This window comes from Molothrus aeneus, chromosome 17, assembly GCF_037042795.1.
Source record: "Molothrus aeneus isolate 106 chromosome 17, BPBGC_Maene_1.0, whole genome shotgun sequence".
NCBI lineage: Eukaryota > Metazoa > Chordata > Aves > Passeriformes > Icteridae > Molothrus > Molothrus aeneus.
The window spans coordinates 7,704,387-7,773,533 of NC_089662.1; the positions used below are offsets into that span (position 1 = coordinate 7,704,387).

At 53.4% G+C, this 69,147-nt stretch overlaps 3 protein-coding genes and 1 long non-coding RNA gene across 5 annotated transcripts; 1 reads left to right on the forward strand and 3 right to left on the reverse strand.

Annotated features, from left to right (window-relative positions):
- Positions 1-12,678: 12,678 nt before the first annotated feature.
- Positions 12,679-22,646, reverse strand: MAPRE1 (microtubule associated protein RP/EB family member 1). Of its 2 annotated transcripts, none has more exons than XM_066561280.1 (7): positions 22,547-22,646; positions 21,799-21,922; positions 19,056-19,201; positions 17,601-17,790; positions 17,113-17,222; positions 16,275-16,427; positions 12,679-15,900 (listed from the first exon to the last, which is right to left on the reverse strand). In XM_066561280.1, exons 2-7 carry the CDS (start codon positions 21,917-21,919, stop codon positions 15,844-15,846), a joined length of 777 nt encoding a protein of 258 aa, XP_066417377.1. In that variant the 5' UTR covers positions 21,920-21,922; positions 22,547-22,646; the 3' UTR covers positions 12,679-15,843. The 2 variants fall into 2 exon arrangements, with proteins under 2 accessions (XP_066417377.1, XP_066417376.1); XM_066561279.1 differs by having other exon boundaries at positions 17,586-17,790.
- Positions 22,647-23,240: 594 nt separating this feature from the next.
- On the reverse strand, positions 23,241-41,603 carry DNMT3B (DNA methyltransferase 3 beta). The gene is made up of 19 exons (XM_066561278.1): positions 41,499-41,603; positions 37,830-37,956; positions 37,071-37,174; positions 35,902-35,985; positions 35,248-35,436; positions 33,985-34,143; positions 33,093-33,200; positions 32,300-32,441; positions 31,825-31,953; positions 31,375-31,419; positions 30,944-31,023; positions 30,596-30,708; positions 30,033-30,216; positions 29,707-29,791; positions 29,020-29,165; positions 28,783-28,873; positions 28,045-28,193; positions 27,327-27,412; positions 23,241-26,206 (listed from the first exon to the last, which is right to left on the reverse strand). The coding sequence occupies exons 1-19, from the start codon at positions 41,601-41,603 to the stop codon at positions 26,065-26,067; spliced, it is 2,268 nt and encodes a 755-aa protein (XP_066417375.1). The 3' UTR covers positions 23,241-26,064.
- An 8,159-nt stretch (positions 41,604-49,762) lies between these two features.
- COMMD7 (COMM domain containing 7) lies at positions 49,763-55,396 on the forward strand. The gene is made up of 9 exons (XM_066561355.1): positions 49,763-49,891; positions 51,126-51,179; positions 51,265-51,367; positions 52,907-52,963; positions 53,044-53,081; positions 53,643-53,733; positions 53,857-53,906; positions 54,393-54,441; positions 54,991-55,396. The coding sequence occupies exons 1-9, from the start codon at positions 49,808-49,810 to the stop codon at positions 55,065-55,067; spliced, it is 603 nt and encodes a 200-aa protein (XP_066417452.1). The 5' UTR covers positions 49,763-49,807; the 3' UTR covers positions 55,068-55,396.
- LOC136563764 (uncharacterized) lies at positions 50,806-60,466 on the reverse strand. Its single transcript, XR_010784651.1, has 2 exons — positions 51,618-60,466; positions 50,806-51,214 (listed from the first exon to the last, which is right to left on the reverse strand). It is a non-coding gene; the product is annotated as an uncharacterized lncRNA (long non-coding RNA).
- Positions 60,467-69,147: the final 8,681 nt, after the last annotated feature.

Below are 69,147 nucleotides of genomic sequence, written 5' to 3' on the forward strand. Positions count from 1 at the left end.
GCTGCTGCTAAAGTAGTGATAAGCCTGAGACTTTTTATAGACAAAATGTGTGATAAGTTCTTCACGTGACCCTCCAGGATCTCAGGAGCTCTGAAGGGACGAAATCCAACCCCTGGCAATCTGCTGAACAGATAAAATAAAATTAATTCATTCAGATTTTCTCTAAGGACAAGCTCAATGATTTATGGGGGTTCTTGACACTTTCCCTTTGCAACTTTAAGAAATAGCAAGAAAGTGATCTGCAGGGAGAAAAAAAAATTAAAAATAAAAATGAGGACTTTGATCACTTCAGTAGTGGACAGCAATATCAAATGATTGTAGTTCACAGCAAATATTAGACCAAAAATATTAAATCTCCTCCTGATGGAGCAGGACCACAGCCTTCCTCAGTGCTGACGATGAGGATGGTCATGCCAGGATTTTGCTCACATGTCTTCTGTAAAATCAGCTGGAAGGGAGGACACAGTGACTGGTACTGTCTGCTCTCCTTCCTCTGTGCCCAGCGGGTGGGCTGAAGCACAGGACCAGCACTTCCCACCTTCTGTACAGCTGCTACTTCACTCCTCAGACTTTTCTGCCAGTTCTGCTCATTTTGGTTTTGTTTCAACTTAAAATTTTAGCAGCAGCTCTCTGGGTCTTGAGAGAATCAGCTCTTACCTTGACTTTTTCACCTTCTGCTGGTGGGGTTGTCTGCAAATGTCAGAAGCATCATCACATTCCTAAAGCTCCTACACTTCAAATCACACCCCATGGACCATCACAGTCCTGCTTTTATCTGAAGTACATTCAGCATGTTTGAAGTCTGACAGCACTTCTTGAGGGGCATTACTTCTTTTCAAGATTAAGCACAAGAGAATGTCATGCAAAGACAGATTCTGCAGCAACTTTACTGGGATATAAAATAACCAGAATTAGAAAGTTATACTGCTGACCAAGACAAGGCAGAGAGAGAAGCAAGGACACCAGGAGGTGATGCTTCCTCACTTCTGGAAGGGTTTGTTGCCTTGGAGCAGCATTCATGGAGAAGCAGTAATAGCGCTGGGACAGTGAGCCAGGTTTGGATTGAGCCTGTCCTGGCTCCAGCTCTTCCCAAAGCCCAGAACCACACTGGGCAATTCCTTCTGGCCTGGGCAGTGCCCTCCTTTGGGCTTTTCATGGCAGGGGAAGCCAAGTCTGCAGCAGGAAAACAGGAAATGGGAGTCTGGCTGGGAGAGCCCACCCAGCGCATGTTCATCCCAGAGCACTCGCAGCTCACACAAAAACTTTCTGTTTCTTTTGAATGCTTCTCATGAATTCCTCTGGATTCTCTGTAACTGTCTGAGGACTGGAAAAAAAGTTGTGTTTCATCATGAAAACCTCTATTGTTTTTTTCTACTGTTTTTCAGCAGGCTGCATTTAATACCACCCATTGGCTCCAAGAGCACTGAGAGAAACAGAATCCACTACTAAAAGCACTCAGAAAAGTCAAATCCCTTGTTTAGGGGCATGTGTGGCAGGATGGCTGCAGCATTTCCATTGGAGTCAGCTTCTGATGGCTTCACAGGGAACAGAGCAGAGCCATCAGCTCAGCACAGGCTCCACATCCAAGCAAAATTCAGCAAAATACCAAAACCACAAACTCCCCCCCTACTTCCTCAAAATCAACCATTTGGGGAAATGCATGGCAAGCAGCATGATGCATTTGCAAACAACAGCCCCATTCAGGTGCTGGCAATGCCTCTGGAAGCTGGAAGAGATTCTGAACATGTACATCAGAGCATTGAGTCATGATCAGAGCTTTAATCTAAATTTGTTCCATTGATGTGGCAGGAGATTTGTTCCACACCAGGTTGTTTTTGTTTCAATGTGCAAGTGAGTAGATTTAGTTCATGTTTCAGTCTTCTAGAAGTCTAAATATTTCTTGGAAACATGGCCCATTTAATTCTGCTTGTTCTTTGCTGCTGGAACACTATTAACATGCATGCTGCTTCTATTTGGATGCCTTCCTATCACTCTTCAACTCATTTTTAGTGGGCACTTCTCCAAAATCATAATCCCCCATATGGGCAATTCACTTAAGAGCTGGGCTCCATGATCCTTGTGGGTCCAAATATTCTGTGATTCTGCAATACCTCTAACAAATATTCTCTGTAGTCCCAGCCCAGTGAAGGCCAGAGACGGCCTGGACTGCAAAGCAGTGATAAAGCATAATGCAGCAAAGTTCATCTCCATGAGTTAATCAGCATGATGAAAAACAAATTTAACATCTTTCAAATCCCTTCAGTGTAGGTGTAATTTGGTGAGCTGGACAATGTGTAACTGGGGTGTCTGAACCAAGCAATGCTTCCAGCAGAGCTGGTGGTGTCCCAGCCCGGGGAGGAGGGGAGCAGCTACCTGTGCTGTCCCCAGACCTGATCCCACCAGGAGATCAGCTCAGGCCTCCAGAGCTGGGAAACCTGCACCTTGCACAGCTCATCCAGGGTTAACAAAGGAGGCCTTGGCATCCTTTGGCATGGCTGGGGCTCAGGAGAGCCATCCCCAGGAGGAGGGAGTGTCACAGACATATTTTATGAAAAATCTTTTTGTTAGGATTTTTTTTTCATGAGAAGCTGGGAAGCTTCATCTTCTCCATGTTTTGCTGCTTTGGAATTGTTTACCCAGCATGTAAAATTGTTTTTATTGATGACCAATGACAGCCACCTGTGTTGGGGCTGTGAGCAGTCACAAGATTTTATTATCATTCCTTTCCTTAGCTAGCCTTCTGATGAAATCCTTTCTTCTATCCTTTTAGTATAGTTTTAATATATCATTTTCTTTTAATATAATATCTGTCATAAAATAATAAATCAGCCTTCTGAAACATGGAGTCAAGATTCTCATCTCTTCCCTCGTCCTGAGACCCCTGCATTTAGTGACCCTGAGTGAAGAACATTGCCACAGGGGAGCACATTCAGATCCCATCAGCTGCACCAACTCTTTATAAGGTACAGCTTCAGAACTATTCACTAAACAAATGTGCAAAAAGAGCAAACCCATTAGTGGCTCTTGCTGGAGACAGGCTGTGGTAGCCATCAGACAGGTGCAGGGCACAGTAACTGGATTAGGAGAGCCCTAAATGAGGCTGGTTGGGACTGGGAGCTCTGTAACAATTTTAAAGGAGAAAGGAAACAATGCCCCAAGGCCATCTGCGGTGCCTGTGAGGAGGAAAAGGCCCTCAAAGCCCAGCACATGCTGAAATCCTGGTCATGCAGAGCCTAAATCATCTCCTTGCAGGCACACTGAAAAGGATTTCTCCTCTCTCCCACCAGGAAGGTGTGGCACATGAAGTTGCTCACTGTACTGGAACCTGCATCAACAACAGGACAGTGATCCAACATATTCCTGCCAGGAATTATTTGCAGACAAATGTGATCCATCAAGTACAGCCCAGGAAAAACCCCATTAACATGCAACAAACATCGTGAGGCCAAAAAGACAAGGAATCAGGAGGCAGAAAAACTAATTGTCTGAAGGCTGCTTAATTATTTTTAAGGTTACAAGAGAAGCCTGACAGAACATGGGCTCAATATAGCAGGCATTGCAGAAATTTCTATCAATCTTATCACAATTCTGCCCTCCTACTAGAGCAGCACAGCCATGAATGCTGACCAGCATCAACTGACTGATTAAGACACAAATCTCAATATTACTAATAAAACAGCAAGCGCCAGAAATAATAGGCACTGTGAGCATGTTCATTTTCAGCTGCAGAATGGAGAATAAAGAACTTTTATGGTGTCTGGCCAATAAATTCATCTCTGGGGAGCCATCAAAACAGAGGACGCCTTTCTGTGAAGCAATCACTGATGGCCTATGAGCAGAGAAAATCTCCAGCTGTGCATGACAATGACAGCAGGGCATGAGCCATGGAGCAGATCCTCAGCCAAGCCTGAGTGGGACAGGCCCCTGTGCCTGCCAGGCTGCATGGAGGAGAGGAATTCCAGGGCAGATAAAGAGGGCACAATAAGGAAAGTTATAGAAAATCAGAGAATATTAAAGAGGAGAGGTTAGATGTAAAGAAAGGCAAGGCAAGGAAAGGATCAGAGGAGAGGAATTGATAAAAATATCCAAACTTTGAACCTCTGCAGTGGTCACAGACAAATTCCTGACCTAAACAGATTTAGATGGTGAAGCTCAGCCAATCAGATCCACATGCAGGTTAAATAAGATTTCAGAAGAGCAAGGGCCATTCCTGGCCTCCTTTCCATGCCAAGCCAGTGCTACACAAAAGTGCTGTGCAAATCCTCCACTCTGCTTCCACAAGGAAAACCAGAGGAACCTGGCACAGAGCTGGCACTCTTTTCTAAGGAATATGGGAGGGAGAGGAAATTTCCTTTTGCAGGAGGAAGCAGTAGAATTTTGGGAGCTGTTAAAAACTGCAAGGAGAAGGAAAGAGAAGAATGCATGATCCCATAATCTACATAGAAAAGGCAGCAGAGAAACAAGATTTGGGAAGGGTTGCTCAGGGGAAGGATGTGCTCTTCCTGCAAGCAGGAAAATCTGGGAAGCAGAAGTCAAATGCAGCTGCTCTTCCTACAATCCCTTGGACAGGAGAGCAGCCAGGCCTGGGCTCTGGCAAGTCAGTGATTTACAGCCTAAAATCAGAGAGTCCTAATAGAAAAATAACAGGCTGTCAGTGTAAGTGATGGTGCTTGCAGGGGCCTGCCAGCCTCCTGGAGCAGCTGCTCACCAGGACCTGCCAAGCAATGGGAATGACCAGGAGAAAACAGGCTGTTCTGCCAGGAGGGATGGGGATTTCTCTGCTTTAGAGGGCCTGGACAAGCCCCTGAGCAGGATGCTCAGACACCCAGCAGTGCTCTGGAGATCAGCACCTGGTGCTCTAATGGATGAAACACTGTTCCTGCTAAAAACAAGAATATCAGTGAAAAATGAGGTGAGTGCTGTAAGCACAGGTGGAGAAGGAAGCACGGGGACAACTGATTAAAAACCAAGATCAAATTTTGGCTTTGAAAAGGGGCTCAGGCAAGAAGCTCACACCTTAGCCATGTGCCAAAATACCTGGAAATTGGTGCCTCCCTGTACTAGAGAAAACTGCTTTGCAAACAGGAAAGGCATTTCTAAAAGGAACCCCTTTTGACATTTCCTCCATTCCCTTGCCACGGAGCACAAAGAAGCAGCTCTGGCCCTGCAGGCCGCTCCCAGGTTTGCTGAGTTCCAAAAAACCCCAAAAAGACCTGTGGTTTGAAAGGATCCAGGAGTAAACATTAACAGCAGCAAAGGGGCCCAAAGAAACAACTTAAACAGCTAAATTCAAATATTTGTGAGCAGTCAAGAATCTACAAGCCACTCATGGGCTGCAATTCCCCCATATGCAAAGCTTATGTGCAAATAACAAAACAAACCCAAAAAATTCCGCAGAGATGCCCCAGGTTAATCCCACCATATAATCCCATTTCCCAGCTCCTTCCCTGAAAGCCTTGCACAAACTCCAGGCTGGTCAGAGCACAAAGCAAAGCCCAACATTACCACCTGGTGGAAATCCTCTTCTGCTACAGCCACGAGCAGAAATAACATTAAATTCATTTAGCAGAGTAAAAGAAGCTGGGTTTAGACAGTGGCAGTGTCACACCAATGTGGAGCTCAGTCCCACCAGGGAATGTGGGTTTAAAAAACACAAGTTTGGCAGCACAGAAAAATTACTTTTTCAGAGAGAAAGGCAACAAGCTCACATGCAAAGCAGCCTCCATGCGCCCATTTCCCTTGAGTTCACCTATACAGATGCCAGAGAAGATGCACAAGGATTTTTTTAGTAAGATAACACAAATGGTACAAGAATATTGGACGAGGAAGGAGGATAATGTTAAATTCCCAGCAGCATGGCCTGATCCCATTGTGCGATGGGGAAATCCCAGATCTGAGGCACAGACCTGTCCTGCAGGAGCCTCCTGTGAGATTTTAATGGGAGCAAAGGAAACACCGTGGATCTTATCAGTGGCTGAGCAGGAGACAAGGCAGAGCTGAGGAATGGACTTTATGTGGTGGTGCCAGTCCCAAGGAAGGCTGCAAAAGAGGAAGGATCCCACAGAGGGATGTTGTGGTTGGAGCCTCAGCGCCTGGGAATGCCTGGTTTTCAGGGAGGATGTGGTGGGGAGGCCATTTGGTTTAGTCCACTGCTGCTGCTTCCTCAGGAGAGTCCAGTGGGACATGAACAGCACAGGGGGAGTCTGATGGAAAGGAAAAAACAGGAGAGAGTGGAGGGGACTGACCACTGAAGGTGGAGAAAGGGAAAGCAGAACGAAAAGCCAAAGGGGAATAGAGGAGCTGCAGTATTTCTGCGCATACAGAGGTTTGGGACTGACAGAAGCTGCAGGTGCATCCCTGGCACTGAAGAAAGGCCACGAGAGCAGCAACATTCCCCCAGGATTCCCCTCTGGAGCCCAGAGGGCAAAGGCTGTGTGAGGACCCACGGGGCTCCAGGGGCAGCGCCAAGTCGGGGTAGAGAAGGATCGTGAGCAAGGCCCTGCTGTCCCGGGGTGCAGCCACCACCTTCCAGGGACACAGAAGGTGCAGGAGCAGCAGCACAAAGTACAATTCCCATTTTGATATGGGAAGGTACAGGGAGATCCTGCTGATCCACTGCTATCCATATTTATAATATGCCAGTGCCTTATGAGCAATACAAATATCCAAGGACAATTTTATAGACCAGATTCACAGCCCATTTGAGACACAGCCACAATAACAGTTTGCTACATTGTCTTACATGAGGCATTCAAAGTCCAGGGCTCTTGGAGAGAATCTGTGAAAGAATGTCTCATGGCCAGAGATAAATGCATAGCTGTAAGCCTGGAAGAAAGCTACAAAAAGGTGATAAACATAATTTCTGCATATATATATATATTAGATATAATAAATTGTTTCCACATATAACTTCACAGAAAATAGTTAAAAATTAACTAAACTCATAACCTGCAAAGCACAGAGGAGAAATGAGTGGTGACCTGAAACACTCCATGAGTAAGAAATTTGCAGAGTTCCCAGGAGCTGCCAGAGTTGCTTTCCACCAAGGAATGCCCAGGGCACTCCCAGGGACCCTTCCCCAGAAGAGAGGAACAGACTCCCAAATCCTGGAGTAAAGGAGGCATTTACCCCTGTGGAGCAGCATCCCATCCATAATCCAAGGCCATGGCACAGCTGTCCCACAGTGAGGGAGGAGATTCTGACACATTTGTTGTCACAGATACCAAAGAATTTGGTGCCAGGTCTGCAGAGGGAGATCCCATGACACAGGAGTAACACCATGGTGGCTTCACACACGTTTAACCCCAGGCACCCACAGCCATTTCCAGAGCATGCAGGGTACTGGATGTGCTGGAAACATCCCTAAATCACAAACCAGCTGACAAAGGCAACATTCCTTTGACTTAGGAAAAGGACACTGCATGGCCCCAGAACAGGCAGAAATTTTTGTAAGTATCACAGAATCACTGTCTGGTTTGGGTTGGAAGGAACCTTAAACCTCAGCTGGTTTCACCCCCCTGCCATGGGCAGGGACACCTTCCACTATCCCAGGTTCCTCCAAACCCCATCCAACCTGGCCTTGTGCATTCCAGGAATGGGGCAGCCACAGCTTCTCTGGGCAATAGTTCCACCCAGCAAACTGACATTGCTCAGACCCACATTTTCTGATGTAGCCCTTGATTAATGTCCCCAGGCTGCAGAGAAGCAATAGGTTGTTTTCAGAATTCAGGCAAAGGCCGCCACCATCTGCCTCTCTAGACTTCACTGTCACCTGAAGTGACAAACAGGTTTCCTCGTGCCTCTGCTCCTGGATGAGCTCTGTCCCAAAAGAGCTGTAAGTCAAATGTTTTTCAGCCACAATAACCTTTAGAGACAAACCAAAAGTTCAAGAAAAACTCCATGAACAATGTGAGCTTGAAGCTCACTGATGCCAAAAAGGAGAGAAACGGGAAGCAGGGTCCAACTACACCTCTCCAAAATCCAGCCTTGTGACTTTGTGCTCAGCCTAGAACACTTCAGTCAGCCAGCAGGAGCCTGAATGAGGATGAGATGATCCTGTTTAAACAGACCCTCCTAGGAAATTATTGAAAAATTGTTTGCTCTCCATCTCAGTTCCTAAAAGGCAGCAATACAAACAGAAAGCATTTCTCTCAGACATGTTCAACCATCAATCCATGCACACTCCCAGCCTGTTACACTGCACTATTCCTGCTATCTCAGCACCCAGGTGTGCAAACCCTGAAATCTCCTCAAAGGGTTCCACTCTGGATGAAGAAAAGAGAGGTACAAGGCCAAGGAAAAAGCTGCGGGTGGGATGAAGTAGGAGAGGAGATATATGATCATATTTCACCTCACTGGAAACCTTTATAATCCTTAAAGAATCAGAAATGTTTGGGTCTTGAAGCACAGAATAAAGAATGGAAATGGAGGGGCCTCGCAGCAGAGTGGGGGACACAATCCAGCACCTACTGAATCTTTATTCTTCTGCTGAATGTCTATCAAACTTTTCCACTTTCCTTAGGAATTCATGCTCTAGTCCTGCCCTGCCTTTAGTATTAGAAGGGGAAATAAGTGTTCAATGTGGAATTAAATTCCATGAGTTCATTTCACCATGGACATAGACTGTTTTTGCAAGAGGCTCTTACACCTTTAGTCTCCTCCTCCAGCCCCAATGCAGTCTCTCTCCAGGCTGGATTAACCTCAGTTCTTTCAATCTTCCTGAATAGACCATTTTACCTCTAAATCCAGACCCCATGAAGGAGAATAGCTGTCATAACTTATATCCTGATTTGCCTTTGTAACAGGCACAATCTTCTACATTCATGGTCTCGTGTACAATAGCCTAACCAGACTGGTTAAACCCAAAAGAGAGCCCATTTGAAGGAGTCATTTATTACCAAATCCATTATTTTACAAGAGACATTCTTAAACGAGGAACTGGTTTATTAAGCCAATTCCATCAGGGAGGATGCTCATGTTTTCTATTTGATGGAGAAATGAATGCTTAAGGAGCAGACACGTTTCCTGGCAGCACAAGAAAATCAGTTCAAGTGGAAGACAAATCCCAGCAGCTCTGGATGTGGGGTTGGGTCTCAGAAATGCCCTAGAGTCAGAATGGGATCCCTGCTTCTGAATTTAGGTAATCCAGACCCTCCCTGCAGGACAGACAGTGACATCATGTGCACAGCACCAAAGGGAGCAGAATTAATTACTGAGGTTCTGTTTTGCTGACAGGAGGAACTACAGAAGATGGCCATGAAAATAAACACTGCCTACCACTGGTAACAAATGGTGCTCCTTTTCTCACTTTTTTCTTTTTCTTCCTTTTTTTTCCCCTTTTTAATACATCAGGAAATTACTTTTGCAACTGGTACTCCTTCAGCTTCATCTTTCATTCCAGAGGACAGTGTCATTAGCCAGGCTGTGAAGCATCACAGTCAATGTCAGCCTTCAGAAAGGGTCATCGATGTCTCTATTGTTAATATTGTCTATAATTTCTTTCATTGCCTGCAGAACCCATTGAAACCTGTGCAAACAAACATTGTAAATTCACACCTAGACTTAACCAGGTAATTCATAACTGAGAAAAAAAGATCACAGACATGGCTGGATGTAACAGATGAATCAAAAGTGAACCCCAAAAGAGCCCTGTGGCACACTCCCAGAGTTTCCAAACCATTTATTAGAAGCCTGAATGGTGCAGTTCATGGCCATTACACACCTAGACAGGTATGACAAAGAGTTATTTTTAAATTGGCTATTTGGACATGCTGCTTTCCAGTTTGCACACACATCTGCAGTGATTTTCCACATAGAACAAACCACTATGTAACTCTGAAGTATTAAACTTGCATTGTGATTACTGCTCACTAATAAAAACTTTCCTAAATTGGTCAAAAGGGAGTCACAGGTTGCAGCTGTTACCTTGCCTTACCACTGGAAGCCTCAAGCCTTAATGCTATTGCCTTTAAATATTGAATGTTTGAAGGAGGAAGCAAAGGAACATTTTTCATAAGAAGCATAAATTACATCATAAATTAGGAAGAGAGGAAATTCATTTCCTCAAGTATTTCCAGAGGTGTTTCCCAGCCAGTTTGTTGTTTACTCTAAGTGATGAGAAACAGTATTTTCCTCTTGTTGAGCATGAGAGGTATCTGTGAAAGGCAGTCATTGACCCCTGTCTGGGAGTTTCCTTGACTAAAAACCAGCCTGATTCCTGAATGGATTACGTGGAGTTTGACAGCACAGGGAATCTCATCACTATATCCTGCAGAAAGGGAGGAACGGGGGCAGTACAGTAAATGTGCTGAAAATGGCTTCTAATTGTGCCAGGGGAGGTTTAGGTTGGATATCAGGGGAAATTTCTTCCCTGGCAGGGTGGCCAGGCGCTGACACAGGTGTCCCAGGGCAGTGGTGGAGTCCCCATCCTTGGAGGAATTTAAAAGCTGTGTGGATGTAGCACTTGGGGACATGGTGGCCTTGGCTGTGCCGGGGGGACAATGGGACTCAGTAATCCTGGAGGGCTTTTTCAACCCAAACAATTCAGTGATTTTTCCAAAGTCACTCTTTCTGACCCTCTCTCTGAGGAAAGGCCTCTGCTTGCAAAGCTTTACCACCCCAGGTAACCCTGCACAGCTCCTGCCAGCCTGAGGATGCTTTACACACATCAGCCTTACCTGAAACAGAGGGAAACCAGTTCCCACCAGCTCTTTGTGTCCCACGGTGCAGCAGTGTCAGAGGGAGATGGTTTCACTTGCTGTGGTGCCACTCTCCCTGGCAGCAGCACATTCCATCTGCTCCCAGCTCCCTGTGCATCCACAGCTCACAGGGGGAGGCTCCAGGGTGGCTGCCCCACCTCTGCTGAGGGGCTTCCCCCCTCCTGACAGCCACTGCCACAAACCTCTCCTGCCATTTCCTCCCCACTCTCCCAGAACCCCTGCCTTGAGAGAAAAGCCAAGATCAAACACAGGTTTATATTCAGGTCTTGGAAACGGACCCACCTCCACCATCCCTCATTTTAATCTCATCTGCTCATCACTCCATAAATATCAACCTGCAGAGCCTTGGACATGTTAAGATTTATATCCATGCTGTCCCCTGAGATTTAATGCCTCCTGAATGTCCATTCATCCTTATGCATACCCTGGGGACAAAATCAGAGTCAGAGAAGATTGACAGGCAACCATTTTATGAAATATTTTCAAGAGGAAAATGTCTGCAAAACATCTGTTGGACTTGAAAACAAAAATTGCACCAGTTCCCGTGTCCTACAGCTCTGACAGTTCAGACAAAATAATTTTTTATCTGTAAATACATATACATTTATATATAAATAATAGAAATGTATATAACATAGCTATATATAATATTTAATATTATTGTATGTTGTCATACTGTTTCAATATTTATATATTGTTTAAATAAATACTTATACCTATAATAATATATATCAAAGTTAAAGACATATTATTTAAAGGCCACAGTTCACAAAGCCACCCAGCGGTGTTGAAAAAGAGAAGAATCATTTTTACAGAGAGTGGCCTTTGCCTCCTCAAAGCTGGGGCTGCCTTCTGAAAACTTCCTTTTTGGCCTTAGAAGTTTTGGTTTTGTTTAACTTTGTTCCTTCTCTGTTAAAAGGAAAAGATTAAATGGAAGATAAAGATTGTCTTATTGACAGTTTACATCTGCACAGCCTCAAAAAGACCATTTTCTTCCAGAGAGCCTGATTCATCAGCTTAACAGGTGTTACTCCAAAGAGAAACCCCATTTGTTTTGCCTTTCTCTGGCTGGGCTTTGCCTGGGTCAAACCCAGCTCCCCTCCTGCAGCACAGCAGGACCACTCTGTCCTGCCCAGGGCTCGTGCACCCACCCCTCCTCTCCAGCCACACAACAGTGCACTGTTCCCTCCTTTCCCTAGGGCTGTTTTCCCACACCAGACACCTTTGCAGCTGTCCCTGTACCACTCCATTGCACCATTTTGCTCTCATGCATTTATCCTCTTCTGCAACCTTCTCAAATTTCTCCTCCCATACACACCCGCCACGTTCTCTGGTCACACATTTAACACTCCTCCTTCCACTCACTGTAGGCCCATGAACTCTCCAAATGGAATTTCCGTGAGGAACCAAGAGACGCAGACACCTCTGACCCCAAGAGATCTCGCTCACGAGGCTGCAGATGATAGGTCTCACCCTGCAGATGATGCTTTGGGTTTGCTGCCTGCATTCAGAGCATCACCAGAGCAGAGCTGCCCTCCCTCCACACCCCCTGCCATTCCAGAAGTGCTTATTTTGAATTGCCAATGGCTCCATCTCACCTCACTTTCTCCACATTTGAAGATAAGTAATTCCTCAGCTGTCCTGACACAAATTCTCTCCCCTCTGCCAGTAACCTGCAGTTATTAACCTGCCCACATTATTATCTCCTTTTCCTTGTACTAGTACAGGATTAGAGGCACAGGGTGTGCACCATCAGACTGGCCTGAAATCTATGGTACAGCCCTTTTGAGTTTGCATTCCATCTTGCAAAAAATACTTTTCCCTTGTGAGCAGCAGATTCCAGCCTTATCCTTGACAAGATGCCCTCAACTCCCACCCCTGAGCCTGCTCCTGTGAAAGGACATTCCACCAGACAGCCTACAAGATGACTGAGTGCTCAAGCAGCCACATTAAACTGTGATATGATATGACAACAAGAAAGTTTCTGGCCTTTATTTGAAGGCTTTTTACCAGTTACAGTAAGAATTGTCATTGCAAACCAGGAATTTTTTAAAAAATGAATAATAAAAGTTAAAAAAAACATCCACGAGTCCACCTGCAAGTAAGACATGTTGGTACAGAAAGGAGACATGAGCTTTTGCTTCTTCCATTCTGTTTTGTTTTTCAAAGAACTGATAGAACTAAGATACTAGGAAAGGTTGGATGCTATCAGAATCATTCCAGCAGGTGAGCATTTAACAGCATATACTGTACCAGGGTAACAGAGTAGCTATGTTAAGTCTATGGGTTTGAGTTGAGCCTATTGTAATTTGCTTCCCAAAAAGGACATTAAAAACCAGATTATGCCAAGAGGTTACAATGGAGCCATAAATTGGCTACATGAGTTTGTCCCCATTCTATTTACGACTCATCTTGGTAGCAAAGGAGTGATGTAAGCACCTGGAAATCTGAGCAGTGGGTGGCTGACCAGACTGCCACTGCAATTCAGCTTTACAATGCACATCCATGGGCCTCCCAAGGCACACCAGCAGCAATCCTGACTCAGCCTTCTCTTAGCAGGAAAGGCCATTTACCTGCTTTGACCAAAATCAACCCATCTCATGACCTGTTGCTTCCCAGTTCCACACACGCAATCCTCTTGGAAAGAGATTTGAAGCAACCAGGTTCCAGTCCACAACTTCTGACCTCCCAAAATTCATCTTCACCTTCAGCCACATCCTGCTGCCACCTTTTGCTTTGAGTTGCTGGAATAATGGAATATTTAGAGTCGAAAAAAAATATGCTTCCGACTTCAAAGCAAGGAAGTAATGGGAAAGAAGATTTTATGTGCATCAAACCCTGGGTCTATGTCCAGCCCCAGCTGTGCCACAGCAGCAGGCAGTGCCAGCAGTGCCTGTTCTCCTCAGTAAGGCACCCACAGAGCCCTCAGGGGCAGGGAAGGTGCTCCCCAGCACAGGAGCAGCCCAGCAGGGATCACTTCCCATCCCATGAGCACTTCTCTGCAGATGCTGGTCTGCGCACACAGCTGTGACAGGAACATTTAAGCTCATCTAAGAAACACAATTCAAGTCAAACAAATCAACTCAGTTTACAGTCAGTCTGCTCACAGAGCCTGGTGACAGAAACAATTAACATCTTGTTTGTCTGTAACTCATAACCAATGTTTTAGCAGTTTCAAAACACATTAAACACACAAAAAGTCACGTGACAGCATTCCTGTAACACATCCCTATTCCCACACCAAGAGGAGGAGGAGGAGGAAGTCAACACCACACTCACATCCCACTGACTTGTGGGAGGGAAAACACAGAAAGAAAAAAAACCCAAAAACTGAAACAACCATTTGTGCCAGCACACTCCAAACAAAGTTCCAATACTGCTGCTACTGTGGTTAGCAATGCCTGGAGCTGGGGAATGGAAGCTGAAATTCCAGGTCCTGCAAGCTTCACCATTAAACTATCACGGGCTTCAGCTCTGCCTAATCGTATCTGAAAGCATGAGAGACTTCAGCAGACATGACACTCTTGAAATACAGAACTTTATTTAGAAACTGCTTAAAATAGAAAAACCCTGTCAAGAAAAATCCAAGTCAAATATGGTTTCTCAGTAAAATGGAGTTTTAGGGCAACAGAAGTCTAAAAGGCCACAAGAGAAATAGCACCACTGCAATTTTAAACAATGGCTAGATACTTGCATTTTTGGCATTCACTGAATTTGGGTTTTTCTCTGAACTTCACAAAGATTCATGCACTACACAATTACCATAAAATGCTCTCCTACACACATTTTAGGACAAGCTACCACCAGAAACAAATGAATACAAGCACAACAGGACTGATCAATCTCAGTAGTGAAAGGGGGTCAGAAGTCTTGCAGGATCTTGCCAAACACAACAGTAATGAGGGGCATGATAGAAAAAAAGGACAGTTAAGGAAAGTATTTTAAATATTAATATTTAAGTTAGTCTCAGTACTGTATTTTCTGCAATAACATTAGCTCTGTTAGCCAGCATCTTTTAGTTTTTACCCCAGAAGACTACTGAACTGGCAAGTGTTATTACTAATATGCCCTGGTTCAAAGGGGAAAAAAAAAAAGAAAGCAGACAGAAAAATATCATCCTCATGTGCTCAATTCACTTTCATTCAAAGCCAGCTGCACAGTGCAAGTCCTGTTACAACTACTGGGCATGTTCAGCATTCCTTGGGATGGGAAAGGGAAAAGTGAGAGAACAGAAGGGATTCCAACAGAAATGAAAATAAACAGAACAAATAAAAACAAGAGCCAGGAAGAAAAATCACTTCTGAAGGACATTTTAGGCAGTAAGACTGTGTGCCCTTTGCTTTGTTTTGCTTTTCTTACAGAAAACACAGTACGTTTTGGCAAAGCCACAATGCCACAGAAAAAGGCTTCAGCACTCTTCAAGGTAATTTATGTGTCTCAGCTGTTCATACTCCCTCTAATCTTGTGACAGGCAACGTTAAGGCCCATTTCATCGAGAACTAATCACTTAGTAAGCAGCTTTACATAGGAATGGAGTTTTGTTTTAATAGCCCCTTTTGAGCACTTGCTGACACAGTGAGACTGCCAGGCAAGGCCTCTCGGACAGCAGTGAATGGAGTTAAACAAACGTCTACCCCAATATGAAGCACATAAAATCTCCCATCACATTACTTCAATTTGGCATATGGAAGCATATTTTAAATACTCTTAAGGCATTTATTATAATTTCTGTTCTGCAATTTCACATTAACTCAATCTTTCTGTGAGTCAGTCTTTAATTTCTCTACTGCACACCGCCTTAGATACAAAAAGAGTCTTCCCACAAACCAGTGTTTTACCAGCAAACCATTCTGCAACAAGTTCCAAATATTCAGCCTCTTGCTCCCTAAATATACCACCTTGATGTGAATACTGCTCTGCTACAGCGTGAGAAAGAGCTCCTAACTCAAACCCACTGTAAAAGTGAAACTTCTGCAAAGTGCACTTTAAGAAGAGGTACTTTTTTTGCTTATGAAAAGAAACCAGTGAGTCCTCTAAGAATAAAGTGGAGTATTTTACAGTTAAGCACATGATCTGGGGCAAAGAATTCTGATGTTGCTGCTCTGCTGGTACAGTATGTGGTCTGTTAATACTCTTCTTGTTCCTCCTGCGGTGCTCCTTCGTCAGGTATCACAAAGCCTTCCTGAAGGGGAAGAAAACAAGTGCTTTAATGAAAATCTGATGTCAAACCAGTTCCTGGCTACTCTCTAGTTACTTTTTTTCCCCTCTTACTTCAGGTAAGACACCCTTAAGTCATTGTTTACAGTGTCAAGATGTATTACCAGAAGTATTTTCCTCATCTTTGATCTATCTGTTACATACTACTCATGAAAGGTCTACCTTGTTTGCTGTCTGACTATAATTAAATTACCTGATGCTTTATTACAGGAAAAAGCTAGGCCATAAACCTCATAGGGAAAAAAAAGGCAGAACTGGAGGGAGGCAGGGAAAGCAAACCAGCTTCCAATTACAAGGGCAGGAGGAACTGTGCAACCCAGTCTATAAGAGATTACTTACATCTGTGGCATAAAGAATTTCCACAATCCTCTGCAACACTGGATCATTCTCCCCTTCATTCTCCTGGCAGATCAATTCAATGTTCCTCAATTTGCCAAAGTAGAAGTCTCTCTCCTTCTCCAGATCTTCAACAGTAAGTTTCAAAGCGTTGATCTGCCAAAGGGCATCAATAATAATTATATCCACCAGGGACAGAATTCAGCAGGATCTATGCAAAAGGGGTGTCCCAAAAGTTCTCAGAAGGGTGTTGACATGCAAAGCACTTCAGCAGTAACCAAGATATGGGGGAGGGGGAACTGTGAGAGGAGGAAAAGGGCCATTTCTCAAATTTTAGTATCACTGCCACAACAAACATCCAGTCCAACACACACAAACCCACTTGGAAAGACTAAAGGCTGATTCCCTGAAATAGGTAAAGCACTGACTGCCTGCAGTTCTCTCTGCTAACACATTCTTTCACGACAGCTCTCCTGCTGACAGCAGGTTCAGTTGTGTAGCACTCAGTCCGGATTTCAGTGAAGGAGCAGCTGCTCATAGCTCCGTTGGAATGCTGGGAGAGCTGCAACACAGCTGTGGGAATACTTACAGACCCTGCTATGTGTGACACAGCCCACACTGGGGTGAAATGTCTGGCCACTCGTGTGCCACAGGAGGGGTTTTGCTTCCATCAGGAGAGCAAGACCACTGTAACGAAGGGCTCCAAATAAGTGATTTTAAATGAGCTGATTCAGATCATTTTCTTCCATCTGCCTGACCCAGACATTCCATGGTATTGGAAAAACAAACCTGCACATAACTCTATCAAGCAGAGGTCAGTCACAGGGCTGCCCTTACACACCTGCTCGATCAATCCTGCTGATTCTTCATCTCCTCCACCCTTTTTGCCCATCCCAGGCCCAGCTCTGGGACCTGCTGGGGTCCTCTGTGCAACAATGGGCCTCTGCGGGGCTGCAAGATCAATTCACCAATTAATTCCAATTCTCCCTCCCATAAAGGTACTATCCCCCCTCCAAGCATGCTTAGGCATGAAAGAGATTGAAGAGATATTCCTTCCTTAACTCCATGCAACACGTCCTTTCTTTTTGGCACACTTGGCACCAATCCTTGCCATTCTCTCTTTTATAGAAGACTGTTCTTTCTGTAGCCTCCAGACACCTGGGTACTACAGCAGCCTCAGTCTTTGAGCCTGGCATCTCTGAAACAAGCTGCAAAACACTAGAATCCCATACACTTATTTTAAATCACAACCCAGTCTTCATTTCCCCAGAGTTTTTCATGATCTAGATCACATTTTTCACTATTTTTCTCTACCTGCACTGCCAGTACCGAGAGATTTCCTGGTTTTGTTCACAACTGGAGTAACAAGGTTTGGTGCTATTGTGTCTTGGCCTTGTCGAGCAGCAACAGGATCATACTCCTTCCCGTCATAGTTTGCATCAAAAAATTTTTTGAACCACTGAACAAATTCAAAGTTGTCCTGAAATTTTCCTTTCACTAGTTTGTCCACAGGAATTATCTGAAGAGGAGAAAAAAGAAAAAAAAAATAGACTCATAAAGGGTAAAGAATCTCTCTCTTGTGTTTTTATATAAAGTTTTAAAGTTAATGCACTCAAAAGATATGCAAATTTAATTCTTGTCCAGTCTAGGGAAAAATCCCCTTGACCACAACTATATCAAATAATGGGATTTTTGTAATTATTGGAATGAAAAACCAATCATGCTTTGCCTTTGAGGGTCCAAATAATTTTAAATTATTCTGCTGCAAAGTTTCTGCTAGACCAAGTTTACAGACAAAACTTCTTCCTGTCCACATGAAGCTGGCTCTGATGGATCTGAACTGACCCACTCCAGAACTGCTACAAGAGCTAAACATCACTGTCACAGCAGACTCCAGCTCCTCTGGGATGAGGTGTATAACTAAAGACTATTAAAAAATGTAGAAAACAGTAAAGTTTTGTTCGTAGAGATTTTTTCTTTTTTTCATAAGGCATTTGGAAGCCAGGCTGGTTGTCCAGATGGATTGTGTGGACAGACTGCACAAGCCACTGTCCCCAAGCACAGACTGACTCTGTGTTGGAGCCGCCAGCTATGGAATGAGACATCATCTTAAAGAAGGAAAAAGCTTCAACCCTGGATGTTCTGCATCCTACCAAATACTGTCTGTAAATATTACCTGAATAAATCCCCCCTCCATCAGAACTGTCATTCCATCCAAACAAGCTTTTCCACAATTTCATTTTCACTACGAAAAGTCACAGATTTTAGTATCTGGAGGCATTTAAAAGCCATTTAGATGTGGCATTTGGGGACATGGTTTAGTGGTGGCCTTGGCAATGCTGAGGGAACAGTTGGATTTGATGGTCTCAGACAGATTTTCCAACCTTAAAAATTACGTAACTCTATACACTTGTAAAGAGAAATTTGGAATCCTTAGGACTACCACAGCAGTAGGTAATGGGAGCATACCTCCTACAAAGATGGTCCTAAGAGGAAGCTCAGGCAAACCTTATCTCATAGAAATTCCAGTATTATTTTGTGCCACAGAAGTTTCCCAGAATTAAAAGGGTAACATTAATCTCATCATTAAGAACTGGAAGTCTGACCTTGACTGGAGCAAAGCAAAATGTGTCCTACCTGATGTGAGGCAGGCCAAAACAAAAGGTTTTGAGATTTATAAACCAAAATCAAATTCTGTTCCCAGATTTATTCAGTTTTAAATCTGAAAGTTCATTCCATCTACATTAACACTGAAAGCAGAGGGTCAGTTATAGCCCAGCTTACTTTGTCAACACCCATTCGTTTAAAACCTGCTTGTAGAACCTTGAAGTTTTGAATGTACTCATGTTCCAATTTTGCTTGAAACTTCACTTTCTTGAGTGCTACAGAACCTGGGAAGAGCATGTCCATGAACTGACAGTATGCAGCACCTGCCAAAAGGAAAAGAACACAAATCCTGGGATGAATTAAGTCAGCTCAGCTCACTAACCTTTGTAAGTTTCTTTCCAGTCAGGTCAGCAAACTGACCTGACTCACTCCTCAGTCACACAAGCCCTTTAAAGGCAACAAAGGCAAGAAAACAGGAACCTTCAGTCTCCTTTTTGGTGCAACATGGCCATAAATAAGCTTAAAGGAGCCGGAGAATCAAACTTTTGGGCTCATGACTTGAACTCTTATGAATAAGAACAAACGTGCCTCCAGAATTCCAAGGGGAAAAAAATATCTAATGAATAACTTGACTTGCCTTTCTTCATGGATATCAGTATAGCAGAGATCTGAGATGTTACATGTGTCTAACAAGCATGTAATCTTCTCTTAACAACACTAACAGAACTAAATCAGAAAAAGCATTATTCTAAAAATGGTACTTAACCATTATTGAAATTGTAATACATTTACCTCCTACAAACAGAACTTATACACAATTAAAGGTGCTCTCCAAGATAAGAGGCTAATGAAGCTGAATTATATTTAAAGCAGGCCTTAATTAAAGAACCAAAATAAGATAAGTGTTTCTTCCTGTTAATTTAAATCCTTCATGTCCTCCAATTCAGCACTAGCTGAAGTAAGAGGAAAAGAGAGATTCAGTCCAGCCACAAAGAGTGGACAACCACCTCCATATTTGTAGAATATACACAATAAAAAAAAAAAGTGGCTTTAAAGTGGATCCTCACTCTGCAGTGATGATGCACAACCATTAAAAGCACAAGCACAACATTCAGAGCATTATTCCCACACCAAGAATCAAGGAGTAAAGGAAACCCTAACCTAAACCATCCAACAGCTACACAACAAGCTGTTGGGAGCTATCTGAAGGCCAAAAAGGAATATAGAAGAGCACTGACCTCAACTACTCTGTTCATCTCAACCACATCCTACAACTGTTCGCTCGCTTATCAAGATACTTTACAGGCGCTCCCACTTTCACCTGCTCCCAGGAGACTGATGTCATTCACTGGTGCAAATTAAAATAAAAACAACAAACCAGCTCTTGCTGTTTGCTCTCCATTGTGTCTCAGCTCACTTGCTGCAGAGCTCCAATCCCAACTCAAACACAGAGGACTTGCCAGAAACCAGGGGTTTGCTCACTATTGGCAGTCGGAGCGATAAGCGTGATGAAAACAGAGGGATCACAGCATCAGTCAAAGGGCAGCTCTTGTGCATTTATGCAACCTCAAACTGCTGCTGTCACTGCTGCCCTTGCCAAAGACAGCAAAACAAGCTTGGGAACTCCAGCTTCCACAGGACTATGACAGCAAAAGCCACTTCGTCCCTGCCAAGGCATGAAGCATTATTGCAGATGCAGAAAGGGGACGTTACTCAGGACATACCACATCAACAGCTCTCCGTCTTTTGTCAAAAACAGGTGAGCTGGAATTCTGCAGAGCCAGTACTAATTATCCTCACTTCAACACAGAGCTCTCACAGCATTCAAGGCTCACACCAATCCCATGCAAATCAACCCTGCACACCATAGGGCTTAACCTGCCTATCTGAAAGCAGACAGTGCTTATCACTTCCCTTCCTCCTGTGGCTTATGTCTTTAGTTCCCTCACCCTTACAGTTCTTGTCCATCATCTCACTAGACAAAAACCACTACAAATACCTGTTGTGAGTCCCTTGCTTCTCTGTAATCTTTGGGACTGTTTCTTCCATAGACTCAGCCACAGCCAGTACTGACAGTCCAAATACTCACTTTTAATAAATTCCTCCTTTTATTTCACCTCTAATTTCCACATCTCTCCTTCCATGACCAACACTTTATCCTAAAGTCACTGCATGAGCCAAACTTCCACTTTTCACTGATTGCCTGTTGTAGTTATCCAAATTATCTTGTACCCAGGCTGCATTCTTAGCCTTGGGTTTTGTTCAGCTCTTATTCCACAGACTATTATCTTTTATTTGTTCTTACAAGCCTCCTCCTCCCACACACTCCCTCCCTACGATGACACTTGACTCCATTTCTGTACCACAGACACTTCCCCTTTCCTGCCTACTAGCAGATATGAGATTCAGCTGTGCTAAAGTTAGTTCAAGTCCAGGTAAGCTGGGCTGACACAGACTAGATGTGCTCCAGGACCAAGAGGAGTTTTAAAGGTGCACATGACCCCACGAGTCACTGCCCTGTCCTTCTCACACTCCAGTACTCTTCCAGAACAAATCACAATTGTTTTTGCTAGTTACACTTGTAAGACTTACTCTATCCATGCAGACTAAATGCTTAATTCCTCACGGGAAAACACCCTCTTCCTCAGAATCTCTTTTTCACATTAACACCCATTGCTTATAGCATCTATGCTGTAGTGAGTCATGAGAACGTGCCTTTTCATTACACTGACATTATTTACAACCACTTCAATAACACTCCAGCCATAACTGGATCATAACCCTTACCACGAATCTGCTCACACCAGGACCTAAGCCAGGAGCACAGCTGCAGCAGGGCAGCACAGAGGGTGCAGCCGCACCTCTACAGAACCAGGGTGCACATCCCACGTGGAGGTGGCCTCGGGGTGAACCCCCTTACCTGAGCACAGCTGTTCAATCTTGGTCAGCGTCAGCTGCAGAGATTCATTGATCCACGCCAGCATGTCATGTCGGCTCAAGTTATCGCTGGTCACTGAAGTAGAATACACATTCACTGCCATTTTCTGAAAGACACAACCAGAGGTGTGAGCGCCACAGACGCGGGGCTGCGGTGGAGCCGCTTCTTTTGGAGCCTTCCCGAGCCCCAGCGAGTGAATCGCGGGCTGCCAACAGCTGGGAGGACCCTCCCGCACCGCCCTGCCGAGGGCTCGGCTCCGGCATTTCGGAGGAAAAATGAGCACCGAGGCGCTCACGTGGGAACCGCTGAAAGGAATCACGGCTGCGGCAAGTTACTCATCCCTCTCCCCCGCGCTACCGGGAACGGCCGAAGCGCTTCCTCCGCGGCCACGGTATCTCCCCGGGGATCAATACCGAGCGGCCGCTCCCCGCCCAGCCCCGCCGGCACAAAGCGGAGCCGCCGGTGCAGCTGCCGGCGGGCAGGGCCGCCCGCGCTGCGGGCGGGGCACGGCCCTCGCTCTCCCCGCTCCTGCCCCTCACCACCCCCCGCCGGTCCCTCCGCCCCGCCACCCCCGGTCCCTGCCGCACCTCCGCCCGCCGAGGGGCGCGGCCCGGCCCTGCAGGCCTCGCGCCGGTTCCCTCAGGGCGGCGGCGCCCCGCCCGGCCGCTCCCCGAGCCCAGAGCCCTCCCCGCCGCCGCCCGGCGGCCCCGCCGCGGCCCCGGCCCGGTACCTGCGCCGCGCTCGCCCCGTCGGCCCCGCGTTCAAACCGGCCCCGCCCGCCCTGACCGGGACCGCGTCACGCGCTCGCTGCGCGCCTGCGTCACGCGCACGTCACGGCCCGCGCGGGGAGCGCCGCGCGCCGCCAAGGGGCGGGAAACAGTTGTCAGGGGGCGGAGCGAGCTGCTGTGTTGCTATGGAGATGCCACGCCCACTCCGCCCTACGGCTCGCCTGCCATTGGCCGAGGCCGCTGGCCCCGCCCACAGCGGGGGTCCCGCGTGCCCGAGGGTCGCGCCCGGCTCGGGTCTGAGGGTGCGACGGATCCGCCGCGGCCGCAAGTGCCGGGACGGCCGGACCCGGGACACCCCGGCACTGCCCGGCCCTGAACCCCCGGCACTGCCCGGCCCTGGGACACCCCGGCACTGCCCGGCCCTGAACCCCCGGCACTGCCCGGCCCGGGAACCCCCGGCACAGCCGGGCCCCGAACTCCCAGCACAGCCCGGCCCCGGACCCAGCGGCACAAACCGACCCCAAACCAGCGGCACAGCCCAACACGGCTCCAGCTCTCCTGCCACACCAGCCCCGGCCACTTTGGTGTCACTGGTGTCACCTCAGCGGCAGCAGGAGAGGGGCAGCTCAGGCCCCTGGCTGTGCCCATCCTCCCAATGTGAACCCCCTTTATTTCCCCAATAAGACTGTCCAGCCATACAGAAATACTCGTTTTTAATCAGACATGATAAATGGTAAACTGTCGACATTTTTTTCCCACATGGAAACCAGTGAAATCATGTGGACAAGGCAGAGTTGTGAGTTTCCACACTCCAGGATACAAAAACTGTGAAATGTGTTAAAAATGATACATTTCTCTCATTTTTAAAAGATTTTATAAAAACGCGCAGCATGTTCGACATTAGAAATCCTTAACCTAAAAAAATAGCACCAGGGAGAGTTAAAAACCTTTAAAAAGTATTAAAAAGGAATTTCTGAGATCCCCCTCCCTTAACATTTTATAAACTCAAAATAAAAGGCAGCTCTTACAGGGAAAAACATTTCAAGGAAGACTTGTCTACTGCAATTCTCATCAAGAGAGCTTAATGCCAAGACAATTCTCATTCCTCTTTTATCTTTGTTTACTTTCCCCAAGTCCTTTTTTCCCCTCATCTATTTGTTTTCCTTTTGATCAGATAGGAAAGGATGTGAGATCTGGAGTATGTAGGATCAGGGATGCCATGGAGTGGAGGGCGTGTGTTGGCCCGGTCTGGAAGAATCAGGCCCATCAGAGCAGAGGATGGCTGTCACCCTGAGCCCCTGCACTGATGGTTGTTTGCCCTCATGCCCCATGCTGGGCTCCAAACGGGGACTGCAAGGACCGGGGATGAGGAATTAGTGTTGTGGCTGGGGTCCAGCTGGACACAAGGACCACAGATTGGCAAAGAGTCCAAAAGCAGCTGGTGCAGTGTTGGCAGTGCCAAGGCTTCCCAAACACCTCCAGCACGCACCAAACCCGCCCTGCCATCTTCCCAGTCCAGGGGCTGGTGGCAAGAGGGTGCACTGTGTCCCCAAGCACTTGTCAAGCACTGGAGGTGCCAGCAGTGACTTGGACCAGCCTGCTTGGCTTTCCTCAGAATTTTTTTAACTAAGGCATGTGGCTTGAACAAGTCACCGAGAATGAAACCCCAAGGAGTTCTCTCATTCCAGCTTAAAACAGGGAAAAAAAGCCTTTAAACTACCTGGATTTCCCTTGCTGTTCCCTTGCTTCCCAAGCACAGCCTTAGAATGGAGACCAAGAGAAGTTGGTTCTCAGAGCTGGGATGGAAAACTGCACACAAGGGTGGAAAATGGGCGGCTGCTGTCCTCCACCACAAGGACAGGGGTGCCAGAGAGGTAGAAGGAGCTGGGAGAGAATTTCTTCCCAGTGATGCTGTACAGCACCCTGCAGGAGAGCAAGGCAGCCTGGCATTGCTTGGGTGGAGGGTTGGCCCACGGTTTGAACCTGAATCATTTTGGGAAGGCTCTTCCAGAGACAGGTGGCAGGTGAACAGCAGAGGTAGGGGAAGATAGAGGGACCAAAGGGGGAGTGGTTTCAGTGCATTGAAATGTGCATTGGAATTCAGAATCCCCAGAGATGCCTGCTGGAACAGCCTGGAACAGCCTGGTGGCTACAGGAAACCTGGCTGAAATGGCCATGGGCATCTGCTGGTCCACAGGCTCAGCGTGCCCAGGACTTCATGGAAAGCATGATAATCACTCTAGCAAAGATGGGGAGTAGAGGAAGGCAATCAAAAGCGAATCAGTGGTGGCCACAGAGCTCCCAGTTTGGAGGTGCAGCCCCAGGAGCCCCCGGGGCGCTGCCAGGCTGGGGCTGGGCACACAATCCCACCTGTGTGCACAGGGATGGGAGGAGAGTACAGCCCCAGAGCTCCCAGCAGTGGCAGCGCTTTCCTGCCTCACTGTCCTATTCCCTGGGCACAGCATGAGATGGGCACAGGCAAGAGCAGTGCTGCACTCCTGGTCCCTGCACTCCACGAGGGTTGGGTGGGATTTTCCCTGGATGGAATGCCCTGCCACCACTGCTTGGGTTCATGACATCCTACGTGACATTTGGGGTGCTGAGATTTGAGGGTGCCACTGACCATTACACTGTCCTTCCTGCTGACATACCACACATTCTTTTGGGAGATGGATGCTCCAAGAATATTTTCCTTTACAGACCCTGGAGCCCAAATCCTCCCTGCTCCAGTTACTGTGTAAGCTTTCAAACCATTCAGCAGGATTTTAAAATGTAAGGAGAGGTTTTAGATGCTTTAAAAATGAAGTAGTGAATATTTGTAAACTACAACCAAACATATAAAACAATATTTCTTTAGTTCTAGCTAGAAAAGTAATTCTATCACCTCACAGTTCAGTTTCAGCTACATTCAGGTCTAGGAATCTCCACATTCTTATGTAATGCCTTAAAGCAGCAATAGACATCAAAACAACAAAATTAAATTTTATCAAAAAAAATAAAAACGAAAAAGATTTGGTTTCTTGATCCTGTGTTCAGTGTGTAACCTGAGCAGGGTCCCTTACACCTGCTGCTACAGTTTGGGGGTTTTTGGCAGTTACTTCAAGAGGTTTTGTTTGTTTAGGAAAAGCACCAATTCACTGTAGTTCAGGTTTGCCTGCAGCTCCCCAGCAGCTGCCCGCACACTGGCTGCTCAGCAAGTGGTGACTTCCCAGCTCCAGGCTAAACAGGAATAGTTAATGCTCTGGAGGATGAGACTCCCATCTCATCAGCGATGCATAGAGCTTCGTGTGCTGGGTAATTAAAGCTTCGTGTCCATCATTTCCTACTACGGATCACTGTTAGTCCCTTTACAGAAGTTGCCCTGCCAGGTTCTTTGGTTACAGACATTCCTCGGCTCTCCCAGGCTGCCGTCCCTGGGGAGGGACGGGGCCCTGGCAGCCCGGTGGCCGTGCCCGTCCCTCTCCCGCCACAGCAGCGGTGCTGTGCATCGTTACCAGAGAGACGAGGGACGCTCCAATTGCTATTCACAGGCAAAGTAATCCTTGAGTGGGGAGAAGAGGTGCCGGATGACAGGGACGCTCCACGAGCCCCCCAGCAGCTTCTGGCGAGTCCCGCGGCCAATGTTGGAGACATCCGTGTAGGGCAGGGGGAAGCCAAAGATCCTGAGGAGCAGAGGAAGGAGAGGGCAGGTGAGGCAGAGCAGGAATCCCTTTCCCTGGGCAGCCCTGCTCCCAGGCCACCCAAAGACAGTGAGCATCAGGAGTCTCCTCTGGGGAGGGGATTCAGCTCTCCAGCCCCACAGGACCCAAGCAGTTCAGGATGGGGCTTCCCACCATCCCCAGTGCCCTGCACCTTGTAGGATTTCCTGGCGAGGCTCCTGTGCCTGGGCATCCAGCCTGCCTCTGCTCAGTAGCACCTCTGCAAGCATTGCCCCAGGGCTACTCCATGGAGATAGGACTAAGTAGCTCTGAGTCATGGGCTGGGCACTTCCCTTACCATCAGACAGATGAAAGTCCAACAGCCATTTCACATGACAAAGGCTTGGAATTGTTATTTTACTTACAAATGCCTTTAGCTCAGTGTTAACTCTAACAAATGCTGGCAATTTAAATATAAGCAAGCAAAAGTATTTAACCCTAGTCTTGTGTTTACTGGCCAGAAGCATCCACAGTGCAAAACCTTTAGGTTCTGTCACACATACTTGGTGTAATGGGCTGCTTGTAATTGGATTTATCTGCTCCCAGTCCTTCTGCTGTGTTTTGCCATGAATTCAGGGTGTGAAACGAGGAGCAGGGTGCACTCATGCTTTGCCACAGCAGCTGCTGGCTGTGGTGTGAGCTCCCCCACACCACCCACCACAGCCACAGCAGCCACTCAGTTCCCTCCATAAACCCATAACCATGGCACTGTCTGGGGCACAGGGCTGCCATACAGCCCCCCTCATCAGCCTGGGCCTGACCCCAAAGGCAGTCCACATGTGCATCCCCAGCCAGACCCACCAGAGCATCCTGAGCAAGCCTATCACTCCTCCCTCCAAAACCCTCAGGGCAAGGGCAGGGGATGCTGCTAAACTTCTCCCCCGCAGACTCATCATTGCTTATTAGTAAGAGCATTAATTATTATGTGCACATCACTGAAGGGAAGCTGCCCCATGCAGGAGCTGTGGCTTCTTGCTCCCAGGAGCTGGGCTTAGAGCCAGGGAAACAAAAAAACCCGAATGGGCACTACAAAACAAACCTAAACCAATGTGAGAGATCCAAGGACAGCAGACTGACTGATTACCTGTCCATCCCAGGGAGGTTGCCCCAGAAGTAACGAGCTCGGTGGGCAGCTGATATCTTGATTGCATCAATCATAACTGGGTTACACTGCAAGCCAAAAAGGAGGGAGAAAAAAAGTTAGAGGAAATGTTGGCTTGATTCTCTCCTGCACCAACAGCCCTTCCCACTGCACTGCAGGGACTTATAAGTCGTCAGGAAATCCTCAAAATGTTGTAGCTCCCACAAACCCTGTTTCACACCAAAGAAAAGCCTGGGTGGCCACATGAACTCCCAGGCCACGGCCAGCAGCTATTGACCATCACGGGGTGCTCAGTGCTGGTTCCCATGGACCAGGATCAGCCTTCAACTGTGATTTTACACCAGTGGTCCCTGCTGACCCACAACCCATCCTGGCTACCACAGAGTTAAAACTCCTTCCCAGTCCCTGACCCCCCTCTCTCTAGAAATAACAGACATTGCTGGGAACAGATGCTTTCTGCAATGCTGGCAAAACCCCTCCCCCAGAGGACTTGTGCTTGGGCTTGACCTGATGAAAGCCAGAGGGGAGGATCCAGAGCCAAGACTAAACTTGATTCCTTGGCATGTGCACCACGCAGGGGGTTTTCCTGCATCAGGGCCACAGGAAACCATAGCCAGACCCTCACACCCGGCACACCCTGCACAGCCCAGCAAATGTCACCTGCTCCAAGGCCTTTCCCACAGCTGTCAGCAATCCCTACCTCCAGAAACCGGGAAATGTCCCTCTTGTCGTTGATCCTCATGGCCACCACGTTCTCAAACATCCAGAAGAAGGGCCGCTCCTCGCCTGCCTTGGGACGGGCGTAGTTGAGCAGGTGGTAGAACTCGAAGAACAGCCTCCCAGTTCCTTCTGTGGGGAAAGAGCCGAGCAGCAGGTTGGTGTGACGGTGTTTACAGGGGTCTCAGGATGAGGGAAGAGACGAGAATGTTGACTCCATGTTTCAGAAGGCTTGATTTATTATTTTATGATATATATTATATTAAAACTATACTAAAAGAATAGAAGAAAGGATTTCATCAGAAGGCTAGCTAAGAATAGAAAAGGAATGATAACAAAGGCTTGTGACTGACCGAGACAGTCTGGACAGCTGGACTGTGATTGGCCATTAATTAGAAACAACTACTACAACTACAACAATCACAGATCTACCTGTTGCATTCTACAGCAGCAGATAATCATTGTTTACATTTTGTTCTTGAGGCCTCTCAGCTTCTCAGAAGAAAAAATCTTAAGGAAAGGATTTTTCATAAAACATGTCTGTGACAGGTTGGCAGCAGCTGGGGCTCTGGGGATGGGGGGGCCTGGCTGCCCTCCCCAAGATGGGTATGGAGGCAGCCCATCACCAATACAGCCCAGAGCTGAACCACCACCCATAAAGTGGCTCCACGGCCCAGGACCATCCCAAGGTATGCAGCCCAGCAGAGCAAAGCAGCCTTACCAAACAGAGCCTTCCTGGTTGGATTGACAAGGGAGACATCATCACAGGGGCTTCCACCGATGACCAGGTCAAAAGGACCCCACTCCTCAATCTACAGAGAACAGACAGCCCAGACCGTTAGGGAATGCCACAGAAATGGGTGTCTCCTCCCCATGGGGCAGGGCACAAACTTGTTCCAGTGAGACCCATGCCCCCACGGTGCCCTGTCCCTCAGGCTGCCACAGCAGCAGAGCTCACATTTCTCTTGGTTATGTTCCTGACATCGTGCACGTAGGTGATGTTGCCCTCGGGCCGCACTTTGCCCGCGGCTATGGGGTTCTCACAGATCTCTGAGGCAATGTACTTCTCCACCTGGATGCCCAAGTCCTTCAGCACCGTGTACCCTGCCAACGGACAGAGGTCTGAGGTGGCACTGCTCTCTTTAGCCTCCAAGTCTCCCTCGTCAGCACCGCTCGATGTGGCTGCTCCTGGATGTCCTATGTGGGTGTAGTCAAACAGCACTTCAGGGTGAGTCAACTTTTATTTGACCCATTCCTCCAGGCAGGTTTGCTCCCAGAAAGGCGAATGCCAGAGCTGAGTGAACTGAGCCAAACCAGTTGCCCTCAGGCACTTCAGCGTACAGGTTACTGGTGTCCCCACAGCTCTGGCTTCTCAAGGGAACCAGCGACCCCAGATCACACTTGGCACAGCAGGAACACCTCTGTGAGGGGCCCACACATGCCCTCCCTCCATCCCTCCTTTCCTCCACAACCCTCTCCAGCAGGAAAGGGAGACCCTGCCCTCATCCCTTTTCTGATGGGGATCTCCCTGTTTTCACCCCCTCCTCCCCACCATGCTTTTAGAGACAGGTTTGAGCCCACAGAATGATTCATCCCCAATGCCCAGTGCTAAGAGCTGCCCAGCAGTGCTTCCCTACTGCCTCACCTGTTGTCACCCCATCGAACAACGAGAGCACTCGAATTGGTCTCCTCTTCGCTGGAGGAACTGTTGGGTAGATTTTGGGTGCAGCCTGCAATGGAGACAGCCATGAAGCCCCAGCCCTGGCAGTGCTGCATTGTCCCATTAGGCTCTGAATGCAGCACCTCCCTCTTCAGGAGAGCATCTGCAGGACCAAGAGCCTGGCACCCTTGGAAAGGCTGGGTGAACAAGACCAAGGCAGAGGGAAGAGGAAATCCAGGTAGCTCACCCTGCCCTCAGTGACCCTCTTCCCCACATCCCAGCACATCAGGCTCCCTGCCCCCAGCCCTTACATATTCCTGTCCCTTGTCACTGGTGAAGAAGTCCTGCAGGCGCGTGTTCCAGTCCTGCCGGCGCTGCAGCACGCCGCGGCTCTGCTGGGGCTGGCACATGTAGCAGTTCCAGGGCTCCTGCTCTTTCACTCTGGCTGACGTCCCTCGCCCCACCAGCACGTCTAGGCACTCCACACAGAAGCACCTGCCCGAACCACAACAGCTTGTGCTTGTCACCCCAGAAATCCCTTTGGGTCACCACAGCTTCTCCTGGAGTCTCCCCTGCCACGGACCAGAGCCCCCACCATTCTACAGGATATTTTTCCAGGCAGTACCCTGGTTTTTAGGGCTGCTACCACAAGCTGGTGACCAAGCCATGGGTAAGTCTCCTGCCAACCTCCACAGGGCTTATTCAGGTGATACCTGGCTCAGTAAGGGCAAGTAGGCTGTGTCACAATATGCTGCATGGCAGCCAACTGGAGAGAAGCACAGCCCCTGCCCAGGCTCATGGAGGACTCTGCTTCCTGCAGCTCCCTGGGAATGATGCCAGGCCCTCAACCCAGGAGCAGAGACATGGAGCTCACCTGCAGCAGCTGGCATTGCTGCAGAGCAGCAGCTCCTTGCCTGCACAGCAGACGGTGCAGTAGGACTGGTACCCATCTTCATCATACATGTAGAAGTACTCCAGGAATCTATCCTAGCAAAAGGACATCAGGAGCAGAGAAGGACAGAGGATCAGGAGCCGTGCTCAGACAGTGCAAAACACAGCTTTGCTCCATTCTCAGTACACGCCGAGATTTTGGAGATGCAATCCTCAGTGTTTCAAGGTGGTGAGGACACACTGAGGGACAGCCCCTCAGTATGGGGGACAAAGCATGGCCAGTCCCATCCTCTCCCAGGCTCCCACTCAGCCCCAGCACAGCAGCACTTACCCTGCATGTCTGGCAGAGGCCCCCCTTGAAGAGTGGGTGGAAGGTGGCCGGGTTCCTCCTCCCACAGGACAAACAGCTGTCTGTGGGACAGAGAGAGCTGCACTCACCCAGGGCAGAGAGCACCCAGGGCAGGGCCCCCTTACACCCCCCCACAGGCTGCAGAGGCTGGAGGCATGTATGGATAAAGCCTGCCCTCAGAAATGCACCCAAATGGGGCCTGTCCTTGGAACTGCATCCAGATGTGGCTGTGGCACCCATGGAGGACCTGCTCAGCACCCCGTCCCCCTGAGCATCTCATTCCCCTGAGCACCCTGTCCCCCTCAGCACTTTCCCCCCTCCTACATGGTGCATTTGAAAAGGGACCCACGACCCTTGCTGGGCACCCCCAGCACCTCACACCTCTTTCAAGGAAAGGCAGGGCCAGCGTTTACCTTCCAGCTTCCCACCGTTGTTCGTAACATCAGAAACCATTTGCTCTTTATAAATTTGAAAAGAAAAAGAAAAAAAAGACATATCATTCCTTGTGTAACAAACTTTAAATGCACTCTGCTTACAGGTGCCTTATTTCTTGCATTAGAACTACTCCAGCTTTGCTGAGAGACTTTGGTGCAAAGCCCCCATCCTTTCACTGATGGAGATATTAGAGCTCATTGTAGCAGCACATGCTCCAAACTGGTGGGGCCTAGCCCATGTCTTGCAGTTGGGTTTGCTGGTGTCTTGTAAGGCACAAGTCAGCACCACCAGACCACAAAAGCTTTTGCCTTCAGAAACCAGGCTCATGGCTCCTTGGAAGAGCCAAGCCCTTTGCCAGAATGGTTTCCCAGCGCTCTTGGGGAGCACAGCCCAGGCCAAGCCACTCCCCAGCTCTCTCTGTTGGTTACCTCGGGTCTGGTCCTCTTCCACACGCTGCTCCTTGCTGCTGTTGCAGGGGTAGGTCTTCAGCCTCTTGGTGGGGGGACACTGTTCAAGGGACACCATCTCCTCTGTCCCATTCCTCAGCACCCCATTCTCTGCAAGGAAAAGGAACCTCCTTAAGGACAAGCCTCCAGCCTCAGGACACCTGCCAAGCTCTGCCAGGTCTCACCCCAGCCACAGCAGGACCCTTCCTGGCCACCCAGGTCCTCACACATGGCATAAGGCTCTGCCAGATGTGATTTCCATGGGGCTTGGAGAGTGCTTTGCTCCAGCTTTTTGCAATGCCACCGAGGGTCCCAGTGAGAAGCCCCAGGATCCCCTTGGGACTGGACTGGCATGGCCACAGCACAGGGTGAGCAGGCTCAGCCAGGGGCAGCCCCCAGCAGCCACTGCCCATGCCAGCCCCCACCAGCCCCCAGCCAGCTGATGCCACCACCTCACCTGAGCCTTTGGGTGGCCGCAGTCCCTTGAGCCCCAGGGGCTTGAAGCCAGTGATTGCCCAGTCAATCATGGGCTTCAGCTGCTCCTCCAGAGACTCCCTGGGGCCAGTTGTAAACGTCTTCCCCGACCGGCTCCGGGCCACCTGAGGAGGATGGGCAGCAGGGGACAGGGTGACAGGGTGGTTTCTGTCAGGGGAGCAGCCACAGCCTGCCAGGGCCACAGCCCCCGGCCCCCTCCCCACCCAGCACACACACACACACACACACACACACACAGAGGGCTTAGTGGCCCTGGGATGGTGGCAGCTGTATGGATTCCCACTCTGGGTGTGCCCTTGGCCACAGCCCTGTGCCTCCATCCCTGCAATGAGCCTATCTGTCCTCCACCAGCCCAAATGGAGCCAGAAGCAGGGACAGCCCAGCCAAAGCTCCTGCCCAGATTCCGCTCCATGGCAAGCAGCAACAAGAAAAGGCAGAAGAGGTGCTGTGGGTCTGCACTTCAAAGGGCATCCTGCACTGACCTGGGACACCTCTGGCCAGCCTGGCACTGCCCTGCTGCCATGATGCTGCCACATCCAAGCCCTCACAGGGAGTCTGGCCTGGGGTTCTGGAGCAGTGAGACCCTGGAGCAGCAGCAGCTACCCCCAAACCCTCAGGATAAACAGAGCCTGGCCCCACAGCTGCACTTGGAAATAATCTCAGCAGTGAAAGGAGGGTTTTACTGCATCCCATCCCACTGACCCGCCAGCCCAGCTGGTTCAGCTGGCACCTCCTCACCCACCCCTGGTGGTTACCTCCAGAGCGTGGTAAATGGCACGGCGGTAGGACACCAGCTTGTTGAACGTGGAGGAATTGAAATGCTGCCTGAAGGCCATCAGTCCCACCAGTTTGTCTGCAGAAACCTGGGAGAGAGCACCAAGACCTCAGCTGTGAGATGGGAATGCCCTGCTGGGCCACATCCCCCCAGCACTGTGCAGTCCCCAGCTGCAAGCACTGTGGCCACAGGAGGAGCCCAGTGGCAGCTTTGCCAAGAGCAGCAGCATGACAAGGACGGGTGGGTTGCACCATCTGCCGGCACTGCTGGTGTGGCACCAGCACAGCACTTCCTCCACTTCCTCCCTCCTGCTGCAGTGTGGGAGGGGTTGGTATCCTCGTTGGATATAGGAAATATCCTCATTGGATATTAGGAAAAGGTTCTTGGCTGGGCACTAGAACACACTCCCCAGGGAAGTGGTCATGGCAGGAGCCTGACAGAGCTCAAGGAGTGTTTGGATGACACTCTTGGGCATAGAGTGGGATTTTAGAGCTGTGCTGTGCAGGGAAGGAGTGCGACTTGAAGATCCTTGTGGGTCCCTTCCAACTCAGGATACGCTGATTCTGTGAGAGGCTCTGAGGGGACATCCCTCCCCAAGCAGGGAGTGACAGGGAAAGATCTGGAGCATGGCCAAAATGCTGTGAAGTGGCCAAGCAGATGTCCCCAAGTCTGGATGCTGTCGCCAACCTAACAGTGATTACTTACAGACACCAGAGCCATGAGAACCTGCCAGGGCCTGGCCATGCTTAACACTGGGAGGGGAGGCTGCAGGAGCACATCCACCCCCCATAGCCAGCCTTGGGAGTGGGGCAGAAACATGCAGGGAAGGGTGTTTTGGGCTGGGCCAAACCAGAGTCTAAGTTCTCTCTTACCTCAGAGAACTTCCCGTCTCCAAACCACTGCACCCAGCGCATGCCCGACACTGCCTGGCGCTTGGCCGTGGCTCTGTGGGACACGACGATCGCAGGCCACCAGGAAAAACCTTTGATCTTCCCCCAGACAAGCTCCCCAATTCCGAATTCCTTCCCATCCTGAAAGCACAACACAACAGATCAGTCAAAACTCCCCATTTTGTCTGGGCAGTTGGGCATGAGAGCCCTGGAGCACAGGGGACAGCCCTGGTGTGTCACCATGTGTGTCACGCACATAGAACCTCAGTGCAGTGATCTCCAAAAACTGCAACCCCTCTCTAAAGCACAGGGCCAAGCCACTGCCCCCTGGCAGCACTGCATCCCAGCCCTGATCCATGCTGAAGCTTGGTGGGGAGGCCTGTGTGTGCCAGCCCCATGCTGAGCCCGTGCCTGGCACACAGCTTGGTGCATGCTCCGTCCTGGCACAGCCCACCTGGCACCCGGCCCCGTGCGTGTCCACTCCTGCCTGCCCTGCCAGGGTCTCTGCAAACACACCAGGGTTGTTCCCGGGGTGCCCTCAGCAGGTGAGGCTCCTCCTTGGCACAGGGCAGTCCCTTCACAGGGCTCACAGCTCAGCCTGTGTTGTGTGGCTGCACTCCAGGGAGAGGACACCCACCCACCCTCCTCTTGTTCCTGCTGGGGAGAGCAGGACATGTGGCAGAGCAAAAAAAAACAGAAGGAAAAAGGAGCCAAGAATTTTGGTGTGACAGTCACAGGCGACGCTGGGTGCTCTGCACAGCAAGGAACCTCACACTGAGAAAAGTCACCTCTCTGCCTGCAGAGCCCTCCTTCCCAGCTTTGCTCTGCAATTACGTACTTAATTATGCAGCAAGATGCAATTGCCCAATTCCTGCAAGTCTGGGGCCCTGCCCTGCGGCCCGCAGGCGCCAAATCCTGCTCTGCAGCCCCAGCAGCTTCGGTTCTCTCCAGCATCCCCAACAGAAATGTTTTCTGCACATGCAACTGCCTGTCTGAGCAGGGCACGGCACACTCGTGTGTGTCTCGGGGGGCCCACGTGTGGCACCAGTGGCAGCTTGGCAGGGCTGGTCCCCAAAGCATCCAAGCCTGATAGATGGAGACAGCCTGGCACCAACAGGCATGCAGGGAAGGCTGGGTTGGAGGAACAGCACTGAGGTTTTCAAGTTTGTTTTGGGACGAGTCACAGAGGCTCATCCTTGCCCCACACCATCGTGGGTGCAGGAGCAGAGCTCAGCCCCTCCATACCTGGTATTCCAGTGCCATGCCCATGTCTCTGCTCTCTGCCTCCTCGGCCCCCAGGTCAGCAGAGCCGTTCTGGCCCTCCTGGGAGCTGCTCCCCGAGAGTGTGCTGCTGCTCTGGGATGAGTCCTGCGAGTCCTCCTCCGTCAGGTCGATGGTCATGGGTGTGGGCACGGCAGAGCGACGCCTGGAGCTCTGCATGGCAGAGGCAGAGGAGGGTGAGTGCAGCAGGGAGAGGGTCAGGGAGAGCAGAGACCTGCCCCACATCACCCCCAATCCCCACATCACCCCAGCCCTGCAGTGGGGATCAGAGATGGGGAGCCAGGGAGTGAGGGCACCACTGCAGCCATGAATAGAGGAGAGCCCTTAATGGGGGCATCTGCAGGAAAACTGCTCTGCTTTTACCTGCCAGACCCAGAGCAAATGGTGCACCACTGCCCCCTCCCATTTTCTTGTCCCAAATCCACCCCAGGGTGCTCAATGCACCCAGTTTATAGCAGGGGCAAAATACAGCACCAACACACCCCTTCACAGGGGAAACTGAGGCACGGGGATGGGCTGCACCATCTCTGAAGACACTTGACCAGGGCACAGCAGCAGTGCAGGGCCCTGGAGGCCAAGGGAAGCCCCAGGGGAGCCCTGGCCCTGCCAGACCCTCACCCTCACGGGAGTTGGCAGCTCCCTGAGAGGCTCCACACTGCATGCTGGGTCCTTGAGCGGCATCTCCTGCTGGGTCTGCCCTGCCTGCAACAGGAGGCACAGGGTGGGCGTCTGCCTGAGCTGCTCTCCCACCCAGCCCTGCCCCAGGGCTGCACCTGCTACCAGAACACCCTGCCACAGCATGGGTGCCCTCCTCACACAGGGACACGGACAGTCTGTGCCTCATGGGGCTGAGCACCACAGGCAGTGCCCTGAGGAAGGTGAGAGGAGACAGATGGATGCTGGAGGCACCTTGTGCTGAGCCCCTTTGGGCAACTTTCTGCTCCACAGCATCTCTGCAAGGCTCAGGAGCCCCATTGGTGCAGCCCACTGCACCCAGCATGACAAAGAGCAGGAGCCACAGCTGGGAGGACGGGGATGCCAGGAGAAGCACAGACCATGGCAGAGCACCCATCCCAGACATGGACCCACTGACACACCCTGGATGCTCTCACACTCCCATGGGTGCTCTTTCCCACAGCAGCCCTGCACAGCACCCAGGGCAGCCTTTCCCTGGTGGTCAGAGTTACAGTCCAGCCCAGACCTGCTGCCTGCACCCAGCACAACAGAGATTCAAAATTAAATGAGATTTTGCAGTGAAGAGCCCCCAAACTAAACAGTGAGAAAGATCAATTTTCACCCACTGGATTTATGGATCTTTCCTTTGGAAGCTGCTTCATCTCAGGCAGATCTCCAACCTTGGGTGTTAATTCTAACTCAAAACAATAAAGCCAGAAGGCAAAAATGCTTCCAGACCCTGGAGGTTTATCAATCTAATCAACAAAAGACGGTAGGTGAAACTGGGGTCCAGCTCACCCCAACAGTGGGAGGCATGAGATGCTTCAGTGTATTAATACAACCAAGACTTTTAAGAAAATATCAGCATATTTTATTAGGCTGCTGCAACTTGTAATGGGCATTGCTGCATCCCACACCACCCCCTCCTGCTGCTGTATCATGAGAAGCAGGAATTTAAAAATTAAAACATTACACTGTGAGTATTGCATTCATCACTGGACTGTTCCTCTGACACTGAGCACAAGAGAAGCTCAGAGGGAGAGATGAGGATCCTGGCACCAGATGCCACCCAAAAACACAGCCCCCAAAAAGCACCCTAGGTGTTCACTTACCCTCTGCACTGGCAGATCAAGTGGCCAGGCCAGGTCCTTCTTGGAGAGGTCTCCATTGCTGTTCTTCTCCTTCTTCAGGGGCAGCAGCCCCAGGCCCCTGGAATCTGTGCAGACACAAGACAGAGCAGCCTCAGGCTCTGCAAGCCCACCTGTCCTTACATGCCCCAGCCTCCCACTGCTCCCACATCACAAACTGGAGACACCAAAAGCTCATCTCAGAGAAATGTGGCTGGAGGCAGAGACAAGTGGTGTCCCCAGGGCTCCCACTGTGGCACCACAGCCCCAGATCACCCACCTGTCCCTAAAACTGGGAGGGACTAGCAGCAAGCATGGGGACATTCTTATCTACTCCCTTGTTCCTGAAAGAGGCACAAGGAGGCCACATGCCAGCTCTTCTGGGCTTGTCACCAGGTCATTTAAAGCAAGACCTTGTGAACCCAGGAGGTGGGATTTGGGAATACTGACTGGAGAATCCCAGGAGCAGCAATGCAGCCCCTCAGGTCAATGGCACCCCTCAGGCTGGAGGGGCTCCCCTGCTTTCCTCACTCCATGGGGGTTAAACTATTGAGGGGCAGAGCCAGCATGGCAGTGTGGCACCCGTTCCCAACCACAGCATTGCCTGGATGTGCTCCTGGATCACAGAAATCCAGTGGGGTCATGGAGGACTCTGGCCACAGAGCAAGGCCTGGGACAGAGGCTGTGACATCCCCAACCCTGTGCACCCTGGGAGCACTCAGGGCTCAGTGTGGTGACCCTCACCTGGAGTGCTGGGCTTCCCATTCGCCTCCAGGACAACGCCAGAGGCATTGTCCCCGTTGATGAGGATCAGCTTTGCCCTACAGTCTGCCGCATCCTGCCCGTGGCTCTTCTCCTTTTTCACGGTCGCCTGTAGAAGCCAGAACAGAAAGGAAATTCAGGTGTGCAAGGAAGCCCCAGGGAGGGCAGAGCAGACAGAGTGAGGTCCTTGAGCCAGCTTTAATTTTGTGCCCTTAGCAGAGAGGTTTGACTGGAGATGCATCTAAAGGTCCTGGGAAATAAACAGCACTTGCACATAAATGTAGTGGCCCTAAAGGTCAACCAGCTCCATCTAAAAAAGGTCCCAGATGCAGCCCACTTATCCTTAGGGAACACCAGGTTTTGCCCCAACATCTGTAAGCTGGCTCCGAGCTGCTGAGCCCCAGCTCACTCTGACAGACCCTGTCTGGAGGCCACCCTGTAGAAACCAGGGGCCAGCCCAGCCCTGGGGCCAGCCCACCCCTGGGCCAGCAGCCTCCTGTATTCCAGCTGCCCAGCACGCCCAGAGGTGGGTGGGCTGTTCCTCAGCAGCAGGACAGGCACAGCCCGCCACGGGGGGCAAAGTCCTGGAGCCTGCATTAAACTCTCTCCGAGGGAGAAAACTCCTCCTGCCCCCTGCTCTTGGCCTCAGCTGCCCTGCCCCGGGGTGAAGGGGCAGAGCAGGGGGCTGTGCATGCTGGCAGCCCCTGCCATGGTGTCCCTGCAGAGCTGGGGCTCTGCTGCCTTCCCTTGGGTGCCCTCCCTGGCTCCTGTTTTCCGAAGTGGAAGCTCCCAGCTCTCCCAGAGGCACCTGGATGCCATGAACTGCTGCCTCACTGCCGGGCTATGGGTCTGTGCTGCAACTTGCCTCTCCAGCAGCACAGTCATTTCAGCAGCACAGTCATTCCAGCAGCACGGAACTCAAGAGCTGAGAAGCTCACAAGGCTTTGCCCACCTACAGCCCTGTTAGGAAGGCAAAGGAACACCCCCCTCAGCCCCAGAGACCCCAGGGAGACCCCAGCTCCAGCCCACCACCCCTTCTGTGTCACTCGTGTTCTGCGTCACCTCCAACCACTGCCCTAACAATTGAGATTTCTGCTTTGAAATCATCTGTCAGCACCTCCGACAAACAAAGACCAGTTGGAGTTTGATGTTTTGGACGCAGAGGGCAGAGTTAAAAACCTGGTAATGCTCAAACACAAAGGAAAACAGGTGTCCAGCACCCACCTCCACAGGCAGAAACCTCGGTGCACACACTGCCTCCCCCCTGGACAAAGGGAGGAGGAGAGGAATGGCACCAGACGCTGCTAACCCCCCACAGCTGTGTGCAGAAATCCCTGTGCTGCAGCACATCTGCTCCAGACCCAGCAAACAATTCCTGGGAGCTGCCCAGACTCGCCGCCTGCCCCCGGCCCAGGCGGACGGTCCCGCATGGCCCCGGATGCTCCACGATGCAGAATCCAGCACGGCACAGCACGGCCAGGTCAGGGCCAGCTCCTCCTGGTCTGCTCCCCCTCCCCAGCCCAAAGTGCTGCAGAGCAGCAGCAGCCATGCCTGGCAGCAATGCTGCCACCAAAACCAGCAAAACTCACCAAAAAGTGAATGTCCCTTGGGAATCCCTACAGGGAGGCTGCTCTCCCAGCATGAGGGTGATCTGAACCAGAGGGTACAAGGAGATGGAGCTGCATGAGGCAGGTAAGATTCAGGGAGGACAGAAGCAGGCAAGGATATCTCCCAGCCCTCCCAAACATCTGCACCCACAAAACTCCACTGAGACTCTCAGATAACCTCTGCATTCATTCCTTTGTCAGGAACCTGAGTCCAGGAAGTTCAAACTTGCACTTCAAAATGGCTTTTCCTTCCTCAGCCCCAGACTGCCTTATGTCCAGCACGCCACGCAAGGGTGTGCTGTCAACCCAGCAGTGGGGAGGTGAAGGGCTGAGGTGACACAGTGGCCAGGTCTTACCAGGACTGAACACCTGATGCCCCAAGCTCAGCTTTGCCATGTGCTTAGGGAGTTCCCCCACAGCCTTTATTCCAGTTGTAAAGTGGGGAAAAAAGGGTTATCATCCCTTTGGAAGGAACTGCTTGCTGGCAGAGCAGAGAGCCACAGGTCACAGCTCTGTGGGTCCATGGCACAGGACACAGGCCCTGCCGTGAGCTCAGGCACGTCAGCTCCCTGCTTGGTTCCCTGCTTGGTTCCCTGCTTGGTCCATGCCCTTCTCCAGCTGCACTGCCCAGGATCACTTGAGGACATTGTCACCATCCTTTGACGGGAAAGGGAACAGCAAACCATGGCATAAACTGCTCATTAAAGTGCCTCTCCCAAAATCCTAAACCTATGCAGCACGACTGCAATTCCCACCCCTTCTCCTGCTGTTTGCACCAAGTGCTGAAGCCACAGGAGCCCATCCTGCTGCCCCACTGGCCACCCAGGGTCCCCTGTAGGAGCCACATCCTTGTGAGCTCACCCCCTCCTGCTACTCAGGAGGAAGGCTTGGTTCTTTGTCCTCGCCTCCCCTCGCAAAAACACACCAGCATTACACTCAGGGCATTAATAATCAGAAACAGAGCACTGCCCTCACATGGGCTGGCTCAGGGGAGACCAACCCTGTAGTGTTTGCATTGCCCAGCGCCCTGCAAACACACCCGGGGCTCCATAGTCATGCACTCCATGTAGAGAGGAGAATCCATGAGGAGGCAAATAATGCACAATTCCAGCTCCATGGCCGAAAGCTCCCCCAGAGCCCGGCACCAGCGGCAGCCCCGGCACTGCCTGGTGACCAGGACGTGCCCTGCAGCCAAATCCCACCCGAGAGACAATGAACCCGCTGACTCCACAGCCCGCCCTCATTTTGCAATACCAGTTTCTTTCTTTAAGATTTGCCAAACTGGTTAAAGACCATGCCACAGCATTAACTGCTTAGAGAGAATTCTGGTCCCTGCCTGGCCACGACTGCTGGCCACCCTGGAGCGGACAGAGCAGGCAGAGTGGGCAGGATGGCTGGGCTCACCTGGCAGAGAGGGCAGGGCTCACCTGGCCGGGCCGTGCTCTGGACTGGACCCCTGCCCCTGCTCCCGGGGCTGCTCCTCCAGCCCGGCCCAGGCTGGTTTCAGTTTTCCTTGCTGAGAAAAGAGGCCGCCCTGTTATCAGGTGCATGTCCCCAGGAGGTGGGGAGGTTTCGGACTTTGCCTCCAGACAGGGGCATGCATATCAAAAGGCTGGAGGGAAGCTTTACCCATGGCTGGGATGGAGCCATCGCCCAAGCCCTGTTTGAATAACAAAAAGAAATAAAGGACCCTAATGGCCGGGCTGGCTCTGGGCTGTGGTGCACACTAATGGCCTTTAAGTCTCCCCAAACCGAACATCTCCCTCTAATCCTGGGAAGAAAGGAGTTGCTGGGTTGGCAGTTCCGTAAGAAAGGCGCCGATTTCGCAGATGTGCTCGTTGGGAAGGGCAGGGGGCGAAGGGCAAGCTCCCCCTGCCCGCTTCCTGTGTCTGGCCTCTCTGCTCTCCCGCTCCGGCACTTCCCTCCATTTCCCCCGGTTTCCTCCTGCCCTGCTCCGCTCCCCCCGCAGCCCTCGGCGCCCACCCCGGCTCTCCCCGCTGCCTCGCAGCAAAGCTGGGTTAAAGAAAAGAAACAAAACACGAACCGGCCCCTCCTCTCCCAGCGCAGACCAGGCTGGAGACGTCTCCCGGACAGCCACCATCCCCGCCAACCGCTGCTCCAGCGGCTCCGGGCTCTTTACCATGTTCATCCCGCTGGGATCCCGCCGAGTCCCGCGGCCTGGGGCTGGGGCTGCGGGCAGGGCTGGAGGCTCGGGGGGCTCTGGGGGCTCTGGTGCACAGGTGAGGTCCGCTCAGAGGTGGCCAGGCTTCTGTCCGGAGTCGTCACCGCTTCATTCTCCTCCTGAACAAGAGGACCAAAGATGACAATGACACCTCGCTGTCCCCACGGCTGCCCATCCAGCCCCGTGCAGCCCCAGAGGCGGGCTGGGATACCCGGCCTCACTCCTCAGCTGATTAAAAATTTGGAAACTGAGGCAGGAGAGGAGAGTACTAGTACTGCTCAGGGCAGCACTGTCCAGCCACTCCCTCCTTGCCCTCCTCCCCCGTTCCGAGGGAGGTCGTCGCAAGACCACCTCTTGCCCCAGGACCACTACTCCCCAAGGGGTCCCCCCGCCGCTCCCCTCTCCCGGCTTCCCGGGACCTGTGCCCCACGCTTGGGCCACGCCGAAGAGCTTCATCCCTTCTTCTCCGCTGATCTCCCCTCCCCGGAGGCTCCCTGCGGGCCCGGCAGGAGGCGGATGCCAGCACAGCCCTCCGGTCGATACCTGCTCCGGCCACCCCGTCCCTCCGGATCGGCCCCGGGGAGGCTTCGCGCCCGAGGCGCCGCTGGGAACCTCTTTTCCTGCCAACAGAGAGGGAAGATGCGCTGTCAGATCCCCGACCGAGAACCGAAAACAAAGGTGTTCGGCCCGGGGCAGCAGCGCCACCGTGTCCCGGTACCCCCGGCAGCTCCGCACGGTGCCCCCGGCCTGGAGGCGGCGCTGCCCGGGACGATGGAGCCGGGCAGGGGGACCCCGGCCCCCCCGAGCCACCCCCGCCCCGCAGCCACCACCCGCCGTACCAGCGAGGGGACCCTCCCGCCGCACTCCTGGCTCAGCCCCGGCCCGGCCCCGCGGGTCGCGGGGGTCCCGCACCGGCCCCGCCGTGACAGTCCCGGGACGCGCCCCCGGGGCTTCCGCGGGAAACTCCCAAAGTTGCAACGGGACCAGAGGGGTGGGCGGGACCAGGGGGACTTAGGGGACCATGCCCGCAGCTGTGGGAGCAACGATCCCTACAACACGCCCCAGAGCCGAGTGCCGGCAACAAGTGGCCGTCGGGCCCACCACCCCCTGCCCCCTGTCCCAGCCCCCGGGGCGAAGCCGCGAGTTCCCGGTTACCGGGCACCGGGGCCGCCAGACCGGCCGGGGCGCTCCCCCCGCGGCGCTCCGGTGCGCCCGGTGCCGCCTTCCCCTCCCGCCTCATTGTCCCCCGCCACCGCCGCGGACAACAAAGCCGCCCACGAGGATGTGCCACGGCTCCGGCTCGGCCCCTCCGGTGCCCCCGGTCCAGCGCTCACCTGCGCCGCGGCGGGACGCGCCGTCCAGCGGGGCCGCGCCGCCGCTCGCCGCTGCCCGCGCCCCGGCCGGCCCCCGACAGCCCCGCGCTCCGATTACATGGCGTTTTAACCCTGCCCGTGCTGGGCAGCCCCTCCTCCTCCTCCTCCTCCTTCGCCGCCCCATGGCGGGGGAGGGGAGCGCGGGGCCCGCAGCACCACCGCACCCGCCGGGCCCCCCAAGCCCATCGGGCGCGCAGCCCTCGGGGTCCCGCATTCCCCCAGGGCCCGCATCCCCCGGGGCGCCACATCCTCCCCGCCGCGACTCCACACCCCCCGGTGCCCCAGTGTGTCCCATCCCCTGTCCCACATCGCCTGGGACCACCGCCTGGCGCCCCACATTCCCCTTGCGCCGGCTCCCCGCATACCCTGCCCGGTGCTCCGCATCACCCCCGCGGGGCTCAGCATCCCTCTCCGGAGGCTCCACATTCCTCCGGTGTCTCACACCCTACCGGGGCTCCCCACCCCCTGGTACCCACCGGCGTCCTGGTATCACCTCTGGTGCCCAGCATCCCCCAGGGTTCATCATTTCTCCGGGGCTCGGCCCTCGGACCCCCACGCAGCTCAATCCCCGAGGCAGAGGAGACTCCCTTGGCACCCCAGGGCCGGGCAGAGCCCTCACCCACTGAGCCAGCTCTGCCCACCGGTTTCCAGCAGCACCCACACTGCCCCATGCAGCACAACCCTGCAGACAAAGCCTCACAAGTTTCACATTCAGTTTTTGTTTGTTCTTTCCCTTTCCCGTCCAGAGGCAAGGCACTTGCAGGGCTGTCCCGGGGCCAGGGACACAGCCCGCGCCTCTCCTGCCCCAGACAAAGCATCCGGAGTCCACGTGGGGTATAATCTTCCCTGCTTGCCTGTTATTACTTCAAGATTCAACAGAAAAGTGTATAACAGTAAGAAAAGGAATATGATTATCCTGGTGTGATAGAAATGAGCTTTCAAGGTCAGGAAGAAATCTTAGTTAGCCAAAGTGTCTGAAATCTGCAGGACCAGCCCCAGGCCCCTACAGCAGGTTCCCCCAAACCACACCTCCATCCCTGCAGAACACAAGCATGAAAAATTTGGCAGCAAATGTAAAAAATGCTCTGCAAGTGAACAGGAGGAGCTGAGAAACCCACTCTGAATAAGCCCCTGGGGATACTAAACATCACCATTCAAACAAACATGCACCACATAAACTAAAGCCAATTCGCAGCTCGGCGAGTAGATTAAAACAAACAAATAGATTTTACTCCCATTTGTTTTCCCAGATTAAGGAAAGGGAAATGCTTTTGAGAGCTGTGCTCGTGAGAGTTTCCAGGGCACTGTGAGGGTGCAATCAGCCCTTCCAGCATCCACGGGTTCCTCTCCCTTTCTGCGGAAACCTTCCTGCTGCTGTTGGCCTCCCTGACCCGCCATCAATCTCCCGCCAGCCGAAACGCCCTCTTTCCCTCTCTGCCCCTCAGTTATCATTTAATTCAGGAGAGCAAGGCTCTGCAAACTGCTTGTGGGAAAGGTCTGGTACCAGACAAAGCAGCTCTGGCAGACGGTGAGCCAAAGCTTTATCCTTTTCCTGTCTCTGCTACAGACACCACAGAGAGATGCTGGGAGTTTATTTCATAACAATCAAGAGAATGTGTACGTCATTTCATGGGAAACAAGGTGCCTTTACAGAGATTTTATATCCAGGCTCCTGCCACACATTCCAGGCTCTCCTGTTGAGCCAGGGCTGGCATCAGCAGTCTCTGCCAGAAGAGTACCAAAGCAGCTCCTTCACTGTTACCCACCAGCCCTGTGGTTTCCCAGCATAGACCAGTGATGGGACATGGCTGTGTGGGCAAAGCTCCTCCACTCCAGAGCTGGAGCAGCTGCAAGGAGCAGGCAGCTTGGCCAGGGCTCATGTGAGCAGGGAGGGAGAGCTGGGGGGTCCCTCAGCACCCCTGGGCACAAGCAGCACGTCCTCTGCACACTGTGCCACGGACACATCCCAGCCCATGATGGAGGAACTCCCATTGGCAGCAAGGCTGGGCTGCCCAGCTTCTGCAAAATGTCATTCCAGCAAGAACCATTCCCTCATCTGGCTGGCTGGCATCTCAAATTCATGGAGCCAGTGACCAACCAGCTGAAGGAGCCATTCCCTGTCACTGTCACACAGTCAGGACTGGCAACATCCATTCACATTGACAGTGAATCCTCATTTTTCACAGGCTTCCCAGCAACCATGCCAGCTCTTCCATACATAACTCCTCGCTCCCAACCCCAAATCCTTCTCTTCACTGAAGGCTGCTCAGCCAGTGCCTTCTCTAAAATACACCTGGGGTATGGCACCAGGCCCAGCTCCTCTCTGTCCACCCAGTTCTCCCACTTCTAATTTCTTCCTAAAATTATCCTTTGTCACCCTGGCCAGGCAAACTAATGCCACCCCCTGCCCAAAGCTCTGCTCTGGCTGCTACCACCTCCCATCTTTTGCTTTGCACCCAAGGGTTTGAGTTGGGACCTACTCCATGTATCACAGCAGCGTTCCTGGAGATCCTCCACAAATAAATAAATGTGCCATTACCTACAGCTGTCAGCAGTGTAACCTTGTCACCTCCAGATCTTGTGGGTCCCAGATTCCACATCCCAGTAACGGCTGAGCACTTGTTTAGTCTTCTTGCAGGCAGGGAGGAGCACCAGCACCATTAAATCAGCTTGGCATGTTGCAAGCTGGGGCTGAGAGCAGGAGGAACTTCTCTTTCCACCGAAGTCGGCAGCGAGGCTCCTGCTGCGTTCAGGCTTTGGGGTTCCCATGTTGATGTACACACAGCTCAGAGGCTCTTTCCCAGCCCACAGTAATGTCATTCTCACTGCACAACATTCTTCACTGCAAGACCCCATCAGAGCACGTCCCACAGGATGTCTCCTCCTCTTCCATGAGTATCTTCATTGTCTGAGCCCTCACCCCAGCCCTGTGCTGGCCGCCTGCCTCTCCACCAGCTCCACCAGTGCTGCTCCCTCACAGCTCTCAGCAGCCAGTCACTCCTCACCACGGCTCCCCAGAGCAGGTCTCCTGTTCCTGGCACCTCTCCTGAGTCTGGGGAGAGCTGTGCCACTCAGCAGGGCTCTGGCTGCTGGAAGCAAGGTCTGTTCCTGTTGTGGGAGAGCCTCATCCTGCTGCCACATGTGGGAATACAGCCCCAGCCTGCCTTACAGCTGGGCTAGCTTTTCCCATCTGGGGGGAATTGCTGTTTACACAGAGATAGGAAATGTTATCCCTCCTACAAGAAGTTTCTAGCCCTTCCTGTGGGCTGGCCAGGCCCACATGATACAAACCTCTAATAAAAATAAGGTTAAAAATAAGTGTCATCCGTGTAACCAGAACATCTAGAAAGTCTGCAGCTACCGCCTGCAAACTTCAAACGCCAAGGCACACAAAGAAAAATCTTCAATGCCTCTCTAACAAAGCTGGCCACAAAATCCTCTTTTTCCTAGAAAACAGGATACGCCTGCTACAGCCTAATCTGAAGTGACGAGGCCTCCCCAAACCACCCTCCTCAGCACATATACTTTTATCCAGAGGAACGCTGCTCCCAGGGGGTGGCTGCCTGCAGAGCCCCCTCCCTCCAGGCCAGCTCCAGAGCTGCTCTTGCCTGCCCGGGTCAGGGATTACAGTCCCTGCTCAGGAGCGGTGGAGCCGGTGGAAAGAGGGAGTGTTTAGCCTGTGGCTGCAAGGCAGGAGTGTGCCAGAGCCCAGCAGTGGAGCTCCCAGCCCTGCTCCACCTCTGCACGAAAGGCTGGCAGCTAGCTGTTCCTGCAGCAGTGTCTGCATGGGACCAAAGGATGAGGAGAGTGATAGGGCATTAAACTGCAGAAGAAACTGAAATCCTGGTCTCAAAGATCTCATTTATCCCAGGGGACAGAACTAACTCCTCAGAAGTTTCAGTTGGGCAGCCAGGAGGAGTCACAGCATCCCTCAGACTGTGTCTGGAGATGTTCTCTTAATTCTTCCAGCCCAAGGCAGACACTGCAGGTGGGCAGAACACCAGAGAGTAGATGGGCTCTGACCAGCTGGGTGAAAGGCCCCCTGGCTTTTGCACTCTTGCCTTTTCCAGGCCTTTCTCAGGCTGGCAAACGCAGGCAATGTTTCCTACTTCAGCTGCAAGGCCGGCCTGGGAGCAAGTGGAAAGGGCTGGGAGAGCTTGGCATAGATAATGGCATCAGAGAACAGGATGGGGACACCCCAGGATGTGATCTCTAGGGAATGCCTAATAAGGAACCTTCCAGGGGTAACACACTCTGAGTGCTGAGGAAGCTTTTCAGGTTTGACATGTGAAATGACGCTGAAAAATGCATCTCAAGTAGGGCACATGGATCCTCTGGTTTGGAGAGCTCCCTTTTCAGACTTTTCCTGTGTATGTGTATGTCCCCATTGCTTTCTGGCTGCTGTTTTTACTTTGGTATTTATGGTGAACAAGGGCACATACCTGCAACTCCAAACTGCTGCCCTTGGCCTGTCCTCTGCTCTGATGAGTCCATCAGCAACGCGCTCTGCATGAGAATGGCCTGGCAGGAGCACCCATGGGCTGATGGCTGCCTGCACCCCTACGGCAGCCCTGGGGCTCTGCCCGGCACGCTGAGCACCATCCCCCGCCAGACACCCCCAGAACTACGGCCATCACCCTGCAACCTGCTCTTTTATTCGAGTAAATCCTTCTTGGTTGGAGAATTGAATAAGTTCTGGCAGCGCAGAGCCGCCCGTGCCACGGCTGGGCTCACGGCACTCACATGTCAGCAGCCCAGGAGGAAGGACCACCGAATTTCCTGGAGATTGCTTGAACAGGATGTTGTGATCACGTACGTCAGCCGAGACTCTTATTCTTCTTCTTCTTCTTGGATCCCGTCACTCAACTTTCCTCAAGAATTTGGTTCTCTGCCTGAGAAATTGTTTAACATCGCTGGCGTCACCGTCCTGCCGGAGCTGCGGCGTGCTCGCACACGCGCGCACCCAGAGCGCCCTTAATTAGCTGCGAAAGCATCACCCCGGGAAGACACGGGCAAGGAAAGATCCGCCACAGGCTGCTCCTGCACGGCTGACCTCGGCTGCAAACCAGGCACAAGGCTCACTCTTCCTGGTTTCAAGTTTTGAGACACAGAGTGCAGGGGGAAATGTGGCAGCTGTGAAAATGTGCGATAATTAACTGCAACTGCTAATTTACACTTGGGGAAAATTGCATAGGGCTGTATGCAGCATTTTAAAGCCATAGAAGAATTCTGTGTTCACACATACTGGTATCCAATGCTACCCCCTGCATCTCATTCCCTCGAGGAGTTTTAGTTCAGATTAACTCATTTTTAGACGCAAGGATTTCCCATGGTTTAAACATGCTGACTTGGACGGTTCACCACAGAAATGAATACAGAGTACATTGGTCCAATATATATACAGAATATATATTTTGTTCCAAAATATATACAGAATACATTGTTCCAATATATGTCCCTTGTTTAAAGGTGTCCTAAATGTTTAGGATCAATTTTTTTCACCCCCAAAATCGAGGAGATGCACAGTCCCACCTTGGATCTATGAAAAAGAAATTTTCCCACCTGGTCTGAGAGGTAGAGGGGGGAAAAAAGGACGTTGGAAGCTATTTCCATCCAGACAATCAGGAAATATCTCTTAACTGCCCATCATTAGTGGTACTCAGCTGCTTATCTCCTTGTTTATAAACCACTGCTGGGGTAGTCTCACAATGAAAGCACTATGAAATTTCCTATGTTCTCATTTGCAATTGCAAGTGTCAGTAATAAACCAGAAGACCTGCGGACTGTCGAGGTTCTACCTTCCACAAAGGTTTTTACACACTGTCCTCTGGCCTGACAGACAGGGAACACCTTCCCTGATAAAATGGATCAGACACGTTCACACTGACAGTGGAATCCTGGAGAGCTCCTGCTCCTGCTCAAGGCAAGCTGTGAAACAGCAATTTTAGGCAAGAGAGTCCTTCAGGATGGAATCAGTTCCATTGTCCTCCGCAGGAATAAATCAAGTTTCAATATTCTTGGACCAAGGCCTTCCTCCCAAGACTGAACAGAAACAAGACTGTGTAACAGAGCATGAGAAGGCAATTCCTCTGCCTTCCTACAACATATCTTTGAGTCAAGGAGACCTCCTGCATATGGATTATGTCGAGAATCGAGCTGAAATCTCCCTACGGAACCCTGACCCATGGACATCTGGGCATTTCTGCCCATGGGCTGGCTCATCCCAGGGCTGCTGCTTCTTTGCCCAACATCTGTCCATTCCACGGAGCCCAGTCCTGGGATGTGGGCTGCAGGTCCCTGGGCCACCCATCACCCCGAGCTAGGCAGAGAGCAGCGCTGGGAGCAGCAGTCGGAGAGGGAAAAGCAAACCGAAGTTTCAGCTCCCAAGTGGAATTTTTGGAGGAAAAAACCGAAAAAAACAAACAAACAAAAAAATCAGCAACAACAACAACAACAACAATAAAATAAAACCCCCATTATTCACCTTATAAGCCATGGTTTTAAGTTCTTTTTTGTTGTTTGTTTGGGGTTTTTTTAAGGTTTTTATACAGCAAAAAATCGTACGGTACTCAGCTGCCAGCCAGCTCTCCAGCCCCCGGCTCCACCGACCCCCGGTCTCGCTGCGGGGGCCACGGGGCCACGGCGGGCGCTGCCTGTGCCGGCGGGGCCCCCGATGCCGTGAGCGCGGTGCGGGCGGTGGCGGTGCGGAAAGTGCGGCCGCCAATGCTCAGGCTGAGGCGGCGGCGGGGCCGGGGCTGGGGCCGGGGCCGGGCGGGCGGAGCCGCCGCCGCCGCCGCCATGGGGCTGCTCAACTTCACCCGGGAGCCGGTGCCGGAGGCGGTCAGCGCCGACATGCACAACCTCAACCAGCTCAGCGCCCAGGTGCGCCGGAACGGGGACGGGCGCGGGTGGCGGCGGGGGCAGCCCCGGACACGGAACCGGCGGGGCGGGGCGGCCCCGGGAGCAGGACCCGGCACCGGGAGCAGGACCCGGCCGGCAGCGCAGCCCCGGAGCGGTCCCGGGTGTTCCGGTCTCACGGTCTCCAGGCCCACGTGGCCGGGTCCCTGCTGGGCCCGGTGGCCGGGGCAGGGCGGGCAGCGTGCCCGGTGCCCGGTGGTACAGCCCGGAGCCAGCCCGATGAGCCCCGCGCACGCCGGAGCTGTTTGAAGGATGTTCATAGAATCATGGAGTCCCAGAACGGTTTCACCTGGAAAGGACTTTAAACACCATGTAGTTCCACCTGCCTGCCATGGTGGAGCTCCTGGTGGAGGGCTCAGATCGTGCCTGGTGGGCACTGGGGTCCTGTCAAGCACTGGGGTTTGTGGTGGGACCACAGAGTGTTCGGGTTGTGATCCCACCCCAGGTTCCCACCCTGCGCTTCCTACCTCCAGCTGAATGGTCCTGGTCACTGGTACTGCCTCCAGGTCACCCACACCGGGGGTGCAGCTTGGACTGAAGGCAGTGGAAACGCTGAGGCTTTTCCAGCCCAGCCTGCCAGAACTGAGGATATCAGCCTGGTAACAGCCTGGTGACAGCGCAGTGCCATCTCTGTTACATGGCCGAGGCCAAGGGCAGGGCAGCATCTGCAGCCACAAGCAGCCAACACCACTTTTGGCCATACCCAGAAGGTCACAGCCAGCGCTGGTGCTGGTGCCAGCAGCCTCTCCATCCCTGCCTGCCAGCTGCACACCCAGAATGCTGAGAGCAGCAACTAAACCCTTAACCAGTTCTCTTCCTTTCCTGAGTCAGTCTGGTTACCCCATGGGGTTTGTGAAACATGAGACTGGACGTTCACAACTTTTCCCACTCGCAGTGTTTGGATTGCACAAGATAGAATCGCAGCTTCCGATTAGCCACAAGTCACAAAAGCCCTGTGCAGTGCCAGCTACCAGCGGGACAGACCCCTTGAGAGGCTCTGAAAAGCATCCTGGGCAAATCCCATCCACAGGCATCACATAATGCCAAGGACAGGGCACCAGCTCAGGTCCAGCTCTGGGACCAATGTCCAGGAGGAGGCAGGTGGAGCTGAGTCAGGGGGGTACATCACCCCATCGTGGTGCTGGTGGGGTGGTGAGGTGCTGATGTCCGAGTCTAACACTCTCCTGTTTCTTCACAGCAATTCTCAGCGCTGACTGAAGTGCTTTTTCGCTTTCTGACAGAGCCCAAGGAGGTAAGGCAGAACTGGAGAGATGTGTGAGTGCAGCTCTGGTCAGAAACAGAGAAAAGATTTTGTCACTGCTCTTTCTCTTGAGCAGGTAGAAAGATTTCTGACGCAGCTCACAGACTTTGCCACCATGAATAAAATCAGCTTGGGCCCCCTGAAAAACATTGTCAAAAGTATTCTTCTGGTACCCAACGGTAAGTGATGTATTTGCATATCCTGCCCTGAGGCCAATCTGTCCCAGCCATTCCCCGCAGGGCTTGGTTTGCACAATAAGTGTTAATGGTAGCTAATACAGTGCTTAGCACTTAAGAATCAAAAGTTCCCCTGTTTGGTGACACTCGGTATTCTTTATACTCTGCCTGCATGCACATTTCACGGGCTTAAGTAAACTCCCTTAAATATCTGTGCATTAAATGCAGCACAACATTTTGGTTTAAGCGGTACCTGTAAATCCCTTTTGCCAGATCAGGGCAGCCTCGTGTTGGCACCGAGTCTCTGCAGGAACTTCCACCCAAGTGACCCAGTGCTGTAATTCCTCCAAGGCCAAGCGCTGTTGGAGACAAATAAGACAGTGCACAGGCATTTGGAGCGGGCTGGGATGCTGCAGTTCTAGGCCGTGTGAAGGAGACAGGTGACCTTGCAGGTGCAGAGAAACAATCACCGTGTCCAGCTCTTTCTCGTTCAGAAACAGCGACGAAGAGGTTTGGGGGGATTCCACTGGAATACCCCAGACTCCAGCACTTTATAGGATTACTGTGATGTTGTGGCTGCCGTTTGACACGATAATGCATCAAACACTCCACGGCACGTTCATCCCATTGATCCTTCCTGTTATTAATAGTCCCTTGCTATTACCCTTCAACCCTGGGTTCCCTGTAGCTTCCTTCACAGCCCTGATGCTGAGCACAACTGTTTTCAGAATTTGTTTTGAACTTGTTTTACTGCTTCAAGCAACTTTTCCTATCCAGGAGTACAATAATTTTCTGTCCTGCAACCGTCTTGCGGGGATTTAATGCAGAATTTGCATTTTTCCCCATCCTGATTCAGGCCTTGGTGCCCCCATCTTGTCCTTCCTGTGTGTGTGCACTGGCTTCAATCCCGTTGTAACTTTTCCTCAGCTCTGGGATGCCACGATATCAGGGATCGGGACAGATCACAGCAGATAACTTTGCCTCTGTGCTACACAGCCGGAAAGCCACGTGGGGCTGGCAGTCTCCTTGAATTTATGAGATTCCTGCTCTTGGCTTCAGAGAGCAGAATCCTTGTAAAGGTCCCTGTGCTGCCTGGGCCCCAGAACAAAGGGGGAAGGCGCAGCGGGGGAAAGTGTTATATGCACACGTTCACACCCATCATCCCAAACACAGCAGGTAGGTCAAATTAGCAGCCCGCCAGTCTTAACAGTTCTCCTTTAACAAGCAAAGCGGCTACAGGAGAGAAAGCAGCAGCTTCAAAACATAACCGCTGTCGCTGTTCCCATGGATACCTGCAATGGGATCTCGCCCTCTCCCAGGCACTCCCAGAGCCCGGACTTTTAAAGCACCGGGCATCTGCAGAGATACTGGCAGGCACGACTGGGTTTCCAATCTCCGAGGAGCTGTGGTTTGCTTCAAAACACAGCTCAGAAACAGAGGCTTTCCAACATCGGTTCCTGTCCCTGCCTCTGTTTGACTCAGTAAAAATTGGTTTGACTCATTAAAAAGTGATTTCTTTTCTTCTTTGTGGTGTTTATTCAGGTGCCCTGAAGAGGAATTTGTCTTCTGAACAAGTCAGAGCAGATTTCATTGCTCTAGGTAGGTCACATGATTTCCACTAAATAAAAGATAATTAATATTTATCACATATAGTAATCTCATATGGTTTCCCCCCACAGGCCTCAGTGAAGAGAAGGCCAGTTATTTTGCAGAACAGGTATTCATATATTTTTGCTTGTTTCTAAGCTTACAAAACATCAGTTCTGTGAGAGGGAACTCATAAAACCCTACTGTGCTCCTGAGACACATCAGCACGTTGGGTATTTTCTTCAAAACCAGCTTGGGATTTTGAACTGAAGATCCTCAGAGAACTAATAAGGAGCACTTTGTCTGGGGATACCTCTGGCTTGCCAGGGCCTCTCCCCCATCAGTGTCACAGTTCCTGCACTGCTGTGTGGCTTTCATGTGATGTTTTTGTGCTTCCCATGCTTTGAGCCCTGAGGTCATGCAGTTACATGAACACATGGCTTTTTGCACAGATATTGTTACACTGAACCAGTGCTAAAACAAAACCAGTCAGTTTCATTTACAGAAGTGACAGGGCAGATGGAAATCCTAGCAGGACTCAAACACCTCTGAAAGCCCTCCTGCTTACATTAGTTCTCTCTTTACTCTGAGCTTCTGCCGTGCTCTGTCTTCATTCTGACTCTTGTTGAAGTTTCAGGTACCAACAGGGACTTCCCTGAATTAATTGCTGGTGTGTCTTTTGCTCTTGTAGTGGAAGGTGAATTCCCCCACCCTAACACGCCTGGCTGTGGGTCAGACACTGATGATTAACCAGCTGATAGACATGGAGTGGAAGTTTGGAGGTAACAGAGCTACAGCATAAACTGGAGGGGTTGGGAAACCCAGCAGCGGCTCTTGGCTAAATAACATTTTATTTCACTGCTTAACTAACAGATTATCTGCCTTCTCTTCTTTCTGACTCACAGTGACTGCTGGGAGCAGTGAGCTGGAAAAAGTGGGAAGTATCTTCTTACAGGTAAATCTCCCACATCACAGAGTTCAGCTTGTAGGGCAGTTGAGGAACAAGCTCCAGCCAGGCATGTGGGAAGCACTGGCAGTGAGGGAGGGAGAGGGAAGCTCTGTGGGCCTCACAGAAACTCTGTGACTGCATCTTCAGTCTCCAAGTGCTGCTGCCAGCAGAGAGCAGACACGCGGCTGTTTGTTTCTCCTCTGAAGATATGAGGTATCACAGAAACATGGCCCATTCTGAAAAGCTGTTCAAAAAGCTCAGTTTTTTCAGCTCCCTTCTTGGGGAGGGAGGGAAAGTGGGATCAAGGACTTCCAGAGATCTTCCCAATGCCCAGGGTATCTGCTTCTACAGTGACACTTCTTGAAAAGCCTGACAAAGATGTCTGTGCTGTGCAGCAGTCAAACTCACAGCAGACTCCTGCTCTGCTGTCCTCTCCTGGTGCTCAGATACAGGTCTCTGAACTAAAATACTTCTGCTTTTCCTTTCCCCAAGCTGAAGCTGGTGGTTAAAAAAGGGAGCCAATTGGAAAACGTGTATGTTGGTGAGTTAACAGTTCTGGACAAGAGGGAAGGATGGGAAAGCTGCAATTTGGGGCTCTGGGTGTTGATGGGGGTGGAGGTGTCTGGGGGCAGAACCAGGGTGGGGTCACTGCAAAAGCATCACTGTGGTTACTCCTGCCTCAGCCTCTCCAGCTCTGTGGCTGTTCCTGCCCCACAGACACTCCAAGACTGTTTAGGAACACTGACTTTTGGGCACCTTTACATCTGTGCCTCAGTAAACACTGAGCAGTCAGAGCAGCAGGGCAGAGGAGGAAAAGAAATTATTCCCAAGCATGGAGTGCTGTTGGGAGATCCCATCCCAGGGAGAGATCCCAGCCTGGCCCCCCTGGCAGCCTGGGTAGCATAAGGAACCAGCTGCTGGGAATCACAGTGGCTAATCCTGCCCAGCTGAGGTGAACACGAGTTGCTCCGTGGTAGCGCCAGAACAGCTTTGCCAATGTTGGAAATGTAACCTGAAATCTAAGATTTGATGCCTGTTTTTTTTTTTTTTTAATTTTTGTTTTTGGTTTGGTTTGGTTTTTTTCCTGCAGAGTTAACTTTACCCCAGTTCTACAGTTTTCTGCATGAAATGGAACGGGTCAAAACCAGCCTGGAAAGCTTCAGCTGAAGCTGCACAGACCTGAGCCGACATCTGTCCAGGATGTTTAATTCCTCCTCCTCGTGGGCCTGCAGATCTGCTCTTTCCCAGCTGACTCTTCACACCCTGATAAGAGAAGACAAGCTGTGCAATGAGCAGTGGTGTCATGGCCCAGCAGGACCCATCAATCCTTTAGAACCTGAAACTTGGGCTAAGTTTCAGCTTTTTCAAAGCACCTACAAGTCCACTCATCTTTTTTCTTTTTTTTTTTTTTACTATACTATTATGAGAAACTGTGGTCAGAAGTAATGTGGATACCTTTACTAAAATAGCAAAGAAATAAACCCATTCCCATCCTGCTCTATTTGTATCAGAATGTGATTCTGTGAGAAAAAGAAAAACAGGAGCAAAGAATCATTTTGAGACTTGAAAGGATTAAGCAGAGAGGGTGACAAAAGCAAGGAGAGCATCTAATGTGGGGAATCACTTAGTGCTCCCTTCAAGCCTCTCCCTTCTCTTGTATTAAGAAACATGTTGATTAGCTTCTTCCCAGTTGTGCTTCATTATGGGAAAGTATCTCAGTGGAAGGTGATTTTAAATCTTAAACAACCAAACAGATGCCTCTGTGCATGGGGGTGGGGGCACATCTCGGGGGGTGACGAGATAAATCTCATTTGGATGTGCTGCTCTTTAATCTGCAGCCTGTGTGACACAGCACAGTCAGACCCAGCCCGTTTGGACATATGTCCAAACCCCATGAAGTGCCATTAGCTCCACTCTTCAGTTGTCTGAGGGTGGGGATGAGCTCTTCATCACTTCATCAGGAGGCAGAGGGGTGCTCCAACCCATCTGAGGCAACATTACAGTCACTGAGGTTCCTCTCATGTCCAGACTATGGAGTAGTCCTGAGCTGGCTGAAGCCTCTCCCACAGCACAGGGATGAAGGAAGCTCCTCTTACAGGACACATCCCAAAGCATCTCTGTGTCCCCGGCACACTCAGCAGTTCAAGAGAAGGGAATAAACTGTATTACCAGGGAATATCCCAGTAAGATACTGTGTTTCCAGCCTCCACCTGAAGGGATTCACTGTCCCATGGTATCCTGCCAGTCTGCTGTGGGGCTCCCTGCAGCAGCAGCTGCTTCCAGTTAAACCCATCCCAAACTGAACATTTCTGTGAGAAACGGATCACAAAGCTCCCTACAACTCACAGCTTCACCCATGGGTTTCCAGCTGCAGCAAACCCAGCACTGAGTGTCTCTGCACTGCATTTCCTGCAGTGCTGCTGGGGTGACTGGGAACAACAGCGGGCACAGGCTGAGCCATATATTTGGGAACTGGGGAATCCTGCTGGCAAAACCGGGAATGGATTTATTTATTTTCCCACATATCAGGTCAGTCACAAGCATTTCAATCTTTGTCACATGCTTACTGTAAAAATGAAAAAAACAAAACCAAAAACCTCTGAAATAATGTTCTATGAAATATTACATCTCCTTTTGCATGGCAGGAAAAGCTATTTCAGGGAGGAAGAAGCAGTCCAAATGGCTGCCGCTTTCTCAAGACAAAAGCAATTTTTTTGCTTTACATTTTCTGCTGCCTGTTCCCATTATTTCTCCTCACCCTCCCAGTGCCAGGACAGCACCGCTCAGCCCTGCCTGGTTCTGTCGGGAAGCGGCTGTGGCGCTGCGGGGAAGATGCCAGGCTCGGTTGTGGGTCAGGAATCCGCCGTCCCCCCGCGCTCCTCCCCCTGCCCGGTTGGGATTAAGCCGCTCGGGGCTGACGCACGCCAAGCCCGCTGACCCCGAGTGCAGGGGTCACCTCCATGCTGCTCCGCGGTCCCCACGGGCAGCTCTGATCGGCGGCATTTGTGCCACGGCGTGACCTCACTGCTGCCACCAGCGCTCCCGGGGAGCCGCCAGAGCCCCTTCATCCCCGCGCTTGGCTGGGCATGAGCCGAGCTGGCAGCCCCGTGGGGAAGGGACGGAGGGGGAGCCAGCTCCAGTGGCACCGGCACGGGGTGACGCCAACCGTGAGGGAATCGGGTCACCCTCCCGATGGGGCCGGCCAGGAGCAAGGATGGATCTGGGAGACAGCGTGGCAGCCATGGCCCTCCTGCTGGCCGGGAGCAAGGATGGCTGAGGGAGACAGCGTGGCAGCCTGTCCTGCACAGCACAGCCCTGGCCTGGCCACCAGCACAGGGGATGATGGCCAATGTCCAGAACCCTGTGCTGGGAGCTGGCAGGTGGCAGGCACAGCTGGCGCAGCCACAGGGATGTGATCCTGGAGGGAAGGAGCAGCCCAGTGCCTGTTTCACAGAGGGAAGGAGAGGCCTGGAGCCTGTTTCACAGAGGGCAGGAGCGGCCCAGTGCCTGTTTCACAGAGGGAAGGAGAGGCCCATGCCCGTTTTGCAGAGGGAAGGAGCAGCCCAGTGCCCTTTTTTCCCGTGTTTCCGGGCGGCCCCGCCGTGCTCGTGTGCGCGGCCCCTTCCTCCTGCCCGTCAAGCCCAGCCAGCCGAGCGCTAATCTCGGCGGGACAGCGGGCGCGGGGGAAACAGGGGCCTCTCACCAGCCTGGGGTGCAGCTAACCAAACTCCCTCGGCCGTTTGCCTCCCCGAGGCCTTTCCCGGCCCATTTCCTCCGGGGCAGCCGTGGCACAGCCCCCCATCCCTGTCCCTGCTGTGGGGGACACATGGGCCCTCCTGGCTGCAGCGGGGCAGGGGCAGTGCGGCCATGCTGAAGCCACACGCGGTCTCCTCCCTGCGTGTGCAGGCCCCCTCTCCAGCACTGCGGTTTCTCTGCTGCCTCGGGCCACCTCAGCACACCCCGAGCTGCCAGGCAGTGTCTCTGGGTGCAGGGGAGATGGCAGAGTGGCCCCAGCAGCCAGGCTGCCATGGGGATCCTGTGCTCCCGGCGTCCTTCCACTCATCCCTGCCAGCGCCAGCAGCGCAGCAGAGAACAGGAGCTGCACTCTGGGCTCTGTCAGTTCCCAGCATGGATTCAATGCTGTTGTGATTCTCAGCCATGTCAGATGCTAATGACCAAGGGAATTGGGATGTTTTCACATGAAGCATCTTCTCCCTTCTGGAAATGCCAATGCTGCTGCTCCTTTCCTATGTGAAGGAATTCTCCAAGCCCTGAGAACAAAAGCCTCGGCTCTGAGGGAGCAGAGCAGATGTGGACTCCACTCATGCCTGTGAACCCACAGGCAGGCAGGGAAAGAAGGAGCTGAGGCTCCTCACTGCTGGCTCTGCCTGACCTTGAGCGGGTCATGTGGGAACTGACAGAGCTCCCCTGGGACATCCTGGTTTCCAAAGACCTCACCAGGAGCTGCTTCGTCCAGAGGACTTTTAGCTTGGTGTGTATACCTGTCTCAACCTTCAAATTTGCAAAATAGAGTGACAAATCTCAGGGCTGACCAACAGCTGGAAGGGAGCCATAGCAGGTGAGACAAGCCAGGGAGCAAAAATGGCAGGTGAGGGCCCCAAGGCAGCTGGAGCTCAGCCCAGTGCTGAAGGCAATCCTGCTCTTCCTCACTCCATGCCGTCCTCCTCTCCAGTTCCTCCAGGTTTTGGGGTGATGCAGCACACAACAAAAACACCATCTGTGAACTGCAGCTCCCCAGATTGCTCTGTCTGCCTGGGAGCAGCAGCCCTGAGCACGGTGGAGGGCCCCAGGGCAGCACCACCACCCTGCTGTGCCACATGGATCCCTGGGGACAGGGACCCTCTGTGTGGGGGTCTGAGAGGCTGTGTGGGGCTCCCTGGGGTTCCCATGGTGCTTGCTGTCCCCTCACAGGAGCAGACAGGCGAGGGTGGCACTGGGCACAGCACCTGGGAGGACACTCCCAGGGACGAGTCCTCAGCCTGCCTGGGACAGGATTCTGCACCCACTCTGCTCAGAACTGGGGGAAGGCATCCCTGCCTGTAAAACAGAGCTGCTGCCTCCCATTCTTGCAGGAGATGGGGGAAGAGACTGGTGGTGTCCAAGGCAGTGGAAATATTCCTAGCATGTCGTCTGCTCCCAAGCCTTGCCATCTCTCTAGGCAGCTCTTTGTCCAAGCACACTGGGAACAATTGGGGTTGCTCAGCCAGACCGCAGGCTGTCGATCAGCAGAGGGAATGAATGCTCCAGCATACGGATCCCATCTTCTCCCACAGCAAGGGGAGGTGGCCACCAGAAACCAGCCTGTGGCACAACAGCACAGGCAGAAACAATGCCCGGGCACTCAGGCCAGTGCCAGCCTCGGGAAGGGGGTGGGTGCTCCCCTGCCCATCCAAGGAACAGCCCAATGGAAGGGAGTGGCATCCCCAGGCCCCGTGTGGTTGGCATAGCCATGGTGACAAGGTCCCTGTGTGATCCTGCCCTGCAAGTGGCTGAGGAGGAAGAGCTGGGTCCTGGGGGACAGAGAGGAGCCCCTAAGCTGTGGGATCAGGGCTTAGCCAGCCCCTCTCAGCACCCAGTGCCTTCAGGGTGTCCTCTCCAGGGCTGATGGCATTTCCTCCCTTGCAGGCACAGCCTCATAAAGGATGCCGGGCCCTGCAGTGACAAATCCATCCTGTCCCCAAGAGCCTGTTACAGCTTCTCCTCCCCTTGACACCCTGAACAGCCACGGGCTGGTGCTTGGCGGGGGGAGCACCCACCAGCCCCCCGCTGAGGCAGCTCAGCCCATTTCCCAGCACTCAGCCCCAGTTTATAGGGCTGCTCTGTCCCAGGGGCATCACTGCCACCGCTAACGAGGTTATCCCAGACCAGGCACCGGCAGAAAGGGAAACCAGGGTTAACCCTTATGCCACTGACACATCCCACAGCACTAGGGAAAAGCTTTGCTTGGAAACGAGATTTTAACAAGCCCCAATGGGGATGGGGAGCTGTGAAACACCAGGGGAGGATTCCCGTGCCATTCCCATGCCAGCCCCAGCACCGCAGCATCCCTCCTCTCGGAGCAGCCCCATATCCATGATAGCAGCACCAAGCCCTGAGGCTGCACCCTGCAGCCGGTGTCCATGGCAGCAGCCTGGAAAGGATGGTGCATGACCCCCATCATGTCCCCATCGCTCAGCTTTGTTTCACATCGACAGCTGGGATGTGGATAAGGAGCAGGATGCAGCCAGGGTGCAGGCAGGAGACGTTGAGTGGCCGAGGCCACTGCTGCCCACAGGGACACAGCACTGCTCACATTCCTGCGGGAGAATGTGAAGGCTGCAAGCAAGGTCAAGGGCCCTTCCCTTGCTGGAACTCGGCGTCACGCCAGCACCCGGGTGGCCTGACCCGCCGTCCCGCGGGGCTGGGGACTGTCCCTGCACCCTCACCCCACTGCCCCTCATCTGCAGGGCTGGCTGGGACACGGGTGGGTGCTGGCAACGCTCCCCAGGGACCACCAAGGCGAGCAGCCCTGTTCATCCGGCTCAGCAACCCGCGTGGGGCGGGGATTGGGGTGGGATCCCCAGGCAGGGCCCCTCCGTTTCCACCCCCGCTGCTGAGACCCGACAAACTCACGGCACCGCCGGGCGGGGCCCCCCCGGCCCGCCCCCGCTGCGGAGCGCGGTGCGGGGCAGCAGAGGGCGCCAGAGCACCGCGCAGGGCCCGCGCTCCCCCCTCGCTCCCCGCACCCACCCGGTCCCACCCTCCGGGCACCCCCCTCACTCCCCGCACCCACCCGGTCCCACCCTCCGGACACCCCGCCCCGCGCCCTCCATTCTCCGGGCTGCGCTCCTGCATCCACCGCTCCCGTCCCCCGCCCTCTCTCCCCGGGGCATCCTGCCCGCCCTCCTCCAGGATATCTCCCTGCATCCTCAATCCCCGAGCATCCCTCCCTCCATCCCTCCCTCCCCCGTCCCCTTTCCTCGACGCATTCCTCTCCTTCATCCCTTCCTCAGCCCCAATCCTCCTCCTGGCCCCACGGACCCTCCCTCCCCGCACCCGGCAGGCAGCCCCCCGACCTCGCCCGCCCCCCGCCTCTCGCTGCCAGCAGCACCATCTCCCCCGCAGTTCCCACAAGCGCTTTCCCAGCCGGGAGCCCCGCAGCCACACTTTTCCTCGCCCACCCCAAAGCCGGGCGTCACCCCCGTCATCCCCCCCCAGCCCCCCCTGGACTGCCCCTGCAGCAGCCCCAGCCCCGAGCACCGGCTCCCCCCGCCTCCGGCGGAGCCCCCCGCGCTGGCTCAGCTCCGGGCTGGGGGCAGGAGCCCCCGGACTTATTCAAAAGCAATAAAATTGAACCCAAGCGTCCCTGTTCCGTTCTGTCACCCGCGACTCGTGCTGGAGTGAGCTCCCGTCCCACCGCACACGCCCTGCGCTGCGCCGGGTCAGGCAGTTCTTCAGTCGGGCTGCCTGTGATAAGAGCAGATTAAAAATAATCATAACAATAACAAGCAGACCCGTCACCTCTCTGGGGGGCACCTCACGGCGCCTGCTCCCAGCCAGGCAGGCTGGGACTTTCAGCTTCCACTCCCGAGGAATTAGCTGCATTTATGGATTTATCGATGTGAGCCCACCCCCCTTCCCCCCACACACCTCCGGGGGATGCCGGAGGGTGCCCGTCCCACTGCAGGTGGCCTCAGCAGGGCCAGGTTCCAGGGAGGCAGCCGGAGCAGGGGATGCTGGGCTCTCTGGAGCCCCCCTGGGTGCAGAAAAACCCGGTCTCAGGCGGAGGCAGAGCCCAGCGTGCTGGCCCGGCTGCATGGGGTGGGACTTGGGGGGGAGCCAGAGCCCCCCTCCCTGGGCTGCGGGCGTGGAGCAGCTCGACAGAGCAGAGCAGGTGAAGGAGAGGGGGAGCACCCACCTTTCCACCAGTTTTTCTACTTGCTCCATCTCACATATAGTGAATTCTGAGCACACAATGCAGTTATTGAATAAAATTATGCTTTTTTTAGTACTTGTATGCATGTGGTTTTTAAGGCTCTGCCTAGAAACCAACCTCTGAGGCAGGAGCAGAGATCGGAGGGGAAAGCCAGGGCAGCCGTGGACAGTTGTGGGACACAGAGATGCAAGCGCAGCACTGTCAGCCATAGCAGCTGGCAGGTGACACATCCAGCCCATGCAGGTGACGCGCTCATCACTCCTTCCACTCCAGGGAGAAGGAGAAAGCTCTCCTGGCTGGGGCAGGGATCATTAGGGAGAGTGGCCAGCCCGGGGCTGCCTTGCCTCTCCTCTCCCTGTCACTGTCTCTGTCCCCCATGGTGCCAGCTCTGTCCCCCTCCCACAGAGCTCTGCCTGTGCCCGTGAGGACGAGTCCTGCCTCCCCTCCGCCATCTCGCTCGCTCTCCCTCCAGGCAGCGGAGCCGAGGCGCTGCCAGCTCCATCTGCACAGTGCAGCGAGCACCGGGCCAAGGGGCAGGACCCACAATCACATTTCCTTGGAGCACATTGTGCTCCCGCCTTGCCGAGAGTGTTGGAAATGGGTGGCTGTAATAATGGCACTCTGAATAACCACAGCTCACTCACTGTGGCCTCCAAGCTCAGTGTGCTACAGCTCCAGCCTCATCCCCTCCCAAGGCTGTTCCCCACCATGACGTGCCCTGGTTTCCAACCTGCCTTATAACCTCCTGCCTTGGCCAGGTATCTGCAGTCCCCACACCCACCCACAGGCTCCCATCAGCACTTCCCCCATTGCAGCTGGTTTGGCTTTGACCTGTGTTCTCCTCCCAGCAGGACCCTCACGGACTGGGGACACAAAACCCCCAAACAGGGACTCTGCTGCCCTGTGACAGGCAGTGCTGCCCAGACACATGGTGCAGCACAAAGGGCTCATGGAGCTTTTATTGCTGCTGCTCCTGCACGGCTCCCCCAGACCTGCCTGGAGCAGAGCCTCCCTTGGAGCCAGCATTCTACAAACAGCATCCCCGGGGCCCTCCCCAGGGCTGGGGCTCAGGTCCCCACTCCCGAGGCAGCCTGGATACAGGGCAGCAGGTTCTCCTCTGCCACCAAACCTGGCTGTGGCTGCACTGGTGCCATCTGTTCGTCAGGCACAGTCCCGTGTCACGCTGTGCTGTGGGAGCCGTGCCAAAGCTCCCGGACCCTGCTGGAGCACCCGCACTGGAACCGGGCTCTGAGTGCCGCGACCGATGCGATTTGCAGCCCCGGTGAAAAGATGAGGGCACAGATGCCAGCGGCGTTTCCTGGCTCTGGAGATGAGCCCTACCGGGTGGGGCTGCGGGTGCTTGGGTTGTGGGGGCAGCTTGGGTGGTGCCAGGGCTCAGGTGGGGGGCATCTCGCCAGACCACCCCCCAGCTGGGGAGATGGGTGCCCCGTGGGCTCCCAGCAAGGACACGGTAGCTGCAGGGCTGGAGTGGCATTGGGAAGCCTCGGGCTGAGCTCTGTCCCGCTCTGCTTGCTCGAGAGTGAAAGGATTTGTCAACAGGGAGCTGATGAGTCCCGCGGGCAGCCAGCTCGCCCTCCTCCCAGCACTCCCGTCCAGCAGGTGGGCTCCTGACGGCACACGGCCATTGCAGGCACCCAGGCAGGCTCTGAACCCAGCGTCCCACCAAAGCCCCCAGTGCGGGGGCCCCGACCCCACGGGCTGGACAGCACGGCAGCTCTGGAGGCTCTGACCCTCTAAGGTGTTTCTGCAGGATGCTCGGTGTGACCCGGGCAGTGCGTGGCACACGGAGCAGCCACACGCGGCGGAGACAGGAATATGCTTTCACCAGGAGAACAAGAAGAGCCTCTGATGGCTGCCATGTCCCTTGTAAACACCAACTTTGAGAGCATCAGATTACAGCCGCTGCCTGGGCTCCAAACAAGATGGTAATCGGGAGCACGGAGGCACCCTGCCTGCATCCTGCCTGCACAGCGGGGAGCACCGGGAGCCTGGTGGCACCGCAGGGGCCATGACACCCTCTCCTGCACTGCAGGACTGCCGGGGCTGGCTGCGCCCCGACCCCACACAGCACAGCGACCCAGCGCGCCCCGGGCGAACGGGAGCTCCCCGCCCCCGGCGGAACCGCTGCTCGCTCATCCCCGAGTGCGTGCGCAGGGTCCCCGCGGCTGGGAACGCACCGCGGCTCGGTGCAGCCCCCTTGGGGCACACCACTGCCCGTCCCCCGCAGCCGCGGGCGTGCGGGGGGATGGCTCCCACCGAGGGCTCGGTGATCCGACACCCGTGGTCCCGGGCCCGCTGTGCTGCTGCCGCCCTCGCTCCCGGCGTCCCGACTCGGGAGATGTTGTCGGTCCCACGGCCGCTCCCCGAGCCTCCTCGCTGCAGGGCCGGTGTCCGGGCTGCAGCCGCCGCCCCAAGGAGAGCTCGGGGAGGGCACAGCCGGGCAGGGCCATTCCCGGGGCCGCAGCTGGCGGGATTGGAGGCAGCTGCCCGCAGCGCGGGCCTCCCCCTCCCGGCTGCCCGCGGCCCCCCTTTCTCGGGCAGGAGCCGCTCCGGCCGCTCCCTGCTGAGCGGTCCGGGCTGCGAGGACGGAGCAGCCCCCACTCCCTCCTCCTCGGCCCCGGCCGCGGGCAGGACCCAGCGGTTCCTCCCGCCGCCGCCCCGCCGGTCCCGCAGAGCGCAGGGACACCGGGAGTGGCCGCTCCCCGCCGCGGGGCTCTGCGCTCCCCCCGCCGCGGGAGCTCCACGCTCGGCCGGGCCGGGGTGCGCGGTGCCGGCGGGGACACGCGGGACCGCGGCTGCGCCCACGCTGCGGCAGCTGGCGGGGGGCGGCGGGATCAGCTGCGGCCGGGGATCAGCTGCGCCCCGCGCCGCCCCGCCGGGGCCCCCCCGCTCCCCGGGGAGCGGCCCCGGCTCCCCCCGCACCGCCCGCCCTGCCCGCCCTACCTGCCCGCCGCCCTCCCGGCCCTCCCCGGGGCGGCTGGCGGCCGCCCAGCCCGGAGCTGCCCTGCTCCCTCCTCCTCCTCCTCCTCCTCTCCTACTTCTCCACCTCCCGCGGGCACAGCCCTGTCTAATCCCACGGGTGTCAAATCCACGGTGCGGCTTTGGCCGTGGCAGGGCCGGAGCGTATCCGATGGGGCCGGCGGGGAGGAGGGCGCGGGATGCTCGGGCGGGGGCACCCGGGCGAGCCCCCCCTCCGCACACCGCAGCCATGGCAACCGCGATGGGCTGTCCCAGCCCGGCCGCAGCGCAGTGAAGGCGAGAGGGACGCAGGGAGGGAAGGAGCCGCCGGGCGATTCCTGAGGGGCTGGCACACACACAGCCGCTGGAAGCGACCGGAGCCAATCCCCCGGCTCCCTTTGTGATGCTTCCTGACACAGATTCCCTCTCCATGGCTGACTTTGCAAGTTTCCCCATCCTCTTCTCCTCCTCGCGCGGTTCCTTTTCATGCGACTAAATTATACACGAGAGGAGGGACATGCTGGAAATTCTAGTGACAAAATAGAAATGAGCAGATTTGCGCAGGCGGCTGCAGCCCGGCCGCCTCCGGGACTCCTGTGAGCCAAGAGGGAACGGACCGAGTCCCAGGGCAGCAGCATTAAAGCCCGTGAATTTTGAAACCACCAAGGAAAATGCTTTTCCTGCGGCAGCAGAGAAGTGCGGGCGTGTGGAGCAGATCGCGGTGGGTGCCGGGACCGCGGCCCCTCCACGCAGAGCGGCTGCTGTCCCAGCACACAGCACCCTCGGGGACCGCAGGCGACGCATTCGCTTCCCCGGAGAAATGTGTTGTTTGGGAGCCAGTAAAAAATATGCAAATCTGGGAGGGCTGGGCCTCAGCCTCTGAGCAGCCTTTCTCCCCTTCCTCCCCATCCCAGAGCTCCGTGGGGCGAGCTGAGCCCTGGGCAAGCGAGGGGAGGGAAAGGCAGAGCCGGGGGAGCGCGGGGGCGGCAGGCGAGGCAGTGGGATGAGATTTGGGATCTTTATCCCGGGGAGATGTGCCCGGGATAGCGGCTCCTCCAGACCGCGGGCATGCGGAGAAGGCTCCTGCTCCCGCAGCCGGGGTGGGTGGAGCATGCTGTCACTTTTTGGTGCTGGGCAAGCCCGGCATCGCTGTCGCAGGATTGCTGCCTGTGCAATGAGTCAGGAGCAGCGCTGCCACGTTTTCCTCCTACAGGCAGCGTCCCGTGGCGGGTCGGTCGTGCTCCGCACCGGGACGCGCCCGCACACGCGGTGCTGCTTCAGCTCCGACGCCACGTGGGTGGGTGGGTGAATCTCCGGCAGCGACTCTCCGGGGAAACCCCTCTGTTCGGAAGGATGAGGACACCGACCTGCACCTCGGACGAGATGTGGAGCGCCTGGCTCAGGCAGCGATCCCACGGGACACGGGCATATTCCTGTGCCTGCGTCCCACCTCCTCTGCCAGACAATGAAACACTGCCCTCCTTCCCAAGTCGCAGCAGAACAAATAAAGCAAGCGCCATATGGTGCCAAGACTCGTTGGAAATGGGGCCAAGCCCAGGAGGTAGGGGAGGTGGCAAGGCTCCATCCCCACACCAGTCCCCATCGCCAGCTCCAAGCAGGGCTGTCCTTGGGGGAGCCCTGTGCCCACTCCTCCTCCTTCCCCCTGCAGCCACTGCCCCGCTGCCAGGCACAGCTCTGCATTTCAGCCACGGCTTTGCCTGCAGTCCTGGGGGAGCTCAGAAACCAAAGCTGTCCCCGAGAGCACTTTTTCCTCTAAGGACTGGCCTGGGGACACAGGTGTCACCACTGGACTGACACTGCTGTCAGGAGATAATGCCCTGCACCCTGCCACAGGACACTGCTACCTCTCCCCAGAATTACCAACAGGAGTGGGGACCACAGACAGCTTGTCCCCACAGGGGCTGGAGGAGAAGCCTCCCACCTGCTGCAGGCTGCCACAGATACCCCACTGCATTAAAGTGGCACCATCTTTCTGCCTGTCACAGCAATCCTCCTGCCTGGATCCTCCCACAGCCCTGCAGCTCCTGGATACCCTGTGTGTTTTCAGGCGAGTCAACTCCAAGCACAGGCACCCAGCAGTGAGGTACCTCCCAGGAGATTTGGGCACCCTATGGCAGGGCTTTCAGAGGTGCTGAGCGCCTGCAATTCCCTGCAGCCTACTCTGTGGAGCAGAGCACCTCCCTCCGAAAACCCAGCCTACCCTGGCTGCCCAAGGGCTGACTCAGGAGAGCAGATCCCAGACCTTCCTTGGGGGCAGGATATGATGAGCTCCTGGGGAAAGAGGAGGACTCAAGGAGCCCTTCACACTGTAACAGACCTTCTGCATGTGTGGCAAGCAGATGCCAGCCTTGTCTGTGCCTGGGAGCCAGGTCACAGAGCTCATGTGGCACCGACCCACCTGTCACCCTCATTCACCCCATTCCCTCTGCAAGGGCCTCCAAAAGTGAAGCACCTGGCCCTGTCCTCCAGGTTGAATAAAAGTGAGGTTCTCTTTTGTGTTTGAGGTTTTGTAGCCACAGGGCTCGACTCTCTCACTGCAAATGTGAGCAGATCATTTGCACCTGAGTCACAGAGATGAGAATCAAGTAAGTTGTGCAAGCAAAGGACTTTGTTGAATCATACACAAAAATGTTGGGATGATAAGGATCAGACAGGACCCAGGAGTAGCCCACAGATCTCTCCATCTCTGTGCCATCCTCCTTCCTACTTTAAAGAGGCAGCACTGCCTGATGGAGTGTCTCAACCCGGCTCCATCCCTATCTATCCATGCTCCCATGACCTGGCTCCATCTTCTCTACCTTAACTATGGATCCTCTGGGAATGCTCCACACCAATGAGTGCTTGACAGATGTTCTGCAGATCCAAAGCACTGTGTGAAAATAGTATTATTTATTGACAATGTTAGAGGTAATGAGAAAAGCAAGAGGCAGCCTTGTCCTGCACAGCCTACCTGGATCCCTGCAGAGGGAAAGTGAGCATGGCAGAGGGTCCCAGCTGTGGTGCTGTTTGCTGACCAGTGCCTGTGGAGGTCTGCCCTCATCCTGGTCCCAGCTCTACTTGGGCTTCTTACCCACCACGTGTCGATAAACAGATAAAAAATGTACAATGGCTGCATTGAAGTTCCCAGTTAAACAGAACAGCAGTGGCTGCTCAGAAGGGGAACTTCTGCATTATCTTTTGCTCTGTTAATTCAGAGGTGGGACTTGCTGAAACAGGAACAATCCAGAGGGCAAGATCTGGATTTTTGAGCACCCCTGGTGTGAGATCTTGGGCAGGGTTAAATGCCAGCAGGCAAAAGAACAGCAGCAACCCCAGGAACAAAGGGGACAGGGGACAGGACATTTTGACTCCTAGGAGCAGCGGAAGGAGTTAGTGGGAGAAGTGGGGCTAGGCCATGCCATGTTCCAGCACATGCAGCTGCAAGGTGAGGCCAGGGATGCCAGGTGGATCCCCAGGTACTGAGTGGCAATGGGCTCCACCAGAGGCCAGGGATCCTGCCTGGATCACCAGGGAACAACTGGCAGCAGGCTCTGCTGGAGGCTGGAGTTCCAGCTCTGGCACCACAGGCACGCACACAGGGCAGAGCCCAGCTGCTGCAGGGTGAGCACTGGGCACAGCTGAACCCAGCAAGTCACTGAGCTGCAGGCAGCACAGCACAGGCAGGGAGAGCAGGAAGGAAGCCCAGGCAGGGAGCACAAGCAGGGGAACAGAGCAGGGTGCAGGCAGGGAACACAGGCAACAGTGCCAGCAGCAGCAGCAGCCTACCTAGTGGAGAACCAGGGAAAGCCCTGGGTCCAGGCTGTGACCCAAGACCTCACTGCTCCCCATGCCCCTGATGGTGTGACGGTCCCAGGGGTCTGCAGCCTGGCTTGTGCTGAGCTGGCAGGGTCCTGCTCAGCAGCAGCAGCCAGGTGGGATCCTGTGCCTGGAGGAGGCACGGCAGGATGAGCCCAGAGCAATCTGTTCGGCTCCAAGTGGGTGGTAAATGAGCGGCAATGGAAGAACCACTCCCCGGTAGCTCCAAAGTGGGGCGGCAGCGACGAGCCGAGCTCTAACGAGCCTCGGGAAGGCTGGAGCCCTCCGTGCCATTTCATCTCTGCTGCTCTGCGTCGGATTTCCCAGGAGCCCTGCAGCCTCGGCCACATTAATTATGCAAATGAAAAGGTGATGCCAACTCACCGTTCCTCGGCAGGGTCCCTGCGAGGGAAGTTGGGCCCGAGCAGCGGCCGCTGCCCTGGCTGGGGCAGGGAGGGTCCGGGCGCACACCAGGCAGGATGGATGTTTGCAATAATTATCCAGTCATCCCCTTCA

Bases quoted from the DNA above. Each gene is read 5' to 3' on its own strand.
- COMMD7 (XM_066561355.1), top strand. From the start codon at position 49,808: ATGGGGCTGCTCAACTTCACCCGGGAGCCGGTGCCGGAGGCGGTCAGC. The intron at 51,368-52,906 runs GTAAGTGATGTA...GTGTTTATTCAG, and splicing joins TATTCTTCTGGTACCCAACG to GTGCCCTGAAGAGGAATTTG. The intron at 53,734-53,856 runs GTAACAGAGCTA...TCTGACTCACAG, and splicing joins CATGGAGTGGAAGTTTGGAG to TGACTGCTGGGAGCAGTGAG.
- DNMT3B (XM_066561278.1), bottom strand. From the start codon at position 41,603: ATGAACATGGTAAAGAGCCCGGAGCCGCTGGAGCAGCGGTTGGCGGGG. The intron at 37,175-37,829 runs GTGAGGGTCACC...GTGTCTGCACAG, and splicing joins TGGGAAGCCCAGCACTCCAG to ATTCCAGGGGCCTGGGGCTG. The intron at 28,874-29,019 runs GTGAGCTCTGCT...TGTTCTCTGTAG, and splicing joins GGAACATAACCAAGAGAAAT to ATTGAGGAGTGGGGTCCTTT.
- MAPRE1 (XM_066561279.1), bottom strand. From the start codon at position 21,919: ATGGCAGTGAATGTGTATTCTACTTCAGTGACCAGCGATAACTTGAGC. The intron at 17,791-19,055 runs GTAAGCTGGGCT...TCTCCTCTTCAG, and splicing joins AACGAATGGGTGTTGACAAA to ATAATTCCTGTGGACAAACT. The intron at 16,428-17,112 runs GTGTGTAAGGGC...GCCCTTTGGCAG, and splicing joins CAGCAGGATTGATCGAGCAG to ATCAACGCTTTGAAACTTAC.